The 54,598-nt window shown below is 39.7% G+C and overlaps 1 protein-coding gene across 1 annotated transcript; it reads right to left on the bottom strand.

Moving 5' to 3' along the window:
- Positions 1 to 11,089: 11,089 nt before the first annotated feature.
- On the bottom strand, positions 11,090 to 37,197 carry angpt2b (angiopoietin 2b). Its single transcript, XM_079259091.1, has 9 exons — positions 36,356 to 37,197; positions 30,760 to 30,915; positions 29,971 to 30,092; positions 27,870 to 28,102; positions 27,475 to 27,599; positions 22,617 to 22,718; positions 17,485 to 17,651; positions 12,671 to 12,801; positions 11,090 to 12,437 (listed from the first exon to the last, which is right to left on the bottom strand). Exons 1-9 carry the CDS (start codon positions 36,653 to 36,655, stop codon positions 12,277 to 12,279), a joined length of 1,497 nt encoding a protein of 498 aa, XP_079115217.1. The 5' UTR covers positions 36,656 to 37,197; the 3' UTR covers positions 11,090 to 12,276.
- Positions 37,198 to 54,598: the final 17,401 nt, after the last annotated feature.

The raw sequence follows: 54,598 nt of genomic DNA, 5'->3' as shown, positions 1-54,598 counted from the left end.
TTTAAGATCCCCGTAGATGACATGTTACCCCAGCCTGATGCCTGCGCTTGAATGCATGTGACTCGGCAGGTTGTCGAGCAGTAGCCAACGCCAGACGCACAGAGATATTGCGTTACCTTATTGCACAAGCAGTTTATGAGCTGGGTGGCTCAGTTGCTCCACATGAAGGGGCTCGTCTTCTGCGCGGATCCTGGGAGAAAGTGGAAAGTAGTTTCCTCCACACGCTCCTTACACTCTTTGAACAGTTAGAAATTTCTCTTGATCAATTATTGATCAAAGCCATTACAAAGCACAGTGAAAAGTTGCAAGTGTGTAGTGTGATTCATGATCTCCTTGTGTATTGGAGTGCGTTTCTGATTGTGTGGCAAAGAAAGGGCACAGCCAAGGCTGAGGAGCATACAAATAGGAAGAGAAAAGGATGAAGCAACATAGGTACGGATGATGGAGGGTATGGTTGCTGTGTAGCTTCAGATGTAAAATAAACTGTATTTTAGTTATTTTAAGGCATTTTTGGGGAAGAAGGGTTGCTTTTTTTTTTTTTTTCTCTATACAGTCTAAATAGTGTAAAGGTATTTCATTTGATACACTAGATCCAGTTGAGAAGATTCCCCTATACAAGTACCATCGCATTGAAGTGTGCTGTAATTCAGTTATTCTGGAATTTTATTGGCAGATAGAGAAGCAGCTCTTCAATATTCCTTGTAATGGCTGGTTTGCTCTGAATGGTTAAAATTAAATGTGAGTGCTTTTTTTTTATTTATTTTTTTTTTAGTGTGCACTAAACTACCGACAAGAGAAGCATTATGCAAACATGTTTTTTTTTTTTTTTTTTTGAATAATCAAACAAAATATTAGATTATACATGAGGAATTATAGAAAATATAGAGAGAATAGTTCCCTTTGACTGCGATGGACTGGCGAGCTGTCCAGGGTGTACCCTGCCTGTCGCCCAAAGCCGGCTGGGATAGGCTCCAGCTTCCCCGTGACCCTGAATTGGAATAAGCGGTTCAGAAAATGAATGAATGAATGAGTTCCCTTTAATGTCGGGTTCAGGCTCTGGCCATCTTGGTCTATCCAAGCTGTTCAGATAACGTAAAGGAAAAGTTGTTGAAAGTGCTATAAAGCTTGCAACTCTTTCCAATTTATTTATAAAACACATTTTAAAAACAGAACATAGCTCCAAAGTGCAGCAGCGAATCAGCAATACAGAGAAGTATAACCAATAACTGGTGTAGAGCTTAATAAAACAAGTGACAAAATAAAATAAATGAAGTGAACAAATAAATAAAAAGAGGCAGAAGAACATATAATTCACGCAGTGTTAAAAGCTCAAGAATAAAAATGGGCTTTTAGGTGAGACTTGAAACTTCACTGGGGGGTGGGGTTCGGGTTTAGACGGGCAGGCATTCCAGAGTCTGGGGCTGACTACAGAGATGACCCTGTTTCCTGTAGTTTTATTCACCACAAGCTGGGACTGGCCCTGGGACGTCAAACTGCATCCTGTAAAGTGTAAATTTGGAGGTGTCTGGTAATTTCAAAACCAGCTCTTAAACATACAGGGTGCCAGTGTGAAAAAGCTTCAGTTGGGTTGATATGTTTGCATTTTCCGGCTCCAGTTCAAAATCATGCTGCAGTGTTCTTTAACAAAGCTTAGACAAAGGCTTGCAGCATAACCAGAACTACAAGGTTTACATTTATCTGAGCACTAAAACACATTTTCACATGATAAATCTCACAAGTAAGAAGTTTTCTCACATCAAAAAACACTACAGAAAAACCTCATAAAATCCATAAAATGATAGAATCAGAACCTCTATTTTACATTTGGTCAGAGCGTCTGACATATTTGCACTTTTTTATTGATAATTTTGGACTCAGATTTGTATTGAACGATCTTTAACCCTTGACTGGAAGCATATGCACATGTGTGTCCAGATTGACATCTGTGGCAGGACCATGAAAAGCTGATCAGTCAACTTGTGTCACATAATCAAAAGAGCAGGCTGGCCAGTTGTGATTTGCTGTTGTACGCTCAGACACCTGTTATTTCAGTCCACCATTAACAAATTGATGAGCAACACTGATTACAAGAATTACACTTCATGAAGAGCACCGGGGACTCATAATAATTATTATCTGAATGGAAGAATAGAAGAAAACAATTAACTTAGCGGAGATGACGACGCAGCAAACAAACCAGAATACTAACAAGACTACCAACAACAAAGCTTCTTACATCTGTGCACCTTTATGTGAATATATAATTTGCATTTTTTATTATTTAAAGAACAATAAATCATCTAATTCTGGTCCTGCTAAAGTGTTTTTTTTCATGCGGAAAAAGGTATAATTAATTGTGTCGCTGAGGGAGCGTGTTCACATCTGACTCTTCGTGTGTGTTGGACTTTTGACCAAACCTGAGTCCTAATGGTCAATTCAAGCCAATTACAGCACTAATTGTGGAGCTTTTGGCATTTGGCCTTTTTTTGGAAAGAGCCCTATTATGGACCGGTTTTAGAGTGAAAGCGGCAGGGATGGACACATTTGACAGTTGTCTGTTTATGTGAAGAGCTGGCTGTGTTTCACATGTCAGATTTTTGCACTTTCTGTTGAAAAGAAAAAAAAAAAAGATTATAAATCATATCTAAATTTGCCTTAATAACAAAAAATGGTTGAACATAATGGAGCAAAATCTAATTACATGGGTCCAAAACAAGCAACAGAGAGCTGGCCGTGATTTATGGTAGTTTATGATGTAGGGAAACAGGGCACCTCTCTCTCAGTGTGCTTTGTTTTTCACGGTCACTCTCCAAACTGTCACGACTGTGATGGCTCCAGAGAGCCGGCTCCCTTTTTTCTGCCCACATGCTCCAGAATGTGCCCAAGAGGAACGATGCAATTTTCAAAAAGTTGAAATTGTATCCTTATAGAGTAATCTAAAGCACATAAATACAGTAAGAAGTTCTACATGGGTTCAGAGAGGAATGAACACATGTATTAATACATTAATGTGATTTTTGCAATGACTTCAAACATCCATGATTGGCATATGAAGTTTGCATTTTCTTTCAGTCTAGTTATGGGAATAGTACATGCTTGGCTTTAGACAGTGACAGTCTTGATAAATAATGGAATTGTTATCTTGAAGTTTGCATTTCAGAATCATTAATGATTAATTGTGCACAGGCTCAAGGGTCAAGAGAGCGCTGACACTTACGGGTACGTTGGGAAGACTAAATGCGTTGTCTGAATAAAAAACTAAGGTCAAACAGACAGTTGGTAATACCATTGGCTCCTCTGTTCCACCACACCTCCCCAATCTGTCAAGCCTTTATATATATATACAAGTCCGAGACACACTTAATTAATTTTTAGCAAGGACTTAAAATGCTAAAAATATAAACAGAAAATGCAGAACCAAAAGAAATCTTAACTTCATTCAAATGGCCATAGAAATAATAAAGATAGATGCAATATTTCAGCTGCAGTTTCGTGCACAACAGAACAAAGATGACAATGTAAATAGAACAACTTGAGATTTAAGGTTGATGATTTTTTTGTTTTTTTTGTTTTTTTGAGGAATTACTTACAGGTACAACATGCTCCTGGATGTTCTGTCAATCCTTAAAAGATCAAAATAAAATAAACAAATTAACAGCCCATTTACAGAAGGAATTTGAGCCATTGTTATGACACACATCCCTGCATTGTACCTCTATCAGCGGTCCTTGAAGTGTCTCTGCAAACTGACTGAAGAAAAGCTGTTGGCTAATTAAATTCATTGAGCATGATTAAGAAGACACAGGCCTGTCTACTTAAAGCCTCACAGTTGATGGTGTGTGTCGAAGTGAAAACCAAGCCACCAGGTTAAAAGAATTGTCTGAGGAACTAAGACAGAACTGTGTCAAAGCACAGATCTGGGGAAGGATAAAAAACATTTTAGTTGGCAAAGAAGTTGTCTTTATCCCATAAATGGAATAAGTCAGCTTTGGTCAGACAATTAACTAAGATTTCCATTTCATTATAAATGAGATTCAGGGAAGAAGCGCTGTGATAGTCAGACTATTATGATAAATGGCCAGACAGAAACCATTATATAAGAACGTGAAGGCCCACAAAGTTTTGGTCCAAATGACCTCACTGACTCACAGATCATAAGAGGGAATTTCCTGCTAATTGATGAGACAAAGACTTCCCAATTAGAAAAGTCATCTCATTAGCTTCACTCCCACTTTGAGACACAGTGATGGCAGCATCATGCTGTGGGACGTTTCTCTGTTCAGATAGGACACTAGACAGGATGGAATAAAGGCTAAATGGCTGCAGAAACAACTTGGAGTAATCATACCAAACCTTTAAAGAGCACTCAGACTGAGGAAAAAGTTGCAACTCAACAAAACAACAACCATCACTGTAGAAGCCGGTGCAGTTTATTCAGTAATGTACAGGATTATCTAAATGCATGTGTATGTCTACAGGTACCACAGTCAGAAAACACCACCTTTAGAATTTACAACTGCTGGAATGGCCCCAACAGACTTTAGATAACAGTGTATAAAAGTAGAATTGATGCAGCTCCACAGGTTTTCTATGTATGTATCTCTGCTCCAACACACTTGCAGAAAATGTGCAGGACGAAGGCCAAGGTTCTGAACCACTGCTGTTGAGCTTCTAACATTCTAAAAGTCCATTTGCTTGTGCATGTCCAACGCTATCACTCCGCATTGTACTGTTGCTCAGAATCTGCATTTGTGGCCCATGAGCTGGTATGCACTCATCTTGCCACTCTCTTCTGTCGTCTTTCATCCATGATGCATTTTTGTCCTGCAGACTGCCTCTGTTATGAAGCTGGCTTTTCTCTTTTTTTTCTGTTTAGTTTGTGCTGCTATTCTCAATAAAATTATTAATACGTAAATATCCAGTTGTGGTGGCTGAGTGCCAGAGAGTGGATTCAGTGCATTTTTGATGATCATACCACATTCAAATCACACTTTCCCATTGCAGCATTTAGCTGAACATCAACTGATCCTTTCAACTTACTCTGCCTGCCTCATGTTTTATTTACCCATCATTCAATATGAGAACACAAACTGAGTGCATGACAGATGAGTTTTTGTGTGTGTGTGTGTGTGTGTGTGTTTTATTTTCTTTTAGATAGATAGAAGTATAGAGGAGGAAACACGGGGGCAACCTGATAAAATATAAGACATGCCAAACATTTTCCCCTGAAGTTAGGTTTCAACTATCAAAGAAGAGCTTCTGTCTGCAAATTAAAGGTTGTTTTCATAGCCATGACGACACCCTGAAGTCATAAAATGATGCTGTTTTCTCCTGAAAGCATCATTTCATGTCCCTTTTCTGTATTTTAGCAGTGTAAGAGTTAACAAACCTTCCACTGCAAATGCGTTTTTACCCTTTTCAAAGTCACCAGTTGATTTCAAGTGTCCATTCTTAGGAGGATTTTTAATGCAATTTTCCTGTGGAAGTGCCCCCCCACCCCTCCACAACCCTCAGTGTCCTCTCTAGCCTTCAGTTAACCATCTGCTGGGAGGGCAGCACATGGTTGAAGATGTGTTAATGAAGCAGAGTTATATAATCCAGACGTGTGGTGGAGGGGGAGACAGAAAGAGCAAGTGGGAGCCAGACTCACATTGCTTGACAATTCACCCAGTAAAAGTGAGACAGGTAGAAAGGATTTATTGTGCCACCAGTGCCCCCAAGTGGCTTGATGAGGCATTAAAAAAAAAACCAAAAAAAAACTTCCTTTCTTCACTCTTCTAAACATGACATGACAGCTGATGTTTTGCCTTTTCTCTTACTATAAAAAAAAAAACCCAAGAGATATAGGAGCTGATGTATCGCACGGGACATACTGATATATGGACACTATTGCTTTTTCAATGACCGCCATTAAATGCGCTGCATGCTGACACAGTAAACCACACAGCAAGGACAACTTTTACAAATGACTCCCCAGCCCTCCCTCTTTTCCCTGCTCCTGCCAAAATGCCGTGCCTGGCCCTCGCCCTGGCCGGCCATCATAGCCCTTATGAATCAAAGGCACAGTAGAACAAGAGGGAGACAAGGACTTACGAGCTCTTGGCTCAGCCTACCACCTTCTCCCCTCTCTCTTTCTAGTTCTCCCTCTCCTCTCCTTGTAGTCGGCACACTTTCCTACATTCTGTGCTGCATCTAGCTGTCTAGCTGGGTAGGATGATAAATCCTCAGGATGGAGTCTTGAAACACCAGCAGAGCAGAAACTGAGGTTTTGCTCTGCTCACACAGGTAAATATACACAGCAGGTCAACATACTGCATGCAAGGATGCCCACCCTTACCTCCACCTTTTCACCCACCTACAAGCAGAGTTAGCTCAACCTCTGTCTCAGTTAGTCTGGTAAAGCTTAGCTACCTTATTGGCACATCTATTAATCATAAGACAGGAGATACAATAAACACAAACAAAAGATGAAATATAATTAAAAAAAAATATTCATTACAGCATTCAACTGTAAGTAAGTAAGTAAGGCAGGGAGACTCCATTTAGTTTAACTGCAAGTTACTTTTGAAATGTTGAAGGTTATTTTATGTTATCTTAGAATATCAAAGCAAACAAGATAAATTGCTGTTTGAATTATTATTATTATTATTATTATTATTATTATTATTATTATTATTATTATTATTATTATTACAGATAATGGAAACATTTTAATGCCTATTTTTTGGTATTAAACAACACCAGACAGTTTCATTTGTATATTTAATGTGACATGATATTAGAAGACGCACATCTATTTACTGACACAAGCAATATTCAACCAATTCAAAGATATAATAATAATAATAATAATAATAATAATAATAATAATGACTATAATTTAGGTTAATTGGTTAGTCTAAATTGCCCATAGGAGTGAGTGTGAGTGGTTGTTTGTCTCTGTGTGGCCCTGTGATGGACTGGCGAGCTGTCCACATTAGCTTACCATGAAACCAAGCAGTAGGAAGCTAACCTGGCTCCAGTGAAAGGTGACAAGCAAACCTGAAACCAACGTATGCCGTGTTCCATAAAATGAAATTTTCAAGTACATCAAACTACAACGTGTTTCTTAGTATCCTTCTTAATGTTGGATGTTACATTAACTTTTCTTGAAGCGAACAGGATCCAGGAATGGCTGTGTAAAGAGGCAAGGAAAAGCCTGCTGCAACTTCACAGTTAAGAAGGTTAAGATGCAAGATGATAAGGTACCATGTCGGGAGATATGTAATTAGATTTGAGCTGCATGAAATTTTCCCTGACTCTGTGGCCATACATGTACAGAGAGGAAGTAAGTTTGATTCTGAGATCTGCTATCTGCTTAACTGTCAGCTCATGTTAGCTAAGCTCTGTCCCTTTCACATTGTTTGTTTGGCGTGAGGCAAACAGCGTCATACAGTATAACAGGTAAAAGCTTACAACTGTAAACAGTAAAAATTTAACAGCAGATTCCAGACGTTTGGGTCAGCTGACATGTGGTTTACCACAGGGCTCAGTTCTGGGCCCATTTCTGTTCCATCATTGCGTTTGGGTTACTCATTCTGGTTCTATGAGCCGCCATGTTGTCCATGTTTCCTGCTCTAACACACCTGACACATATTAATGAGTCATTGTTCAAATTTTTTATAAGCTGCTAGATCCATTTCATTTCATTCAGGTGTGCTGAAACAGGAATACATTAAAAACCTGCTGGATTGCAGCTTTCGTAGACCATGAAGTAAATTGAAAAACACATTAAGGGAATAACAAAGTCAGCTTACAATCACCTTAAGAATATTTCAATAATAAAAGATCTGATGTCACAGCAGGACCCAGAAAAACTAGTCCATGTCATCATCTTTAATCAGCTTGATTACTGTAACAGTGTCTATACATGTCTACCTAGCCTCAGATCTGCTGAGACACTCAGTTTATTTAGCTCCAAGTAAAGACCAACCTGTGGATGTTGTAGTTTTTATTTAAAAGTCTAAAATCCCACAGTTTCTTTTCAAACGTTCCTTTTGAGAAAGCATTTGTTAACCTCTGATACATTTATCGCACAATCTTGGTGATGTTACTCATGTTTGATCTAATTCCCCTTATATCTTCTTTTATATCTTTTTCTCTTTGGAAAGCTGGAATTACTGAAGTATTTGTTCAAAAAACATAGACACAAAAGAAGAGCTTATGTAGTAAATTGGAATGTTTGTATTAAATTTAAGCTGCAAGTCAAGAATTTGTAATCTGTAGATAGAAGAAATTGGGATTTTATTTTTCATGATAGTCAGCTTTTCTTTACTGGGAATCTCCAATTGTGCAAAAGATTATTTTATAAATTCATTGCCACATTTATAGAATTAACTTTTACATTTTTTAAAAATTAATTGTCTCCCTGTCTCTGCCTCTCTGCCCACAAATAACCCATCTAATAAAGTGGGACTGGGACAAGACAAGACTCTGGTCTGCTTCACTGGACCTGAAAACAACTATTTCATTTGTGAAGCCAGCAGGCCAAATCAAGTGGTCTTTATTAAAGTTGCTTTGATGGATTCACCTCTGGCCTCCCCCACTATGATCTATTGCCTGTCTGGGCCTTGGAGGTCATGATAAACTTGCTTAGCACCAGGGTCAGTGCATGCAAGCAGAGCGGGACTCCAAGTGTGGGCTGGGGCTGCTTTTCTGCTTATACAGCCTGTGAAATGTCTCAGGTCTGCTGTCACAGCTGGCTGATATATGGCCAAACATTTCATGGTTGCTGGCATTGGATCCACCTGTAAAGATGTTTCTTCTTTCCTCTCATATGGCTTAAATCACATATTTAAATTAGGAAGGGCCCCAGGGGATTGGTTGGTGTTCCTAAAGCAACTCTAAGCATCATTCCAACATCTTCTTAGCAACAGCAATGATTTAATGAAAATTATGGACAAAATAAATGTGGTTGTTTCAGTTGTAGTTTTGGAGCATTATATTTTTTTCTCATCTAAAAATATGAAATAAGTCGTGCTCATGGTAAACTTCATGGCGGTAAACATTGTGGGGTTAGTAGAGCACTAATGTGGACCAAAGTTAGAACAAATGAGAATGTCTTTATGTCGGTGTAAATGACATAAAACTCCAGTGGAGACCCAGTTACCTCCAATATTGTAATGGAAAAACACGCGATCCCGACAGCAGTGAAGCGCATGTGCAGATCTGCTCTAATGACTACGAGAAGTAATGTAACAATGAGGGACAGGTGCCCAGGCTGTGTGACCAGATGCCTGCCTCCAACCCAGCCTACAAATCTGAACACACACCAGAAGCAGACCCTCTGCCATTTCTGAGGGGGCATTTCTGTGCATGTCAGAGCAGAAAAGATGAGAATCATGCTATTTTTTTTTAATGATTTCATGGGGATATGTACAGTTCTCAGCTGTTCAAACAGTAGTGGGAAACTTTAAAGGTCGTAAAAGAAAAAAGTGAATTAAAAGAACGCAGACCTTCACTTCATGAGGACTGCTACTGTGTGACACTGCAGTGGACAGTGGTTGGTGCTGTCTGTCGGCTTATGTCAGTGTGTGTGCATGAGGCAGAACACAGCCATACGTAACAGAAGAAACACTGGATTTAATTCTAACAACTACGCTAACTTTTGGAGAAAAATTGTCAATCTGACACTAAACTCTTCACATCTATGTTGCTATCCGGCTTAACGGGACACGATGGGAACACTGGCAGAGATTATGAAGATACAATGCAATTTGAATGTTTCAGGACAACATTGTGACCAGAAAATACAAACCATGGATCATGTGCACAACATCTTCAGCATTGCCTTCCAAAACTATATCAAACATTTGAAAAATGAAAAAAAAGCAGATTTTGCAAAAAAGTTTAAATCTATTCCTTTTCTACCCGGTTGTTGTTTCCAGTGTTGTTCTGTTGGAGAAAACATATTTAACATTAATGCCCTGTTGTCTAAGATGATAATCCACATAAGATCGTCTTGTCATTGATTCTAGAACACTGTCTGATGTCACCAGTCCAACTATTCATGTTGGTATACATGTCAGCAAATAGCTACAGATACAAGGTGATCAAGGCTTGCCTCAGTAATGGCAGCACCGCACAAAAGGGCTGCAGGATCTGGCGGCTATTTTGTGCATCATGTCATCTTGTGCCATTACTGAGGCGGCGAGTCCTAATTACGTATCTGTTCACATGGAAGCATCATACATGGTAACTTTAGCTCCATTACAAGCCACAAAGCACACACACATGCAAGCTTTTTGTTCGTAAAAGTCAACCATTTCTTGTTTTATTTGGAATTTATTCCCCCATAAATTTTCCCAAAAAGAAAAATTCCCCTTTTTCAGTACCTTCGACATGAACTGCATTAAACAGGATGTGTCAAAACACCAAGATTTGGCTGACGGTATTTACACTGAACATGATGCAGTTTCTGCAGTCATGTTTAATTTGCAGCAGAGATGATTCGCACAGAGCAGATGACATGTTTAAACGCTCTTCTCACAGTCTGTCCTTTAACAAATGAAGCGCAGGACTTAGCAGATATTGTAGATATGGCCTGCCAACATCCTCATGAGTCATCCTCCACTTAGCAGCAGCGGCGGCTGTCCCCAGCGTACACCAGCAGATGCAGGTTACTGTTAGTTGTGTTGCAAGCCATCCACTTTCTAATGGGAACCATAGGGATCTGTGTTATTGGATGATTCATCAGATCATTGGTGCAAAGCGGTGCTTGTCTGACTTCTCCATTCCAGCATGTGTGGCTTTTTGAAGATGATGTATCTGACACAAAGACAAACACCTGGCACCATGGGCTGTGGGACCCAACAACTAGATATTACTTTGTAGTTTTAACAAAATCAAAACAGAATTTACGGCGTTGTTTCCAGATGCTGTTTTCAAATGTTTAATATTTTAAAGTAAATCACACCAGTGGAAATAGATGATTTTTATGAGCAAAATGTCTCACAAATAAAGTTTTATGAGAGGTGTGTGTGTGTGGAAAGAATTGGGAATATTTCATTCTGAAAACCCCTTTGGGAGATACAGCAAAGGGCAACGAGTGTTATACTTGCTGTTCTTTATTGTGGTGTTGGTTTATGAATGTGGTAAACCGTTGAAGTACAAGTTCTCGTAATGTGTGTGTGTGTGTGTCCACACTATTAAACACTTTTAAACATACAAAAAAAAGGAAAGACTGTACAAATGTCACAATTATTACAAAACCAAGTAAACTGAAGAGTCAGTGAGAATCTTTTGAAACAGATGATGGGAATCTTTTCACTTTGGGCGCAATGTCAATCTGTGTTGCCTCAAAAATACAGCAAACAGACACTCATCAGGTTTCATATGTAAGAGGAAAGTTGGGGAAATCTTCAGCTGGAGTCTTAACTTGGATATGCAGCCACCACAATGGTAATAGAATTACCTGAAATATTGGCATTTACACCCAACAGGTTCAGATTATTAGATTATTATTATTATTTATTACATTCAAACTGAAGCGGGACAAAGTTCAGGTTGAAAAATCGTGAATCTTTTACAGTTTTGTATTTATTAAAGGCTGTTCCGCGTGTTACTCAATGTAAATATTTGAATACTGTTGGGGGTATCGCTAACTCCATAACTCAATATTAAATCTATATTATTTTGCTTCTAGCACATTGGATATCCTCTGTCTCCTGCCACTAACAGTCCAACAGTCCCTAACGTCCCGCTTGGGTTAGTGAGTTTCTTCGCTCTAAGAGTTCACGGAAACCTCCACACTGTACTATATGTCTCCAGACAATCACCAAAAGCATCCCTTACAGATGTCCAGACGCTGTAGTTGCCAACTCTGCTTTGGGTTGGCTCCAAAATTGTAGTTGTCGTACCCCTTGGGTCTGTTTTATTTTTTTATTTTTTTTTGAGCAGTATTTAAGTCTTTGATTAAATTTGTAAAAAACAAAAGAGATGAGAAGAAGAGGTCTGTGGATGCTGTTCAGCTGAAATGTCCTCGCTTGCAGTTGTTGGAATCGTCCTGTTGCAGCAAGTCCGACATGATGACAGGGTTTTTTTTTGAAAAAGCAGTTGTCCCCGTTGCTTCAGAAATGCTTATATGCCTCGTTTTTCATGATTAGTACGAAGGAATGAGATGCTTGTTCAGACGGGAGAGCATGTTGCCCAAAACACACTTCTTCCTGGCTGTGATTCATTATGTTAATCAGCTATGGCTTCCAGATCATAATAGTGTATCAAGGATGAGCCATGCCGCTAGAAGTTAGCTGGGCGCACCATCATGGTTGTCATGGTAGCCATCAGATTTGGACCTTTCCAATAATACCACTTGATACCATTGTAGCGAGCCACGTTGAATGAAGCCGGGTAATAAATGCCATTCAGGTTGGATGGGCCGCAGGCTTCAAACCACCATCCTGCAGAGCCAGAGTGTCAGAGAGTTCAAGGAAAAACGTCAGAATCAGTTGCATGCAAGCTTGTGAAACACTCAAATGTACAGCTGCAAGTCAGCAGTAGGTTTATACTGGTGCAGAGGGAAAATGAAAGCACAGCAGGACATTTACAAGGGACGGATAGAAATGTTTAACAAGAGGGGTTATAAAGAGAGACAGATTGAGACGAGTAGCACCATTAGACTGACGCAGTGTACCTCCTGACGCGAGCTGTGCGCACTTGCAGGTGCAGCGGTCATTGTCTCTGTCCTTGGTGCTGAATTGGCTTCCATTGTGGCTGAGGCTGCTGGTTCGGCCGGCGGTGCCACTGAACCCCTCGGCATGGAGACTGGATTTTAAAGGGTAGAGAAACAAAAAAAAAGGAACAGAGTAGATATTTTCAATGAAAAGTACATCCAGGGAAATTAAAGGACACAAAAAGGCTGTAAAGAACTAGGAAAACTGTCTGATAAATATGAAAAGCTGAGTCTTCATATTATTTTAGGAGGTGGACAGATCCCAACAATAGCTTCAGGTGATTCCTACATGTAACAGGAAGGTGAAGGAATGAGGTTCATGCATTTGTTTGAGTTGTCATCAACCTTCATGTGGATTTAACCATATGGTGCATAAAACATTGAAAAAAAATGACACTTTTTCACATGCAAGGTTTCACTTTTACTCAGTTTATTTAAATTGAGGTTAGTGACCCACCTGTCCTTTATTTCAATTTGAAATGTGCATGTTTCTTTACTTATTATTTCTTTTTCCTTGATTTCTTGTTTTTACTTTAAAATTATGCTTCTTATTTTCTAATGTTTTATTGTCTCTGTAAAGCACTTTCAACCACCCTGTTGTTGCTATAGAAATAAACTTGCCTTGCCTTAATGACATTTGAAGAGACATTTTTCTTTGTCTTTAAAATGGGGTTTTTATTTAATTTATTTAGTTGATCTAATCTATAGAAATATTTATTAACATCTACATTATCAAATTTAAGTGACAAAAATATTTATTCATTATCCTAACAGCTTAGTCTGATGAAGGGTCGCAGGAAAACTGGAGTCTTTGGGTGAAAGGCAGGGTACACCCTGGGCAGTCCATCAAATGGCAAACATGGAGACAAATAACCACTCACACTCACACTCACAGGCAATTTAGAGTAACCAATTAACCTAACATGCATGTCTTTGGACAGTGGGAGGAAGCCAGAGTAGCCAAAGAGAACCCACACATACACAGGAGAACATGCAAACTCCATACAGAAAGATCACTGTCCAAGCTTCCCCCCAGCCAGGGATCGAACCAGGGACCTTCTTGCTGTGAGGCCACTATGCCGCTGTGCAGTCCATGATAGAAATACTGACAATAAAGATTGACTTGTATTTTTTACTTATCCTGTTTATCACTGAGGGAAAGTTGCTAATTAGATGAATGCTTATATTTTAACTATATCTGTTTATTCTTCATTGATTAGCAGTGTTTTGGGTGACTTTCCTTATGTCCACTGAAGTGGCAAAATTGTAAATATACCATCCTCACTTATTAATATAGTAGAAATCAGCCTTTAAGTAAGTGTTCACAGTTACATCCTAAAATGTCCTGTTCATTATTGTTGCTTCATCTCTCTCTCTTTTCTTGTAAGCTACTTCTTGTCATTTAAAGTCAATATAGGAGGGTGTTACTTTTGGGGGAAAAAAAAAAAAATTCCTGTCTCATGCTGCATTGATTTTAAACAACCCATTTTCACAAACAGAATAAAAATGAATAATGAATCCCAAAAGAAAGTATATATTCTTGAGAACCACTGTAGGATATCACAACCTTTTTAGTATACATGGTGGAAGCTCCCCGAGGTTCCCACTGTTACTAAACATCAATTTAAAAGCTAACCAAACAAACAGCAAGAAAAAACTTCTCATTATTTTTCTTCCATGTCGTGCTTTGTGCAACAACGCGGTCTGTGAGAAATCCCTGCCTAAGCGGCATTCGTTCAGTTTCGCAAAGCAGCAGCTGATTGTATGCAAGTGCACATCTGAGATTCTGGGTCTGTTTGTCTGTGTGTGTGTGTGTGTGTGTGTGTGTGTGTGTGTGTGTGTCAGCTGTGCTTTAGAGAAAATGGATCAGGAGGTCAGACCTGCCGCATGGCCTCTCCTCCCCCCCGTCTTAGTGCTCCATCTCCACTGAGTAATCTGACTACTTTCGCTCTTTGCAGCCTGGGGCACGATGTCTATGATGACTAAATTAAGAATCCTTCCATGTGAATTTGTCAGTTCACTGGGCAGGACATAAACATGATGCACAGTGAGAAATCTGCGTTTAGGAGACGTAGTATTTTCCTTTCTTTAATATACCTTAATAATGAATACATTTTATGTCTATACCTTTGATAGAACAACGTTGCATCTCTGCTGACATAAAATGAATGTTAAAGTCCTTGGAGAGAAAATAAATCACTGAAAAGAGGTTTCCTGCACACAGCCAGTTTAGATTAACCAGTTAACTTCATACACAAGCAGTGGACAGGAGAAAGTCAAAGCTATAATCACACTGCAGGTCTTTTTTTTTTTTTTTTTTGGTGGCTGTTCAGATTATGATATAATGTGCCGCCATCAGACTCAGGTGTGAACAGTCTGCTGCCCAGAGGAAACCTGACTTCACATCTAACACACGCTGTGTTTATGGAGCTGGATACGGATGGTACATATGTGAAATTAGAGTCAACAAAGTGATGCTATGATGTTGTTCTGGCTACTGATCACTTTTGATCTTGCCATGTTCTGCCTCCTTTGTCTCCATGATAGTGATACAAGTCTCATTTTAATAGGTAAATGTGAAATGAAATGTCTGTTCAGATTGTTGTGTTGAAAAGGATCAGATTTAAAAAAAATATAAAAATCTCAGATTAGGGTCATATATGGGCCAAACGGGCAGATTTGAGCCACTTTTACCTGCAGTGTGGACATAGCCTAAGCATCAAAGTAAAATCATGTGCACAACAGTAACATGCCAATTTAACACAACTTAACACAGCTAACATTCGAACCAGAACTGATCTGGTACAAGGTGGCGTGGCCATCTGCTACAACAGTCCACACCCAGCTACTTTCCATCTATTCATTTTCCAAACTGCTTAGTCCAATTCAGGGTCAAGGAAGTTGGAGCCTATCATAGCAATGACTGGGCGAGGGGCAGGGTACACCCTGGACAGGTTGCCAGTTCATTGCAGCCCAGCTATACTTATTAATTAATTTTTTTTTGAAAGGGACAGAGCATTTTATAACAAAAAAAGCTAAAAATTTCTACATATACCAGATTTAGCCAAAGAGCTTTTCATGTCTTGTTGCTAGCCTGAGCTTACAATGGTTCCGTCTCAGCCTGCTGCCACCTTCTTCATCTTCACATGTGGACTTTGACTTACTTGCCTGGTGTTTATTAAAGATAGTTCCATGATATTGAGGATTTTTAATAGAGTATCCACAGTATACACTTGGCTTTTTGTCAACCTTACCAAGCAGCTTTTAAAGAACTGAATCTTTGCATACAGAATAGAATAAAACCAAAGCATCTTTGTGAGTGGCAGGATGCAAGGGGAGAGAGTGGAATGAAATAATGATACACTAGAAGAGGAAATGGGATGTTTTGGTTTTTTTTTTTTCCAGGCAGCTATAACTCATCTTCACATGATGAATTGAAGAAAATGAGAAAATATCAAATTAGGCAGGATGGGAACCGCAGGCCACAGGATATCCTTTATGAAAGCATATACAATGGAAGTCACCGACTCTCCTGACTCCCTTCAATATCTGTATTAACCATGGCTTCCAGACATGTTTTATAGGTCAAGCTGCTCCAACAGTACCTCAGACCACCGGCTAACTCGTCTCAAGGTGACTGTCTTTTAATATTGTTATTGTATACACTAATAACAAAGATAGTGTTACGCTAAAGAATGTCTACAACTTCTTTTAATATAAAGGCAGCTGTTCTTGGCTACCCCAGAGGAGAAGGTGGTCTGCCATGCTGATGATTTATGTATGAATCTTGTTAACTGAGTTTTAGGTGAAGACCTCGATGCTGCTCCAGAGAGCGTGCTGGATGCCGCTGAGGATGAGAATTTCTCTGGCTGAGTAGCCGCAGAGCACCGAAGCGCCGGCTTGGGAGTTAGAATATAAAACCACAGGCCAAGGCGCCGTCTTCGAAGTGCATGTGAAGGTGGTACATATTGAATGAGTTAAACAGAATGTGATCTCAGATGTAGTAAGCCAGAGAGGTGATTACAATCGCTCAGGTGCTTCACCTCACACAGAGTAGCCTCTAGCGCGATTGTGCAACGTTCCGTTTCATCGCGCTAATTATATGGGAGAAACTCAGGCAAATGCAATTTGCTGCGCTGTTAAGGATTTTGGAAGGATACGTCCACATGTGATTATGATTTGTCATCTCTCAGATCATCGGCCTCCATAAACTCTCCGTAAATAAGGGCCAATTCTGGTGACTTCACGTGAAATTTAACATGAGCTGTTTTGATTTCCCTTTTTATTTCTGTCTGCTTTGGCGGAAGCACAACTTCAGCACACCCACACATAATCTTCTCTGTGATTTCAGGGTTGCCAGGGAGCTTTGTTTGAGTTGTCAGTTCCTGGTAGCGACAGGTACAGCCGAGCATCCTAAACTCTAGGGAATTGGGAACTCTGTGGGGAACTTCAGGGGCAGCAGTAGCTGATATGACAGGAGCCGGAAAATGCAGCCATGCAAGGTTACCTGCCAAATTAACTCCCCTTTTTTTTTTTTTTTTTTTTTTTAAATCATATCTATATAAATAAATAAATAAATAAGTAAAGAAGCTGTGGCTGAGTTAAACCAGTGAGGATACCAGAGTTACTGGGCGATAATTTTGTTTGTCAATGATCAAAATTCTTGGAACTCCATCTGTGCCATATATGGAAAACTGGAGGAAATTTATTTGGTTTCATGTTTGTAAGAGTGACATCATGACACACTTGAATATAAATGTAACTTTTTGGGTTACCTGTAGTTGTTTTCCTCTCCTTCTATGTAGAAGCGATCGTAGTGCGAGAAGGCTTCATTCCCCTCCCTGTCTTTCAGCTGGACATGCAGACTGTATTCCTGGGAGCTGGTCAGTTTGTGGATGATATCATTCCCCAGCCAGTGTTCCCCAGACGGCTCTCCAAAGCCCTGGATTAGGCACAAAGACACAGAAATAATAAGTGAAGAAAATATTCTAACAAAGGGGAAGATTTTTCTAGCAGCCTGCCAACGTTTCTTTCTGCGTTAATATGAAAATGGAACTCGCTTTAAGAAGGTGCATTCATCATTTTGATAGGTTAAGACAATCCTGTGAGTTTAGGAAGTGAAACACTCCATTTCCAGAGCTGGAGACCAGAAAATAGACACACTGATTTACCTTAGTGCCCCATCAATGCTCCGTTTGGATGTGCAACACTTACATAAAATAATAAAATAAAAGCCAAAGTCACAGCTGGCTTTGCAAAGTAATCCACTTTTTGTTTAAGCTTAAAAACTGGATACAGATGATTGTTTTAAAACTCATTTCTGGAAAAGAAAAACTCAAAGGGGATGTTGTTTGGCAAAAAATATTAGAGGTATGCTTCTTACATTTCCTTGCAAGCTTTTGCTTCCATAAATAGTAAGAATAAGAGTGATGAAAGGAAAATGGTTCATTCTGCTGTTTAGCTATTAATGCTTCTACCATGTGTGTGAGTTACAGCGAAAGAAACTGCAAGTGTTTAATACCACGTTAAATGCAGAATGCTATGCAACTTTGTCCAATTATTGCACATAACATTGCAAGCTATTGTCTAACTCACACACTGGCAAAAAAAAAAACAAACAAAAAAAAAAACAGTAAAGTGTCTGTAATTATGTGATACTTTGGAAATACTAGACACATGTTTCACTACAGATGATGATTACTAAAATAAAGGAGTTATTTTAGTGTTTCCACTTATACAAATCAAGCAAACCACCATATTTCAGTGTGGTTCTCTGGATTTAATTTTATTCCCATAGATTAAAATGCTTATTTTGAGTTTCAGTTTTTCTTTCCTCAGTGTGTAACAACTATCAGTAATTATATACAGTACTAGCCAAATGTTTTAGCCTTCTTAGATGTGTTGCCAAGTTGTTTGTCTTAGACTTTTCATTTGAATCTTTGCTCAGTTTGCCAAAAGGAAACTTTATATTTCAGCTTTCTTTCGAGCTCCTGATTGTAATGAATGAAAGATTCTTATGTGATGCTGTATTTGTACACTGAACAAAAAGTAATAATGCAACAAATCACTTTCCTGATTGAAGGAGACTTATAATTCTTTATGTTTAATTCCTACAGAATGGCCTAGTTAACATTTCCTTGGTTTGAATTAACTCTGAAGGACACGAGAGAACATGATATACATGATGTAAGACAAACAAGGACCACAGTTAAAAAAGTCTTGCTTGGAAAAAAAAAAAAAAAAAAAAGGTAAACACAAAATATAAGGAATTTTTTGGTTGGTTTATCACATCTTTGTTTTAGAACACGTTAGGATCAGCCTTTTTGATTCAAATCCTCGTTTATTTGCTGAGAAAGTCTGTTTCATTTGGGGAAATGTGAATACTGCAAAAAAATTATGATTCGGGTCAAAGAATGGGACTTAGTTCGCATACAAACACAGGTCTTGGTTCATTTCAACCAGACCAAATAAAGGAAGCGCACTACAAAAAAAAAAAGTCACTTCCTGTATTTGGTGTAGCATTGCATTGTGGGTAAATATATAGTGGCCGAGTTAAGTGTCCTCCGCCTTGTCTGTTATTCATACTCCCCCCGTTATTGCAGTATATTTCTGCAGTATACTTGTGTAAGACAAAATAAAAAACCTAAAACAGCAATAGTTTTGTCTCCAACTCTAGCTGGAGTGGAGGAAATATTTTCTTCTTCACACAGGTCTTGTCCTCTCTGTTGCTAAATACCAGTGCAGCGCCACCATTGCTGAGAATGGGGATATTTAATTCTAATGGTTTGGCTTGTTTGACCAAAATACGGTGTGAACACGATCTTGGTTCGCATTTGTACATACCATATAAAATTAGGAAAAACAAACAAAAAGAAAAACAAATGATGCCAGATTCTCTTCGCCAAACAGCTTTGTCTGCTTCTGACTCTTCGTTTGAGGTTTTGGTACCCTAGAATGGGCTTCCATCTCCCAGCAGTGTGTAAGTAGGATGGTGACCACTATGAGCAGGGTGGCTGTGAATGGTTCTTCCGCATGCTACATGCTACATGCTACATGCAATGAGAAAAATATCCTTAAAATTGCCAGTGTCATGATTCTTCACACTTCTATTAAAATGCACAATACAAGAGTCAAAAGCAGAATAAGCTTGTTGGCATTGACAAAAAAGTTTTTCATGTGTGAAACCCACATGCTCAGCTTCGATGCTCATCCCACAAATGCATTTTTATTACAAATGTTACAGTATTTACAGGTAAAACAAATATTCTGTTAAACCATATAAAATGTATTACCATTAAGCAAAAACTAAAAACCAATCAAACAATCATAAACTTCCCTACTTTTTCTACAAAGTACAGTTTAAAGGAATGCTGCTTAATGCTACTTAATTTTTGTTTAAATAAAATAGAGCTGTATGAAGCTCATGTTAGCAGTTATTAGACAAAGTTTTAGAGTGCAGCCAAAACATTCATTAGGAGATATTTAGTTGAGGTTTTTGTGTAATCTCAGGGCACTTTTAATGATACAGTCCAATTCAATGTTTAAATTAATTATAATTCTGTTTGTACAATCATGAGTTTAAACCACTGTCTTGCAAAGAAAGCCAAAAGATTTCTTAAGGACAAGCCAAGCTAATAATTCCATAGTTATTTGCTTTGTCACTGAACTTTCGTAACTTCTGCATGTCCGCCTTGCTACACGGTCAATCGTCTACGTATCTGCCTGATGCAAAAGTGATGCCACAATATATTCTTTACCTGAATCTCTTTGCAATATTTTCAAGTTTAAATAGTTTGAGATGAATCTGTTTTTCATGTGGTCCCGTTTTGGGTAACTGTGAACTGTTTCTAAAGTGACAGGGCTCAGAGCGCTGTCTGCAGCAGGAAACACTCCGACTACTCGTGCACTTCACACAAAACCACATCACATAAAGAAAAGAAAGAAATAGTTCTCCAGTGCTATATTGGGAATATTTACACTTCTTTATCTTGCCACCAGTCAGCCCTTTGTGATGTGACGGAAGCAGTGGATGTTTTGAGGTAAAAAAAATTATTGCGTTTATCAAGGGAGCCCAGTGGCTTTGAAAAGAGTAAAGACGGATATAATGATTTCAGTCTTTCTCATCAGAAAAGGCTGTCAGACTGTTGAAAAAAAAAAGTGGAAAAAGTATACTGTTGACTGAAACATTAGGTTTGGCCTTTTCTTTGTGGCTGGAAAAAGTTTTGTTTTTTTTTGGGGGGGGGCTTGTCTGCAGTGGTGCATTTCTAAGCCTGCTGGCGTCACCTATTTACCGCTGCATGTAATATGCAGGAGGATTAAATAAATAATAATAAAAGAAAACAACTAAAGATGGGGGCTGCACGGTGGCGTAGTGGTTAGCACTGTGGCCTCACAGCAAGAAGGTCACTGGTTCAATCCTTGGCTGGTTTGGTCAGTGGCCTTTCTGTGTGGAGTTTGCATGTTCTCCCCGTGTATGCGTGGGTTCTCTCCAGGTACTCCAGCTTCCTCCCACCATCCAAAGACATGTATGTTAGGTTAATTGGTCACTCTAAATTGCCCCTAGGAGTGAGCATGAGTGTGGTTGTTCGTCTCTCTGTGTGTGGCCCTGCGATGGACTGGCAAGCTGTCCAGGGTGTACCCTGCCTGTCACCCAAAGCCAGCTGGGATAGGCTCCAGCTTCCCCGCGACCCTGAATTGGAATAAGCGGTTCAGAAAATGAATGAATGAATGAACTAAAGATGGAGTTTTTCTGTGCAAAACCAAAAAATACTCCTTTATTTTTTCTGAAAACATGAGTGCATGGGAGTATAACAGTTAGATGGTCATATAAAGTTTAAATGAAATGCATTGAGGCACATTGAATTGTTCGATTGGATTTCAAATTCAGAGACTCTTTGTCTACCTTTCACAAATGATCCGTTTTATTTATTTAATTTCTTCTCCCCATAAAGAAAAGCAAATGTATACTAAGAGCTGTGGAGCATTTATTATCTGTCCGACAAGCCCGAGTGCAACATTTGATCAACTCTGAGACTATGTTGACTGGGGCAGTGAGGCATTTTAGTACATACGTTATCTGCCATCTACAGGGCTCCAGTGCTCCCACGCCCTGGCTGGAGCCAAATGTTTATCATCCACTTGTAAAAATATTGTCCTTGAAAGAGGTTTTCTAAACCCTTTTTTTTTCTCTCCCTGCCTCACTCATTGTGTTTGCAGTCACCGTCATCTCTGCATTTTATTTCCAAACTGAGCCGTGGCAATTGATATGTTTGCGTGGGTGAGAGACAGATTGCTACCGTGTCCAGTTAAAAAACCCAAACCGGCATCACTCACTTGCTCTGTATGTAATTTAACAGTCTGAGGTTTGCATGCATTGTTTTATCTTTTGCACAACTGGAATACTGTTTCAAACGAAAAAAACAAAAAACAAAAACAAAACTCTGCGATGAGTTTTCACTAAGCATCATTTAATCTCCAAACAAAACAAAAGCCAATGGTGTTCTAACACTGCCAAGGCACTGCGGCAAACGTCACAGTCTCGTGTGTAAAGTGCAGCTAGCAGGGAGAGTATTGGAATCTTGAAAATGGATACAAATGATATTGTTATGTGAGACACTAGTTCATAACTTGTGTGTTATTGTGTATGAGGACATGTGGGAGTTTGACACGGAAAGAACGAGCGAGAGCAGGTGCAATAACATGGGAGGTGGCAGAGAACACAAGGGCGGCCAAATGCAACAACCGCAGGTCACCTGGGATCACAGGCTAGCTGGTCTCCCACGCCTCCTCATGCCAAACCACCCGTGGCTAATTATTAAAACCTCCTGTGCTGTCCTGCGATGCCGGTCCACACGACTTACTGATAGCAATGCACACTGACACCCCCCCCAACGTCTGCAAAACACACCAGTTTGTAGTCCTTCCACTCGCGGTTGAAATCAACAGAGCCGTTTCTTCGATGCTGCAGCACAGTCCACCCCCCACCTCTGGTCTTCATGTCGCAGAACACCTGGGGATAAAGAAGATTCGCAACAAAAAGCATTTTCAGTTTAGTGCATGTATCAAAGCGTCATGTGTTGGCACAGCTGGCTGACACGCAACTTTTTAGCACAATCCTTTTTCTCTCTTCAAACGAGGCATGACCAGAAATTTTGAGTTTGCTTCAAGGCAGCTGCTGAACGTCAGTCCAGAATCCTGCACCAGCTGCTGATAGAACTGTTTGGTTCTTCAGCGGCAAAAAACCTCCAGCGCTGTCACATTACGCTGGTTGGTGCTGTGCAAGTTTGCACTGAGCTGAGACATGAGAGCCCCCCCCCCCCCCCCTCCCCCACACACACATACACACACACACACACACACACACACGCACACTGTTATGTCTTGGAAACACAAAGGAATTTTCACTCGTACAGATCAGCTTGGGTTTAGTTTTTCGCGATTTGGAGCTATTTTAAATAAGAGTTTATTCAGTCCCAAATGCAGTTACCAGTAAATAGGGATTCATTTCAAAATGTCGCATCTAACAGAATCAGAGGACTGGCAAATAAGAAAGAAGAAATAAACATGGTGGAAAATGACATGAAGAAATGAAACACGCTGTAGCCTATCTGTTATTTGAAGGTTGCCTTGGAAGCCTCAAGAAAGTGGAGAATGGGGGGGGGGGGGGGGGGGGGGGGGGGTAGGCGGCATTTCAGGGTGTCACACAATGATATGACCCAGGTGGGGAGGAAAAACTAACATCTCAGTATGTTCTCTTACCCCTTGAGTGGGGGTTGAGGAGGCTTTGGCGTTTTGGGTTACAACCGACTGTTTTCTTTCTTACTTGGCGGCACATTTAGTCATATGGAGATGTGTTTGGAGGAAGAACAAGAAATGGATTTTACTTATTCATCTAGTGACAGATTTGGAAATGTAGACGTGTTGGGGGGGGGGGGGGGGGGGGGGGGGGGGGGGGTTGTTTTAGACGTTTGAGGTGTTTAACTGAACATATTTCAGCCTCTCATATGGATGTGATGATATGCTGACGGGGGTACTGTTTCCTGTTGGTAGAATGATTAGATGCTTCTTATTACTCATCATTTTTAATTATATATATGTATTGAAAGCAGTGGCCTTGAATTTCAGTTTCATTTGAATTTTGTTTTTTAATCTTTGGTCTACGCTGGGTATTAGGTGTTGCCATGCTGAGTAGATGCTAAAATGTTTGATACAATCTCAATGGCTTAGAATGTCAGATCTGGGATATTTAGGCAATATCCCAGATCTGACCAAGGTAAAAATGCCTTTTATTCTTTAAAACTCCCAAACCAAAACAGACTGGTACTGTGTCATGATTATTTTCTGGCACAAGGCCAATTTTCCTCAACTCAAATGCACAACACTGAATAAAAAAAAAAAAAAAAAAAAAAAAAAAACAACAGAGGCTTGAAAGACTAATCTAGATCTAAGTCACGTCCCAAATGCAATTGTTAGTCTATCTTAGATGTAATAAAAGAATATTCTTGCCAAGAAGAAAAAATGTATAATCACAATAAAATGCTGACAAGATTTTCACAAAAAAAGACAAAGAGATTAATTAAAAAAGGTCAGGTTTACTTTTCTCAAAGAATAATGGGCAAAAGTTAATGCATTACATAAAATTAGTTTTATTTTTCTGTCTCATTCTCCTAGAAAATGCTAGAAATTTGCCACCAGCTAAATTGCGTGTCTATTCTTTTGGTCCACAGCGTAAAAGGTCACCTGGATAAAGTCCAGTTCTAACAAGCTGAAAAGGGGCACACTGCCACCAATTGTACCAAAGCTGGACATACTGGTCAATAAATCATTCCCCTGAAATGTGACTTTAACTGGTAACAAGAACATTATTCCAATTAAACAGCAGAGCTGGACGGCAACAATAGTTTGACTTAACCGAGTGAGTGTATTTAATTTTACGAGCTCTCTGTATATGTAGCTCTCATTAAAAATATGTTTTTAAAAAGAATGTAAAAAGAAGCTGATGCAGACTATGAGCTTTGTGGTTTACATTCATTTGAATCATTCACTGTTTTGCCTCTGATCAAATGGAAAAAAGAAAAAACAAATAAGCATAGAATGTAGGGTAATTTGTATCTGCCCCATTTTCATGTTCTTTCAGCCACCTACCTTGCCAGCCACGCTGGAATTTAATGGCACGGACTGAAAGCAGAAGGGATTTTGGGGAGAACTAAATTGTATCGGTGGAAGCGAACACTAGCCCCTGTTGGCAGGAAACACATGGTGCCATTGCCTAACACCTGGATGTCTTGCCCAGAGGAAATGAGGTGAAGGAGCTGGAGAAAACAGGAGATGCTGCCAACAGTAAACTAGACCAAAAATAATTCATAATAAAAAGTTGCTTCACAGTTATCTTTCTATTTTTCCCTGCTATCCTGAGAGAGGGAAAAAACCTTCCAAGAAAGTTAGATTTGATTCTATGAAATGATACCCTGTTGGTGGATGATATGGTGGACTTGGCAGAAGCCACATCCTTCAGATCCGAGCAAGTACCTCTGATGCTTTCATGACTTTGCATTCAGCAGTGTACACTCACTCAACATGAGGTCTGCATGCCATAAAGCTCCCTTTTGCTTAACATTTCTGCTCTTTAAAACCCAGCATGGCATCTCCATCCACCTCTGTACCAAAGCAAATAACCATGAAATTGAACCAGAATTTTTTATTTTTTTTCTATTATTATTCCATTTATTGATAAGCCCACTGAATTTAATTATACCATATGAGTGTGTGGAGAAGTTTACATTACACAGGCTGGGAAAAGTCTGTGAGGTTAATATAGTGACTAAAATCAGTACTAGTTTTGTATATTAAAATACAAAAGGACAGAGAGTCTTACGAAAAAATTTTTGTTTGAATGTCAGTTGGGTGATGACTAAAGGAAAAAGCAAACAACCTTTAGCGTATCTCTCCCTTGGAGCCCTAATCTTGGGGTCTGGCTCTAAAATATGCAGTTTGAAGAAGTATTTCAGTGACAGCTATGACTAAAGAGATTAATTGTTAGTTCTCCATCATTTCTGTTGCAGCCACTTAGGGAGTGGTGCAGCTGGGAATTTTTCAGAGCTTATTTAGTAATATGAGGATCACTCTGACCCTGCTATGAGACTTATATGTACTCCTTAATGTGCCAACTTTTGTTAAGCAGCAGTACAAATGTCAGTTTTTGATGGAGTGTTAAAATGTCATTCTTATTGTTTAATAGGTATTAGGAACCTTACCATAGTTCAGAATTGGCCAACCCAAACAACATCAAGGTCATTTGGTTTGGACCAGAGGGAAGTTGTAACTGATGGAGTTGCTATGCTTATTTAATCCACAAGATCAAGCCAGCCTATCTGCACAAAATATGTGTAAAACACACTTTTCTTTATATGTTCCGAACATAAATGTGTCACAGTAGATTACCTGCATGAAAATGGTAATGTATTAGCAGCTATACACCTCACCGTGGGGGTGTGGGGACAGCATCCAAACCAGATGCCCGAGCTACCTGAGAAATCCTCAGCCCTTCCGACTGACCCAACATCTCAGCTTATCTCTAAAAGAGAGACCATACTCTGTGGAGAAAAAGCATTGTGTAATCTACTTTTGGTCAACACCCACAGCTCACTGTATAAGTGAAGTGTCTGAGACTGGTTCAAGAGCCCAAGCCATGTGTCTAGATGAACCTAGCTGGTACTTCTCTATCTCATGTACCAGTCCCTGTTTTCATCCACTATCCAGTTTGCAGGGCACCCAGACCTGGTTTTCCTCCATGCAAATGGTGAGCCCAAGGTGCACAGTCACAGACACCAAGGCCTGGCCACCAAGAGCTGCAAGCTAACTCCCCACCTCAGGTAAGGTAGCTGCATTCTAGCGCTGATCCTAGTCAGTGCTGCTCAAGGTCTTTGAATCACTTGTAAGCAGACACCTCCCCTAATACCACTTTGTTTTGGGAGACTAAAAGGGGCTAACACCCCAGATAACTTAGCCTTTAGGTTAATTGGAGCACTGAAGCTCCTTCATCATAATAAATTGTTGATTCAGAAAGGGTTACATTGGTCTGTAGATACAAAGGGAAAATTGTAGTGAAGGCATATTTTGCTCACGCTCTTACAATAAATAAATACATGAAAAAGATATGTTAACAAAATTATTAATGTGAGATTGAGTGAAAGAGACTTTACAACAGATTGTTTCTGTGACTGAACCTTAAAATGTTCATGAGTGGTGCCTGTCCATGTCCACTCCCCATCCCTCTCTGGTAGAGAAGGTGGCTTCCGATGGGTCCTGTAGGCTCACTTGGTTGAGGAGCAGGTCAGTATCGCCTACCAAGGCGAATGGTTGGAGTTTTGGGCCTCATACACAGGTTATAGAGACACATACAGTACCAGTCAAAAGTATGGACACAGTTTCCTACTGAATCCAATGAGAAACTGTGTCTAAACTTTTTTGACTGGCAGAGTATTACTGATAGAACACCTTCAGAAAGTGAATTTTGTATAATATGGAACCTTTAAAATGAGAATGTTTTTTTCAAAATATTTCAACACACGTTGCACTTTCACATAATGTATAATAAAAACATGGTCTGAGAAGAGAGATGCTGGCATACCAATTTCTGTCCAGAAAGTGGAGTAATTTTACAACTTTTATCGCTTGACTGCAAAACAATTTTCACACAACAACTACATGCAAGTATAATTCATTCCAGTGAAAAACTGCTTTAAAAGATTTTAAAGTATCTTTACCTTGACATCCTGGGTGGAGTTGTGAAGGTGTATGCTATATACTCCACTTTCTTTCACTCCCGACCGCAGGATCTCAGCACAGTCCCTGAAACTAAGTGGCTCTTTTTGGGGCATATTGGAAATTTCTGCAGGAATATGAAAGTATGCATTTACAGATATCGCCACATAGATATAAACACCATCCTTAGTGTGAGTTCTCTGTTTAAAGCCGATCATGTCTGCAGTGTAAACATGTATGTATCTTAAATCTGAGCTGCAATCTGTAAATCACACTGCTTACAACAAGTACTGTAACAATGTCTTGTTCCTTGTGTATGTTAGGATCCCTTCTTAGAATGGCTGATGTTGCATGTATAACATGGTAGTTGATTAAGAAAAAATTCACTAATTCTTACCATTGCAGTGGTTAACTTTAGTCAGCAGCTGCTGAACTGTGTCCGTAAGCTCTGCCTGTTGTCTCTGTAGTAATGTGCTGTTGAGCGTAGAGCTTCCAAGTTCACCCTGAAGCTGACTGACCAGTTGGCTCTGCTTCTCCAGAAGATCTTGGAGCTGCTTCTTTTCATGCTCTAAACCCTGTAGCTCCCTCCCATACCGAGCCTCCAGTGCTAAGAGCCTTTGTTCCAGAAAACTGAGAGAAAAGAAGAAAAAAAAAAGGTTGGATATAATTGCTTTTATGCATACAATTCTCTGAAAACAGATGTGAGAATTGAGGGCAGTGCTATCGGATGCTTATTGGATGAATTTTTAAAACGTAGGTGCAGGTGCAGAATCCATCCATTCAGCATTTACCTTTCCCAGTAGATATTGCACAAACTCCACACATTTACACAAGGATGACTAATCGACATAAGCTCAATGGTCTCTTTGGGCTAACATCATATAAACACCTGTACCACAGCGGCACTCGCAGATGGCCCAGCATGCTAATACGCTCAATCATAGCCAGCAGGCAACGACCTGACAGCATGCGCGTGTGTGTATGTGTCTCTGCGGGAGGGGCTGCACCCCCACCTACAAATGAAGATCATAAATCCCCACAGCTTGATCTTTATAGCTTTGACTAACGACTCTGCAGCCGTTATTTATTGAAACAATCTAGCCACCCAGATTGAACAAGCTACTTGGAAACCCAGCGCCTCCGCTCAAGATGGATCCTCATTGTCTCGCTCTCGGGAAACAAAAGGGGATCAATCCCAATCATTTTTACATCACTCCTAATTTATATCTGCTATGTGGGAAAACATTCAATAATGGCAAGCAAGCATATTACTCTGTATTGTGTGTATTTTCCTATACGAATCAGTTGTAGATGACCATGGCATGAAATCAGCTTAGAAAGGTCTAAACAGTTAGGGGAGTTGAAGGAGCAAATATAGCTTTATTATATTGTATACTGAGCATTTAAACTGTGACACGTGTGATGGCATGCTATTTTTTTCACAATTATTCCAATAGTTAGAATATGTATTGCTAGTAGTCTGCTCTGTGTCTCAGTATAGTGTGCTGCACTTCTTGCCAATACTATTTTGCATGCAATGCCTATGAAAACAAACATGCCTCCCTGCCTGTTTTAGCTTGGCAGCAGTTCAAAAACTTGCTCCATGCCCTAAAGGCTTAGCAGCTGTAGCCTCCTTCAACCAGTGCAGCCATTATTTTCCTTTTATTCTGCAGCCGCCCGACAGCAACTTTGCGGTTGCACTTTGAAGCCCATGGAAGCTCATCACAGAGTGTATCCTTGTCAAGATGTGTTAATTAGTTTGCATGTCACAGCCACGTTACCACTTTGAAAGACAAGGGCTAGAGGGCAGAAGAAGGCCAGGCACAGCCAAATTTGTAACAGGTGCTGATGCAGGGGCACTGCAATCTCCCTCTGCCACACTTGATACAGATGGATAGAAGCATAAACAACTGCAAAAAGCAAAAACACTTGCTCATTTTCACACTACTTAGTTTCTATTGCCTCCTGGCCCTTATTTGACCTTTTTTTTTCATTGGTAGAAAATAGGAAACCCCTTTTAAAAATACACTGCCCACTCAGTGGGGCACATACACACGCTTACAATACATGCACAATCCTGTCATTTATTGCCCTGCTGTTCACAGTTGCTTCATTGTTTTCTTTACATGGATCAGGAAGTCCAGTTTAATGCGCATATTCTTCAATCTGTTTGGAAATAATTAGTGAAAATGCTACTTTTATGTTGCTTTTTTGTCGCCTGCAGAAGACACATTGACTCAAAATGTAAGCAAGCAAAACAAATCTGCAACAGCAACTAAAACAAAAAAGGAAAAAGTGTAGGTTTGGTTTAGTTTGCTGTTTTTTTGGGAAGTCAAGTGCAAAAATAAGCAAAGCAATCTAAGCAGAACATGAGCTTGTGGGGTCCAAAGTTGACCCATGTGATTAACCTTTATCTTAGACTCATCAATAGAACTAAATGTGATATATCTAACAACGAAGAGCTCAGCTTGCAAAAGTTCTTCTTGAGTTGCATTCACCTGTTTTTATCACTGAGACGTGAGATCTCTTGAGTCTGGAGGAGAATATGCTTCTCCAGACGGTTTGTGAAGAGCGAGTACTCGAGCAGCTGGATCTCCAGGCGACTTGTCTGGTTCAACACCTATGAAATGATGAAAAATGAATAATGAGTCGGTTGCCATATTCGTAGAGCAAAGAATGAATGAAAGTCATAATCAGGAAGAAATTCATGAACAGGGCCCTTGGGAATAAACAACGCTGTGCATCACATCGCAAACGCCATAATTTGCTTTCTTTAATCTTTTAATTAAAACTTCAACAAGAGTGAGATCATATGCACCTGTGACATGTTTTGAAGTCAAAGATGAAACAGAAACTTAAAACAAAGCAACTTAGATATTTTGACAGGTTGTAGATTTGTATCGACTTTGATAAGAGAGAAAGAAAACATCAGGAACAAAACAGCCCAGTCTGTAATAACAACTCTGTGGCATGATTAAAGACACATCTGTGTTGTGATACAGAGCTTTATGTTTTAATTGGCTTTTTGTCAGACATCATGCTCAGCTCATTGTGTCAATCAGAGCCTGTAGAACCAAATACCAGCTGTTTTCAAACACCTGCCACGACATTTGGGCACAGCTTCCCAGCAGGTTACATCTGATGTACATTTGATTAGCTATTAAGCAAGTGCTAGGCTAGTAACGTTTTGCATGGGTGTAACCCCTGGATCATTTGGCTCAACTGCAAACAAGTTATCCCATGTTCACTTTCATGTTTCATTTTCACGCCTTTTCTGATGGACTCACCTGGGTCTCAACGTCTGTCAGCTTGCGAGTCTGCTCAGCCGACTGACTGAGAAGGTTGGTCCCCATCTCCAACATGGCGGCTGTCTGGGTGTGCACTGCAGATCTTTTGATTTCTTCCATCCCAGAGCGCACATTCTCCTGGATGAAGTTCTCCAGCTATAAGGCCAATATGCACATTTTTTAAAATTATTTCTAGGAAAATCCATTGTTTTGCATCTAGTGACACCTTGATGCATTAAAAAATGTTAATCTATTATGTTTTTTGTTTTTTTTGTAAATAGAGAAATTCAGCATCTTTCCTGTCTTTCATACACATCTCCACCTTGCCTACCTAAGGCAAATATTCCCCCTCACTCTAATAAATGGTACTTGACATGTACTTGAATACTTAAAAAGGGGAGTCTAAGTATGCTCATAAAGTTTGTCATCATCATACTAATGTGCAGAACTTCAGGGACAGTGGCCAACTCCGTTATCAATCACAAGCCTCGAGGAAAAGGCAGTTTCAAAAACTCATCACGTTACACGAGGACTAAAAATAGGCCGGCATTCATCTTGCACCAGTGAATAGATTTTCTTATTAATGTGGTCTGTTCAAGCCAACTACAAGTGGAAGTCAAATTCCGCTTTTTTCTTTTAACCGTGAATGATGGACTTTTGTTTGTAATAAAGCAGAGTGGAATATTGAACCGGAGAGTATTAATATTTATAACTCTTCTGGGGAGAAGAGATCAGACTTTACTCATTAAACCACAAAACTGGAAAATGAAGTCTCGAAGGGGGAAAGCACTCAGCATTATCCAGCTAATGAGTTGGTATCCACAAAAGTTGAGTTGAATTCAAATCAGATGACAATTGTTTGTTTAATTTTTTTCCTCTCTTTCTTTTAATTTAGGTGCATTCAGAAGGAAATGGGGTTATGATGATTCATTGCAACAGTTTTTTTTTTTTTTTATCTCTATTTTTTATGAAGTTTTAAAAATTATCCAATCGGGGCAAATACAGATGAATCTGCAGTTATTTTTTATGCCTGCTCGTAATCTTTTTCTCTTTGTCTCTTGGATCCTTTTGAACTTTCTGCCTAACTCTGATTTTATATTGTCCCTCTTCATGCCTGTTCTGTCATTATTTCACATATTTTGCTGATTTTGGACCATTAACATAATAGAAAAACAACTGTCCATAACAAAATTTAGGATTAGATTACTAAGTGAATTAAAGCCATGTCCACAGGAAGCACTAAAGATCCTAGCATTATAATCAGCCTCAAAGAGTAAATCCGCTATCAGCCACCCTTCCAAATCACAGCTTTTGTGAGAGAGCTCAATCCAGTAGTCTTGATAGGTTTCATCTCTACCTGCCAGTTGTATTAACTGAAGTTTTGTCACGTTGTATGTACTACACCTGGTACTATGCAGTTGGATATTTTATTTTGTTTAGCAGGGTCAAGGGAGGGATCGGTGCTGAGATAATTCTGAGAGTTGTGTTGCTTAACATTTTAATTATTGAGCCAGATGATGCCTTTACTATCTGTTAGAAATACAGAAGACATGAACAGACCAGCTGGGAGTTTTGAATGAATAACAATGATGGATGGAGGCACATCAAGATTGGTAGAACTGTCACTAATAAAAACAAAAATTTCAGAGATTTCATGGAATAATTTTCAACTTTCTCTTTCAAGGGACAGCACAGTTGATCTATCCCTTTTGCCTGAACTGAAATAACCTAACAAAAAAAAGAAGGATAAATCATGAAATAAAGAAGGCTCCCAGGAAACAAAGTCACTGTTGTCATTCAGTGAAATTCTTCAATTTCTAAATTGATTGCATTTTTCAGGGTGTTCATCTTTAAAGCTTCCGATGGAATTTAACATTCTTCTTTTATATTACCAAGACAACCACATAAATTAAAAGCCATTTTCAGACCGAATATACAGCTTGTCTTGGTAGTTGGTAGTAGGGAGTCTTTTTAGTTCAGTTCTGCAACATTCACCCTGTCCGAGTTTGTTTTCACGCTGCACTTAGTAAAACAAACCAAACCTTTTGAATAATATATCTCCTTCCTTGCCTGAGGCACCGATTCACCAAGAATTACAGAGATAGAAGACAAGATGAACAACAAACAGGAAAGCTCACTCATTCATTGGTTTATACAGGGCAGTGGCTTCTGTCTGCACGACCTAAACTTCAGTCTGCTTCCTTCAATTGAAACACTTGAATAGAACTGAGCAGACCATGCTAGCGTGTGAAGCTACAACAAGCTTTTCAACATCTCCGCTTTTTGCTAGCATGTAAAAATATTTTTACATTATTTAAACAAAATTACCTCAAAAGAACAGAATTATAAAAAAAAAGAAAAAAAAAAACAATAGACTTGCTGATAGCAGGAAGTGATTGCTTTTCATTGTCAGAAACATCCTCAGTGTGTTGGTGCTATATAGTGGAGTTACTGCCCCATGTGGACAATTCTGCAGGCAAAATTGATTAAATTTGATCATTTCATTTATATATATATATATATATATATATATATATATATATATATATATATATATATATATATATATATATATATATATATATTTTAAATGATCGAAAGTCATTTAATTATTTTCTTGGCTAATCTGCAAGGCTCATTTCTAAACATTGGGGAAGGAAGCTGTAATCAACAGTAAAGTCTAGTATAACAAACTGCCAACATCTGATTTTAACTGAAGGTGATGCTGTTGTCACTTAAAGAGGTTCTATGGAAAACACTGTAAATTAATCATTTTTTAAACTTTTAACCAAGCACAGTCAATGTAGTTCGCACAAGTTAGCATGCGCATTAGCTTTTCTACTCCAGTGAGAACAGAGAACTGGTCATTTTAATGGCTTATTTTTTTTATTTTTTTTTATGTTTGCTGTTTTTCTTTTTTTTTTTTAGGTGCACTGTAAAAAACATTATCTAAATTGAATTGTATGGATAGCTTTGGATAGCGTTGAATTGAATGGATAGCTTTAAGGAACAGCTGGCTGAGGCACCGTTTTCTATACATCACAAGGTAACATAAGGTATATGTAAGGCATATAAAGATGCAGACATCTGTCACATTGGACTCTCCCCGTTCCATGCCTGGTGACAGGTGCAGAACTATATTTCTTGAGGACTATGGAATGTGGTGGCCAGAATGAACTTTGAGCATGTTCTTGCAACCTCGAGAAAAGAAACAAACTTCTGTTCTTTTGAAGAATGTGCAGGATTATAGTCTTGGGGGTTGCAAGAGGCACTATTAGAGGACAGAGACCAGCAAGGCTCTGGATCCAACAAACAACAACACTGCAAGTGTTGTAACAGTGTTTATCTGTATCGTCTTATTTGATAAAAACACACTCAGTGGTAGATAGATGTGTTTTCTTTTATTGGACAGCCTGACATGAACTCTCTTTACGAGACAAGTTGGTGATGCTTTCATACACGTTTAAATAATTGTTAGAGAGCAATAAAACTAAGGTTTACAGGAGTAGCCAAGTTTCTTTGATCTGTGTGCAGAATGTCTACAATAACATAATCTGCACAGCCTCTTAAAAGTACTAACAAACACATGCTCATATCCCATTTTTCCAAGCCCCCCCAGGGCAGCAGAGGGCCAAAGGGACAAGATGGGGGGTTGTGTTCGGGTTTTGTCCAAAAGGAAAACAAACACTGGTCTTTTCTTGGAAACAGCAGAGCAAGAATCCGGAGCATTAATACAGTCTGTGGAGATTCCTCTTCAGAACATGGTGGATTAGTGTGAGCGCTCCTAATTCTCTATGTGTGGGGGGTGGGGGGAACTGTTTCCTTTCAAGGGGGTTTTGGGTGGAACGTTCATTGAGATGGTTGTAGCATCCCAGGGGAGCTTTGAGTGAGCTCGTGCAAAGTTTCACAGAGACACCAGCACACGCATGCCTGAAGCTCTTCCGCATGCACATTGGCCTGTTCCCCCCTACCCCTCATGCAGATAAGCCTAATGAGCTCCACAAGGTGCTGAAAAGGCTTTGTCGTCTGGGGTCGAAGGTCAGTATACCCTTGTGCATAACTAAGGGAGTCTCTCTTGGGTCACGCTATGTTTATGTGAAAATCCCACCTACAGTGTGATCGGTTATGCATCACTTTGGCCTGGTGGGGTTTACTTGTTGAAAGCTTGGATCCCTGTGTTCATTCCAGACATTATGTGGAAGAAGTTGGCAACAAAACAAGATGTGTATCAGCAAAGATTTTCTCTGGATCTGAATTGGATTTAAACTGTATCTCCTTCATAGCTGGTTATATTAAATATTCAATTTTAGGTTTTTTTTTTTAAAAATCAGTATCCCTGTAAATTTGTCAGTGTTGGCCAGATGTCTCATTTTTGACCGTTGGGGAGAAGGGTAAAAAATTTAAGTAAAACAAATACAATGCGAGCACAGTTGGCTTGCTCAAAATGAGTTCAGATTATGATCCATTTTCCACAATTTAGTTTTTTGAAACTGCATGCATGGATACTGGAATATATTTTATGCATGAGTGAAATGTGTGCACATAGTAAGGGCTCAAAGTGCAGATAATAGGTCTAAATTGTGCATCAGACTGTGTTTTGATTGCATGTCAGGTGAAGCGATTTAAGAAGGATAAACAGAGATGTAACGGTCGATAAGACATCACCCGGGCTGTACTAAGTGGTGCAGAAAGAAATGACCTGGATGCTCACAATGCATATGGAGAGTGAAAAGTGACAGGACTACAGATAGATTTGTTTTTCATTATGACCCATTCTAAAATCCTGAAAAATAATCAACATATTCATGCTAAGTCGACCAATCAGCACTTGACGAGAGTATTTACATTTGTGAGGGGATTAGTTTGTACCATAAATCTTCCGTGAGAGATGCAGATAAAACATAGGGAGACGAGTAGAGAAGGTTGACATATCAGTCTGTCTGTCCTAGACAATGGCTTTGCGCCGATTCTGTGCCCAGATGACCTTAGCAGTAGAAACTCCATTGTCGGGCCATGTCTAATCACATCTCTCTTTTTCTTTTAGTGGCCATAATCTGGGCTAAATAGAAATGCAAAGGCCAAGTGTTGTGTGAAGAGACGTTTCCAAATGTGTCTCCTTCGGATAAACAGTTTTTTACTGAATTTCTATGTAAGCCGAGTTTTGTAACAGGGAGATTTAGGCCAACTTTGTCTTATAAATTGACTTAAATGTGGTTTGTGAACTTGAAGCCCATTTTGAGGATTTGACAGTGTGAGACATATTTGGCACAAGTTAACATTAGCAAACTTAGCAAAACTCCTCTTGCATGCAACAGGGATTTCTGGTATCTCAGTGGTCTTAAATACTGACACACACTCATGCACCAAGCATTGTCACAGAGTCAGATATGTATACAGGAAGCATCTAGGAAATCCCACCTAAGCACTGAACTTATCCATATCAAAGGTCTGTCATCAAATGGATTTAAATAGAGCACTCTGTGGGGATTGTACGGTCCGTGAAACTGATGCAGTGAAACTGTGTGCAAGAGAAAAGAAAATCACAATATCCCACAAAGATACGTTGAGCTGTGAATTAAGAGTTTGGAGCGCTTACCTTCTGCAGCCACTGTGTGTTATTCTCCATCGCGTTCTCCAAACTCTCCAGCTTCCTCTCCTGCCATGAAGGCCTTTCTTTAGATTCTCCTGTGTCAACCTCAACCTCAGGTGGGGAGTCTCTCTGCAGGGTATTGGTGACCTGGAAGTCCTTTACAGGAAGGCAGTGCTCCAATTCAGGGAGGATGAAAGTGTAGCTGCAGGAGCCGTGCTGCACACGGTGCTGCTGGCGCTGGGAACCAATAGCAGTGGCCAGCAGGTAGGCCAGGTAGGCCATGGTCGGGGCCACCAGGCGGCCCATGTCAGGGTGAAGGAAGAGAGGGAGGAGAGGGGAAGAAGGTGGCTGCACCACCTGGCAGAGTGGACAACTGACTCAGGTGAGCTTCTTTTCACTCCTTTATATTTTTATCTGTACTTTTGCTGAGACATCCGTTTGGATCCCGACTCTTACGTCTCCTTTCCTGCCTTCTCAGTTCAACTCCTGCTGCTTCAGTCTTTTATTATTTTTACTTCTCCTCTTTTGGCTATTCCTTCGTGTTGCTGTTGCATCCAATGTCTTCTTCAGTCCAATTTGTGCTCCCACAGTTTTGCACGTGCACAGACCGAAACACACACACACACACACACACACACACACACACACACACACAGGAAAAGGGGGATTGTTTCCTATTTTAACTCCAACAGTCAGCCAGCGCATGAAGCTCTGCCCAGGAAGCCAACAGCAGACTCCAAACATTTAGTTCGCCTCTGTAAAGTTGCTCTCTTCATTCCTCTCTTTTCAAGCTGCAGGATTCCATGCGTTGGTCTGAAGGAGAGGGGAGTGCTGGGGTGGAGTGGAGAGTGGCCTGCTTCAGGATGTTGGCCGAAGCGGTAAAGCACTCAAAGTAGAGTGCAAGAGAGAGACAGAGCGAGAGTGAAAGAGAGAGACAGAGAGAGAGAGAGTGGCGTACGTCCCTACATACACACATTCACACACACCTCCTTAGCACATAATCACTCAACCACCCGTCCCTCTTTTACTTTCTCCCTCCCTTTTATGGTACTCCTGTTTGCGGGGGTTAGAGGAGGAAGCTACAAAAATACACACTGTTCACCATGAGAGGAAAAACGGGGAACTTTCTCTGAAAACTATTCACTTCCTCCCATTCTCTTTCTAACTTTTCCTCCCACCATTTTTTACCCCATGTGTCCCTCAGATCCGAATTTGCTCCATTGGCACGGCCATGTGTAGGCAGTGCGTTGCCAATGCAGCTGAAGGGTTTACAGTGAAAGTATACCAATAACTCTGAGTGTTACAGATTCTTGGAATTTGATTTATGCTTTGATAAACAACCTGGTCTGTTCACAGAATGTAAATCAATAACAATTTGTCCTCCTCGCTGCAGGGAGTGTTTTACCTTCTGCTTTCGACTGAACTGACACTGTCTGTTTTCTCGTGTTTGCGGAAAGTCTCAGTCCGCTGATCACAGATGTTGGTTTATTGTCACTCAGTCTGGAATTGGGAGGAAATCTAATGCATTTTATAAGTTTGTTGGTCTTTTGAGTTATGTCTGAGAACCGCGGTTCACTACCAAAGTGGAGCTTCACATGCTTTTAACTTCAAAAGTTTAGTTTTTTAAATGAGTCATAACTGTAGAAATTCAAAGAAATTCTACGCGGTCATGATGATTTTTTTTCCACCAAAATGTAATATGATGAGATAAGTGGTGAGTTAAGCTTAATTTGAGCACAATAAGCTGAGAAGCATTGGCAAGGATTGTGACCAGCAGTGGTTGAATGAGCTTCAAATTGAGAAGTTTCTCCAATTTCAATACAAAAGCCACAGCAGTAATGTGTTCTTTAGTAATACTTGCATAATCTTTATTTCTAACCCCCAAAAGAGATGTGTAACATGGAGAAATTTTGTATTAAGTCAGCTGAAAGTGTACTTTTTTTTTTTGTTTTGTTTATAAACTGTGGTTTAAAGACATCACTGTCTAATCAGACAATTGAGGCAGCAATAGTTCCGTCTATCCATCAGTTTTCTTAACCGCTTAGTCCAATTCAGGATTGTGGGAAGCTAGAGCCTACCCCAGCAATCATTGGGCTAGAGTAAGGGTACACCCTGGACAGGTCACTAGTCCATCACAGAAAGACCATCAAATAACAGGACAACCCATTTTACCATTGCAACCCACAGAAAAAAGAACTCTCATCATGAAACACAGTTAACTCCTATCTTCCTAGAAAAATAGATTAACTGAGAATATTTATATTTGTTTGGTACTTAACACATTACAACATGCAAATTTGGCGGGAGGGGGGGGAGGGGGTTATGTTAAAATCCCAAGCTTTTAATGAAGAGTTTATTGCAGCCACTAATGTTTTGGAATCAGAGCCAAACAGTCATCAGTGCTTTTGAACATCTGCATTGTCTTCACATCTGGCAGTGAACCCCCCCCCCCCCCCCATCCACTTGTTATCATAGCTATAAATACCAGTTTTCTTTGTTTCTGGCTTCAGAAGGGTAACATAAAGCTGGCAAGATCGATACTCTTTAGATTCCAATTTCATGTCATCTCAACTTGCAAGCAGCGTGAGATGAGATGAGTTGGTTCACAGTACCTGAAGTTTAAAGATAAAATATCATGGAAGGCCTCCACTGAGGGATTCATGTCTGAGTAACATTGGCCATTTTTTTTTCAGCAGCTTTTGGCAGGAACTGATGTGCTGTCAAGTTTGAATTTTACAGTCTACAGAAAAAGAAAAAGCAAATGAGTCAGCCTAGATAGCTTCCACTTAAAATGTTTAAGCTTGAAAGCCAAGGCATGCTTAGTATATGATAAGGGGAAGGGGTATCGGTAACATTATATGATGCTCTTTCACAGCTAAAGGTACATGTGATTAGACTTTCAAAACACACAGGATATCTCCAACATTTGTGCTCTGCAAGTCCTAATATAGGTGTTGTGCCTTTTAAATTACCCATTACCAGCACAGCTCCACAGAGAGCAGTAGTGTTGGAGGTACTATTACATTGCGATTATAGTTTCAACCATATTATTACACAAGCCAAAGTAAACACTAACTAAACTTGGGCAATGAGGAATTCTAATTTGAGTTCCAGGGAGAGCTATACAAGGGGTTAGCCTGCTGTTTCACTGTACACTAAATTTTATTGCTTCAATCTGCTATTAACGAAAGTAGATATTGACCTATATGTGTCCACAGTTTTATTCTTTTTCTGCAGAGTTCTATCTTTCTCGGCTGCACTTTTCTTTGCATTTCCCCTCCATCTGCACCCTTATTCATATTGCTGCTGTTTTCTGATGCATCATAAATGCCCTTCCAGCCTGGATCTCCTGCTGCGACATAAAACATTCAATCTACACCACGGCACAGATCATCCACTTAATTATAGCCTGAATGGACAAACTCACAGCAGGACATCAAAACTTGCTTTCAATACATCCTGTTTCTGTTTGATACTCTCCTGTGGCCGTGATCAAGCAGGACTGACTCAAAGAAGCGAAACAAAACTCTCGGAGGATAACGGGGGGGGGAAGTTGCCCCATCACACATCAGACATGAGTGCTGTTTGTTTGCTTCCTGTGATCAATACTCCCAAAGAGGAATAAACTAATATTAGACTTTCAAATTCAACCGCCTCTCTTTTCTTCAGTTTAGCCCCCCCACCCACTCTCTCTGTTTCTCTCTCTCTCTATGTTGCCTTTTTCCCATAACTGGTCAGAATAAAAGCCTGAATCTTGCATATACTTTTCATGCACTGTAGACTCTGTACCCTCATCTCCTGAGCATGATGAGCATTCCACACTGCCACTGTTGTGTGGACGCTTAATGACCCAGCAGCTTTAAAGCCCATGTGTGGCCACATCACTCAGCATACCAATGACTCGGAGCTACGGCTGCATTCGGCAAGACATGTCCATCCTGGTGAGGCATGCACTGCATATACAGCACATGCCTTTTCAACACCGAGTGCTTCTCGTAAAAGAAATGAACTTTTGTTGCATAGACGAAGGGTGCCGATTTCTCATGCAGAGCTGTCGGTCCAATGGTCTCCTGTGGGAAAAAAAAAAAAAAAAAAGAAAAGCACAGACTGTTTTGCTTCATCTTCAAACTGTTGGCACAGTTTTGTTTCCATCTGAGAAGTTTCTCCCCCGTGTACATTGGTGAAGCATCAAATTGACTCGCGTTGATTAAATTAAATGATTTCCAACTACTGTTCACAGGAGGAAGGCTCCCCTGCAGTTTCTCCTCTTGCCATGGACAATAACCAAACGTCACCTAATGATCAATGTGGTCCTGAACCGGCAGAAGTCAAGAAACAAGATAGTTTGGAAGAAAAATTGTTTTCCCACCGTGATGATTTATCCACAAAACACAAGCATGCTGCTGTTTTTTGTTTTTTTTTTGTGCAAAACATCTTGTGTGTGTGAGTGGGTATAATATTGCAAGTGTATTGACAGAACAAGATGCAACAGAGTGATGATCTAATGCAAACACATTGACACTGCAATACCCAGAGGAAGAGCTCAGAGTTGTTCCCCTTGTAACCTCTTTTCTGGAAACATTCAGATTTTATTGCACTTAGTTTTTCATTTAAGGGAGGGCCGAGAAGGAAGATGGAGTTAGAGTTTTTTTGGCAGAGGTTTTGAATGAGCAGAAATTAACTGAGTGGCCGTTTGAACGAGTCACGATCTGCACGGTTATTTATGATGGTGGCTCAAACAATCAAACTGGCCTTAAGCCCGTTGTGTGTCCAGATATATGCCATGCATAATAGCGATGTTTCGAGCATTCATCCAAGAGCGCAAGAGTAAATATTTAATATTAACAGTCTGCTTTTGGTTACGCAACAGGATATGAGATAAAGTGAGAAGTGGCTATTGCTGTTTGTGGGGAAGAGTTTGAAAGCTCTCCAGTATTCTTTCATGAAACAAATTTCAGCTCATAATTTATATCCCTGTGTGTATATACACAAATCAGCTGCAACAGTAAAATCACGAGCCTATTACTGAGTAAGCTTCCCCCATCCCCCCCACCGATTGCATCAAAACAGTTCAGTCTGGTTTGTTATGCACCAGTTTAAAAGAGAGGAAGATGTCAGCATAACATCAGGGTTTCCAAGCAGTAATTTTTGATGGGTGTAGTATATGAAATAATTTATGTCTGTGATTTTAGACTCACTCTGTGGGGTTCTGCACGGAAAGAGCCCTTTAGAGACGTCAAGAGATGTGACTCTTCCTACTCTTGATCAAAACAGAATTACCTTTTAAAAAAATGTTTTATGTGATGACTAATGTTGTCTGATTAAAAACCGCAGCCACTTCCACATGCTCTTAGTGCAAATTTGTCGCCGAGAATTTGGAAAGTCTGGAAACATCTCGTATCTGAAGTTAAGTGCCATGTTTATTGAACCGCACGTTTCAAACATGAGCACATTTTATGACATATAAAATGACGTTTAGTGTAAAAAGAAATTGCCGTGGGCCCATATTTCATAGCCTTCTGCAGTTAAGCGCTCTCCCGAGGGAGCGCTGGTTGTTTGGTTTAGTGTCTCCTGTCAGGGCGAGGTATTTCCCGCGGCTCCCCGAAGGCCCTGAATCAATCCGCCCGCTGGATTTGAAGGTGACATTCAGTCCTCCCTCCCCTCCCCTCTGCTTTGGGTCCTAGTGACTGGGTTTCTTCCACATATGCACGGCTTGTCACCAAGCCCCTTCCCTTAGGGGACAGTGAAAGCAACAAAAGTGGTTGAGCTGTCATCATGTGTTAAAAAAGATCAAATAGAAGTAGAAGAAGAATAAAAATTAAATCTGAATGTAAATAGTTGTTTTAATTTCATTTTTATAATCTAAGCTTTTGCCATGATGAAAGCGATCCACATTGATTCTGTTGTTGTAGTGAAGGGGTGGGGAGTACCCACCCTGTGGTACAGCCTTACGCAGTGGGACCCATCAGTCCACACAGCAATCTAAGCCTTCCTCCTGGGCAGGGTGGAAAGACCAGAGAGAGTGAACAGAGCAGCCTCAGAATCCCTTTAAAAGTTCCTGTTTTTAATATCTCCCCCATCCGCTCACATCGATGCTGGCCGTCACCCACAGATGCCCATCTGTTTAAGAAGTGTGTTCAAACTGCCCAGCAGGGGAAACTTGAGAAGTGCCCACCAATAGCTAGCCTGTTTCTGTCTGCATTGAATTAATAATAAGAGTGATAACAATGATGAGGATGTTAGCATACTTTTGCTGCCTCCCGTCACGCTTTTTTTTTTTTTTTCTGCAAGAACAAGGCAACTAGGCAACAGGAAGCCCAGGGGAGCTGTTCTGAAGCGAAAACAAAGACTTACTCTGCTAATTTGAACTGGAAATTATGTGAACTTGAGTGAACCACATCTGCGGAGACAAAAATTTAAAAAAAAAAGCAAGAGAAAGTCTTTTTCTACTGATGTTCATCTAAGTCCTGCAGTGCAAATAAATCAAACTCCTGATGTGCTCACACATTAGCGTGTCAAATCTTTTGAGCTAAAAGGTGCTGGGAGATGACATAATCTCAGACTGTGAGATCCACATAAAACAGAATGACATACTCAGAGCTGTGGAGTGGACTGAACCTTAAATGCCACAAAGAGTGATTCAGCCGTAGATTCTTTTGATTGCGCTCACAATGATGCACGTTTATTTCTATGGAGACTAAGCAAACAGAGCAGTTGGTGTTCCTCTCTCTCAATGCAGGAGAGTTTTACCTCCGCTGACCTGCCCACCAAAACAGCAAGGGTATTCCAAAGAGGAAATTCCTGAACTGGCAAGAAAATTCTATTATTGGCCATAAAACCTAATTGTACTCCAGTTAAAAAAAAAAAATATCCAAAAGAAATGTAGTTTGGGGTAACTGATTGTGGTTGGTATGAATGGACTGACAAACGAGGGCCTGTGAAAGAGCACCTTCTTAGTCCATCTTACCTTAAATTTTAAAGACAAGTAAAGATTTGTGCAAGTATAGCACTCTGTGTGTGTTCAAACCCGGCAACCACCAAATACAGACGATTTAACAGCCCTCATAAAAACAGGCACGTTAAGCAAAAAAGGTCCAGATCCACGTCTGTCTCTTATCGGCTTCTCTTGCCTGTTTCCTGTTTGATCTACTTTGCCTAACGTGTGCATTTCCCCATTTGAATTGCTGTTTGTATCCATCTGTGACATAAACAGTCTGCAATGTGAGAGCTGCCTGATGCACAACCTAGAGACCATTATTTATAGCAAGCTGTCTCTTGTAAAACACTACAAGAACGGTTTGGTGCCTGGGCGCAATTAATTAGAGAAACAGGCAGTTGAACACCAAAGCACAGAGGTTTTTGTTGTTTTTTTTTTCTTCTTGCTTGATGATGACTTATGCAGAATTTGTTGTAATGTTTTGAGAGGGAGTAATGATAGCAATAAATGAGCTAATTCCCATGTATTAGATGATCATGTCACAACAAAGCCTGAACTGTAAGCTATCAGCAAAATCATCTGCTTCATCCAATCGCGGTTCATGTCACCTCTGCACCTCTAACATTTCTGTTTCCATTCTCCTTCCCTCCCACTGCTTAGAAAAGCTTTCAGTGGCTCTGCATGTGATTCAACTATAAAGGCCTGTAATGTTCATCATATGTGATTTCGAACTGCAGTGGGTGAGCAAGGCTTTGTGTGTGTGTGTGTGTGTGTGTGTGTGTGTGTGTGTGTGTGCATGATTAGGAGGCACCTCTTCTGCTTTTGGAGAAGGATTAGGTAATACAAAGCATTTTATGAGTGAAACACATTAGAAGCAGATGTTTCAACCCAGCTGTTTTGCCTTTTTTTTCTGTGTTGTGCATCAGGAAGTCTGCCCTGGTGCCCAAAACTCCAACCCCTGCTACCTCTCAAGCTAATGAAAAATATCTAGTTACATGTGTGTGTGTGTGTGTTTGACAGACGAGACTCAACAGTCCAACATGTGACATATGTCTGCATGGCTGTACTTACATCAGCGCTCACATGGAACACATGCAGCATGACATCTGACCTCACATGCACTCAGTAGTTTGTTTCCTTTTCCTGTCACCCACCTGGGTGCAGTTTTCCACTTTCCACTTTTTCATCTCGGGGGGTATCATAGACTGTGTGTGTGTGTGTGTGTGTGTGTGTATACACAGTTGTGCATGTATGTGTGCAGTACAGGCTAATTTAGCCGGCTATTGTTGGTTTAGCTGGTGGTAAAATGGTCATAAGCAGAAGCTCAAATTAGTATTTAACCTTTTAGATGACCTACTTGTGTGCAAATTAGTGGGGGTAGGGGTAGGTGGGGGGTTAGCTCTCTTGGAAGGTTTTTCAACTTGCTATTGCTTTTTGATTTTGCATTCTTAAAGCTTTTATTTTGGTCTAAAATAGCAATATAAGTGCCTGGTATGCTGACAAACAGTTTTTTTTTAAATTATTATTATTGTTTTATGTTTTGATTAAAAACATGTTGTTTTTTTTTTTTTTTTTACAATGTATTATTATGATCACATCTTGAAATGAACAGCTATACATAGAACTGTAACAAACAAAGCAGATAAAATAAAAATGGTACATTTTTAACATTATGACACTTTGGGCCACAGTGCCTAATTTCAGTCCTGACACACATACACCTGACTGAAATTAATAAAAAGGTTGACAAGAAGCTCCTGGATCTATTTGATTTGAATCAAGTGTGTTGGTAGAGGCAAACAACAAAAGTACCAACTCTTTAGGACTGGAGTTTGACCAGCCTGTTTTAGATTAATTAATGCTTCTACGTTTTCCAGACACAATTGTGTTTAAACACAGCCAGCACTGCCCCAGGAGGGTTAAAATGTTCCTCAAGGATCCCACTCACACTGAACAGAAACTTTTTGAGGTGCCACCTTCTGGCAAACGCTACAGGACACTAAAAACAGAAAGGAACCGACTCAGAAACTGTTTTCATGCCAATGCCATCAAGGCACTAAACACCGCTTGAGTGTCTGGCAGCCAGAACTCATTACAGTGCAATTCCATTAAGTGCAATATCTGTGTGGCGATGGATGTAATGTCTTGTGTGTTCTTTTACTTTTGCATTATTACTACTACTTTTTACATTTTTAGATGTTTATATTTTTATATGTTTATTTTTTTTATTTACCTCTGTACTTTATAATGTTATACTTTTTATATTTCATATTTTTTATAACATTCTTTTCTATAACCAGCACTGTGGGATGGTCTGCACATTTTTAATTTTGTCATGGTTGTGCAATGACAATAAAGTAATTGAATTGAATTGAATTGAATTGAATTGAATTGAATTGAATTGAACTGAATAGAATTGAATTGAATTGAATAAATCCAGCTCTCCATCTGTCATTCTGTGTACTTGGCTTTTACTACTATTCTCTGATTGCTGACAGTCTTTCCTATATTTGTACAGTGGAATGATCCTGGTCTGTCCCCCCATGTGATTGGCCATATGATGTGTTTATTACAATAGAGCAAAACCCCATCTCAAGATGCAGTTCTCCATGACAAGAGTTGGATCTTTTTGGTAAATACAAAGAACCAACTCTTGGAGGAAGTTTGATAGTGAACATTACATCATCCATCCATCCATCCATCCATCCATTTTCATAACCACTTACATACTTACATTTATGAGACTTTAATGAGACTTTAATCTATTTTACTGTTTCCACATTAGCTATACTGCACAACACTGTGCAGTATCGCCAATGTTGCTGTTCTTTTTGCCCACTTTTGGCTATGGATCTACAAGTTCTCTGAAAAAGAACTCAAGCATACATGAAATTAACGCAGAGGACAGACATATGGCTGGATATTAGAATTACCATTTGATTAGCATAATGAGCCTTGTCCATCTTTTTTCAGGATTTTTCCAGTTTTAATATTTCCTCAGCAGCATATGAGGCTTTCATGTCCACTATGAAAAAGCTGCGGATGGATTTTCAATCAGTACTGATTTTGTGTTTCTCTAATTCAACCCATACTGTTCCCCCATATTGTAATGTAGTAAATAGTTAATACACTGCCTTCATTCAGTAATATGGCCCTTTTTATATAAAAGGCATAAATATCCTTCAGCTTTGATATATTCTCTTTTTTTAAGATTTTATCACAAATTTTGCTGCAATTTGAATGAGGGGCATTCAGGTCTTCTGTAACTTACCCAAGGAGACTTAGGAATGAGGAACTTTCTACTGATGTTGGCAGTTACAGTCCTTGATGGCTGCAGTCGTGCAGGTTTTAAATCTGCTCCTGCTGTAAAACACCTGATTAAAATTAAATGGATCCAAAATTTTATCAGGTTTTTCTTTGTGGCTTATTCATTTAAATGAATGCACAGGGAAACATCTAAACCTTGCTGAACTGCAGCTCTCAAGGACCAAAACATTCCACCGTTGCTTATTTGGAAACCTGCTGTAACTTCAAACCATGTTGCTTTAAATGTTTTATGTAAACCAGGTGTGTCCAAAGTCAGTCCTCACAGGTCAGTGTCGTGCAGGCTTTGGATATTTCCTATTTTGGCACACCTGAATCAGACTGTTGGGTAAAAATACCTGGACAGCACTTGGAAACAATCTGTTGAGGAGAACCATTTAATATGGATCAGGTGTGTTGGAGCAGGGAAACCTCTAAAACCTGTAGGTTTGTGGCTTTTGATGAACATAGCTTTAGAAGCCTGGTGTAAACCAACAGGGCATCGTTTCAGTTCCCCTTTTGGGACACTAGCATTGTCACAGTGTGGCGCGCTACCACATTTCAAACAGAATTCTTGTTTTCCAGTCGAGTCCGGTGGATACTGGTCATGCATGTGCAAGCTGGTTGCAGCACAGATCCCATTCACTTAAAGGCATCATGATGACAGCAGTTCAGACCTGACTGGCATTTGGTTCTGACTGTCATTTTACAATGAGTTTTTTTTGGACAAAATGCCTTGAACATTGCATTGACTGTACAAACCCTGTGTGAGACCACGTTTAAGCTTGACATAATTCTCTTGTCTTGTCTTGTCTGGTAATTGCTTTGCGACTAGAAAGTGAGACTCGTGCAGCCAGTGAATCCGCTGGAAAATAAATCATACATCACATCTGATCATTCCAGTGTCTCAATGTAATGAAATAGGATCAGAGGTGGCGGAAGACAAATTTCCGCCTTTCTGAGACGGAGAATTTATTGCCGTTCTACTTCTAACATCATTTGTGAAAAGAGAGAGAAATAAAAAGGTTGTCAACATGGAAGCTTTTTCAAAAAAAAAAAAAGCCCAAAAAAACAAACCCATCGAGTTGAAAGTTTTACACAGCGTGAAGAGATTGTGTGTGTTCATGCAAACATTTAGCAAAGGCTGCACCCATTCATAGGTGACAGCCTAAATATAGGTCATCTCAAAAACTGACCCACGCTCATGTGCAGAACTCTATCAAGCGCATTTCGTTGAAATCCTCTGAACATTATGTTCCTGTGAATTATGGTTTTAATGTGTCATCTTTTCACATTAGGCCATCCATCCCCCCCAGTGTTCACTTAGTCATGGAGAAGTTTCATCAAGCGGCAGAACAAGGCAAGAAGGATGCACATGAATAACTAGGAGGGAAACAGAGATCCAAAAGTTTGACGGAAAAGAACAAAAAGGTGAAGAGTATGAAAAGGAGCATGTTGATGAATGGTTGTACACGAGTGAATTAATGAGAAATAGAGGGTACGCTCGTGTGACCTGGAGAGAGCTACAGCCATGTGAAAAAAGAAACTTTCAATTTTAAGGGTACGTGTTGGGACATAATAAAAACATCTGGTTTATATTAGGTCTTAATATGAGCTAAATTCTACATCAGATGAATAATACATAACATTTTACTGAGTCATTGTTTAATAAACAAAAACTAAGCTGTAATACAGCAGTAATGTGTAAGAATTGAGGACACCCTCACTGCTTCTACAAGAGTAGCTGTCAGGGGGTAAAATGGACTCCAACAACTTATAAAGTGTGAGCATATGTTTGAAGGTAGAGGCTTTTGCTGCAATGAGGTGTTCCTCAACACAATGCCAAGGTGGAAACACGTGATCTCAGAGAAGCAGTTGTTACCTATCAATCTGTGGAGAGCCACTATGATGTTTAAAAATTATTCACAAGTTTAAAAAAGACCACATAACATCAGACCAAAGATTACAAAGAGCTGTTGTGAAAAAAGGAAAGAAGAGCTGGGAGAAAGCCTCATCTCCGAATAGAACATGGCTGCATGGCTTTGGTTTACAAAGATGACTGAATGAACGTAAGACTTCTGGGTGAGTATCTTTTGGAAAAATGACAGCAAAGATTGGTCACAATGCAGGGCACCATATTGTATCTAAATCAAACACAGAACGTCAGTGTAAGCATCTTCTCTTTAAGCCCAGTTTTTACCGAAAGTAGTTGCAATGGGTCTCCAGAGCTAATCACAGCCATTTTAGTCAATGGTGTGTTTCCCATTGGGCGCTTGTCAGGTGCATCCCAGAAACACCCTGTCATGGTTTTCCGCTATAAAGGTCCATTTTTGATGAGGCACACTTCCAGAATAGAGCCACACAGGAATCAGAAACGTCCGGTGATTTCACAATAAAGTCCCTCACGCAGGTTTGCAATGGCTGAACTCAGTAAACATTACATGTTTACCAGTGACACCAGCTTAGAAGTCAGTTGTCAGGAGGTCTCAGTGTTTTTTTTTTGTTTGTTTTGTTTTGTTTTTTTCATCATGAATGACAAGATGTTTCTCATGGAGGTGCTTCATCACAAGATTTTATTCAACACCACAGATCTTTTTTAAAAGGACCCCAGCATAAAGGAGAAGGCATGGGTATCAGCAGTTATGGGAGTGAATGGTGAGTTTCATCAACCCATTCAGTCAGATAAGCTGCCTGTAAAGAGCCATTAATTGATATCTAGTAAAAGAACATGTTATTTCCTGATCTTGCAGATGCAATTACGCAAACTGTACCCACGGGTGCTTTGCATTTGTCACACTCCTTGGTGTAACTTGACATGCTTTGGAGGTTGGAATTGCCCATAATTTGGTCCTGCAGGAGGACACTGATCCAGAGCACAGCCCTGAAAAAGTGTTGCGATGATGCAATTGAGTTCAATCTTGTTGAAATGCAATGGTGGGGGGCCTTAAAAGATCTGTGCATAAACAAATGCCAGCAGTCCCCAATAAGCTGTATCAAAGTTGTAAAGAGTCAGCCAAAATTCCTTCACAACGATGTGAGAGACCCATAACGTCATCCAGAAAAGTATTACTCCAAGTGACTGAGTGAAGTTTGCATATTCAGTTTTACATTCGGTTTGCCCATTAAAATGATGACACGAAATAAACCACGGAGAATGCAAAGATCATGTTGGATCAGGTAGTTTTTTTTTTTGTTTTTTTTTACCATGTCCTATGATGTGAAACACAGAACTGTAAAATATGATTAAATTAAAGCTGAACAGCAGAAGTAGAGACAGGCCTGCCATTTGTAGTGATAGATGATGATGATGAGGGAGGGCTTGACTTTGCTCCAATACTGATAAGTACTTACAACTCTGGCTGACAGACTGCAGAGTGTGTGTTCCTGTGCATATGTTGTTTTTACTCATTGTTTTGTTACATGCTGCAGTAGTAACTCTAAAAAACTGGCCTCCACGCCAAAATATTATTAACCCACAATACTGGCCTGTTTAGGCATGCCTGATCTAAAACACCAATTTTAGCTCAGCCTCTGGATTCAATTCTTGGTCACGGTTTGTCATTAAGTCAGTTTGCATCTGGTGGGAAGTAAAGGAAAATGGAAAAATGTCTCATTAAAGTGTGTCATTTTAGGCTGATACATAATGCACCCTCATTTTAACAACTAATGCCATGAAATTGGCCTCGGCCCGGTTCTATCAAACATGTCATTAACCTTCTTGTAACATTCCAGTACTGAGTGAATATTGATTTGAATTCAGCTCTTCTGCATGACTCCATCATGTGACACCATTTTTATTCCATGGAAAATTCTCCTTTTATAACATCAGGGACGTGGCAAAGCTCTTGCAGCGAATACAAATTTTACATCTATTATTTCCAAACATGCCTGATAGTAGACCTTGAGGTTTTCTTGTATAAAGAAAGATCAATCCCATGTTGTTTGCCCAACTGGCACACGAGTGCAAAAGAAAATTTATTTCCATGGCTGCTTTAATTAACATCGCTGTTTATCCTTTGTCGTTGCTGGCTCTTTTGCCGTTTTCATTTAGAAAGCCTTTATACTTTGTTATGTAACTCTTTTTTTAACTTGATTATGTAACACCGAGCCCACTGACCCAGAGACAGCTATGGCAGCTGCATGCCAGGCCACCCACCTCTTCTTTATGGTGGAAATATCAAAGGAGATGGAGGTGTCAAACTAAAATGTTGTCAGCAATATGGATCACTGGCCACAGAAGGTTTTGATCAACCATGCAGCATGAGTGGAAAGGGCATGGCAACTTGGTCCAAAGAGACGCAGACAAAAACACAAACGCAAAAGTTCTGCAGATTATTGGGAAAAGAATTGCTGATAAAGAGATGGATTGAGCTGGACATGAGGCAGAAGAGAGAAGAAAAATTAAACAAAAACAAGAATGGAGAGATGGTGCTGGCAGAGAAAAGAAGAAAAAGTTGCTTGGTGTGTAAGAGGACGCAATGCCACAGGTCAGGGTTAAAGCTTGGAATGAACAAGCCTTATCGTAAGAGATCGGCCTGAGGCATGAGATTGGGAATCCTTCACAGTGGCGTCTGGAGCAGAGGTGGGGGGGGGGGGGGGGGGGGGGGGGGGGGGGGGGGATTGTCACAGCTGGTCTGTTTCACAGAAACCTGGGAGAAGAGAGAGGAAAAGCTGAGAAGATGCAGCCATATGTTCATTTTGGCTCACTATGTTCCTCCCTGAGTACCCAGACACAAACATCCAACCGGCTTCTCAGAGTTAAACACTTATTACTTTACAATATGTTACAATAAACCCTTTGCTCAATTTGTGAAGACCATGTTTTAGCCCTACATTGCTGCAAATCCCAAGAAAAGTCAGCATCGTATCCTAAATACTGCTTGATATTAAAATGGTTGTGAAGCATCTGGAGTTACTCAAGAGGGTGAGTGCAAATTGCTGGTGAGTGTTTGTGTGTTTGAGAAATGTTGGTTAAAAGCCAGTTTTAATGTGTCTACTTTGTCAAACCATGTGTGCATTGGCTCTGTTGCAATTCACTGAAAGTCTGAAGGTGAGTCATGTGTGCAAATGTGTGTTCATAGGTGCTCAAAAGTTTAAAACACTATATTTCATGTTTGAGCTACATGGCCTCCAACCATGCCCTATTTGTCAGTGGTGCTTTATATCGTGTAGTGCAAACTAATCGCCTCTAATTTATAAGTTGAACTGAACACATAAGAGAATTAGCTGTGGCTCCAAATGACTAAACCAGAACCTTCTGTCCTTATTCTGCTCTAATCTGGTCTGTAGGCCATTGGCAAGCCTTCCTTAAATTCCTAGACACACGGGTTTGCAGTCAACATGATCCTTTCCTACTGTTTTCAGACAGATAACAATAACATTGGCCAATATGAGCAGAAAAACTGCTATTGGACTTCTCCCGCGGGTGTCTGTTCATCAAAATGACATATTCATAAGTCATAGAATTCCACCTAAAGAGCTCCCTAAAATACTTTAGCTGCAATTCTACACATTTTCTTGATTAAATATACATGTTCCATGAATATGCAAATTACCTCAGTCCCGATGGCCAGTTCCCACCTAGCTGCAGCTGCTCACACTCAGTTCTGCTCAAACACTCTTTGCCAGGTTGCTAATGTAAGATAAACTTCGTTCTCTATCGTTTACTCTGACAAATTTAATCCCACGGTTTGGTCAACTGGTTGCTTAGGAATCTGTCTAAATTTGTTTTTGTAAATTTGTTACTGGTTTTGCAAGGTGGAAATACTTAGAAATTGCTTAGTTTTCTTATGACACATGTTTTCACAGTGATTGAACTCAAGAATTAAATCATATTTTAACAAATATTTGCTTTTTGTGTCATTTTAATTTGATGGAAGCAACTGTGTTAAATGACCATGTGATGTTGTCTCATGGATTGCATTGAAGTGAAATTGTGGTCAAATACACTGAATCATAATCCACAAAATTGATACAACATTGTTCTATACCTATCAAACCTACAAGCTTTTTGATGTTTAGTTTTCCACCGCACACAGTACCCCATCAATAGACATGAAGAGAACAACACTGCCACCGGCAAAAGCAAAAGAAGACTTTACTCTACAATTTTTTTTGACACAAGTCTCAATAAATAGTCATAGCAAGAAAAAGAACCACAGCATCAACACTGGAGTCCTGTTTCAGATTGCATTATGTTGTCCTGCATTGAGGTCAAATATCTGGCCCTGACTCAGACAAATGCTTCACTATGTTCACTATGTATGACAGGCACAGTGTGGTAGGTTAAAAAAAAACTTCATTTCTTGTTCACAACAACTGTGGCTGATGAGAAACAAAAAGGAAAACCAAAACAGTCAAGCCGTGGGGCATGAAATCTAATCTTTGAGTTGAAAGAAACTTTGAAAATAGAGGGTAGATTCTGACATAAGTTATCATTCTTGGCAGATTTGTTTATAAGCAGATCATTTGTCTATTGTTAAAATGAAAACACTGATTAGTGGAGCTAATCAGGAGTTGTACTTGTTAAAAGTCTGAGAAATATGATAGTTTGCAGTGCCTAGCTAACGTCATGAACCATCTCTGGTAATGCCAGGGCTACTTTTCAAGTGATAATGCAATGATTTCTTTGGAAACGTCCAGTTTAGCTCCTCATATGTAGCCCTAATATTTGTCACTGAGCACATCAAGTAATTACCTGGACAGACTGGGCTCCTTTGTTCATAAGAACATATTATGTGAATCTGTGCTGAATGCTTGAATGCAGATAAGAGCTTGTGTCTACTGCATCAAAAAAATAATCATGCTTTGCCTTATTCTCTGCTTAATCCAATTCATAGCTGATGCTAGAATGTCACGGCAGGCGTAAGATTTCATTACACTTCTCTAAGAGTTTAATTATGGTATTGTTAAAAACCCATGCACGCCTGCTAATCAGATTTAATACAGTAATTACGTTACACCTTTTCTGTTAACAACTTAATGTTTTTATAACAGTAATTCCAAAACAGGCTCTTAGTTTAAATCAATTTTGTATGTATGCATAAACGCAAAAAAAATGTATTTCCGTTTATGTTTGTGTACAAATGTGCTCACAGAAGCTGTGTGATTTTTTTTTACACTTCTATTTATATCAGCATCTCCTCTTCCTCTGACGTGATATGCAAATATGCATTTGTTCCTCATTATCTCTGAAAATGTAACACATGGGAATTAATCTTTGCATCAGCCACTTCTGTCTGACTTCCCCTGTTCCCAGTTCAAACTGCTGAGCAGTTCAGGTCCTTGTGAAAGATGTAATAAACTCCCATAAAACTGGACTCAGCCATTGCCAGAACTCATGTCCTGTGCTGCAGTAAAGTAAATTGCTCTCCAGCTTTAATATATTTTTAATCACACTTGTTATGCATCTATTATTGTTCATACATTAATAATTAAATGTGTTGTGCTTCATTATTGCTTTGTTTAATCATTTTCGTGTACAAATACTCTGCATCCAACCCCTATGAACATGTTCTGCAAAGCTAATTAATAGTTATGTTGACAGTCAGCAGTTTGGCTCGTCAAAGTGGTTTTCAGTCATTTCTACATAAGTATTCATTATTTAGAAAAGCGAAAACTCATATTCTGTCTTGTGTTATACACTAATACTGCTTAAAACAACTTTTGAGTTTTACAGTGTACAATGATGTATGTGAACGGCTTAATGAATAAGCTATAATTACTCAATTATAACAATATCTTGAGATAACAGAGCTCAGTTGCATGTTATAACAAGTTTGTTTTTCTCATTATCTAGAAAAAAAGATAATGTAGCCACTGGCGAATAACAGATAATGAGCTCAGTTTTCTCAAGATCACAAGACGATCAAAGGTAACTCGAAAATGCTTAGATAGCTCCCCATTTCATAGGTATCCTAATGGTATATGATTTTGTTTGTTGTCAGGCAATCGATGTCCTAACAAAGTGCGACCCCTCTGTTTGATCAGTTTTACAAATACTGTTAAAA

Source organism: Telmatherina bonti (genome assembly GCF_933228915.1).
Source record: "Telmatherina bonti genome assembly, chromosome: 19".
Lineage (NCBI taxonomy): Eukaryota > Metazoa > Chordata > Actinopteri > Atheriniformes > Telmatherinidae > Telmatherina > Telmatherina bonti.
The sequence above is the reverse complement of the archived record's forward strand: the minus strand, read 5'-3'. Positions and strand labels throughout refer to the sequence as shown.

What these genes read in the sequence shown, in the direction of transcription:
- angpt2b (XM_079259091.1), bottom strand. Translation starts at nt 36,655, where the DNA reads ATGGGCCGCCTGGTGGCCCCGACCATGGCCTACCTGGCCTACCTGCTG. An exon ending in ACACACAGTGGCTGCAGAAG is followed by an intron (nt 30,916 to 36,355) that starts GTAAGCGCTCCA and finishes TTGGCCTTATAG; the next exon opens with CTGGAGAACTTCATCCAGGA. An exon ending in AGTGGAAGGACTACAAACTG is followed by an intron (nt 17,652 to 22,616) that starts GTGTGTTTTGCA and finishes TGCCTAATCCAG; the next exon opens with GGCTTTGGAGAGCCGTCTGG.